The following is a 72,089-nucleotide window of genomic DNA, read 5'->3' as shown; positions in this document are numbered from 1 at the left end:
CAGGAAGTAAGTGCAGAATAACGTTGAGCGCAGCAGTGGGACATGTTTTGGACCACACATGCAGTTCTCTGCACTCTCTCTAGTTTAGTGGTGTTTTAGCCCTCCTGTAGAGCTGCCCACCAAACTAGGCAACCGTATGTCAAAATTGACAGAATCACTAAGTTGTACATCCCAAGTACGACACGTGGCTTGAGACCCCATTTTTTGCCGAACATAGATTTACAGGCGTAGAAGGCTATATTGGCCTTCTTAGCACAGTTTTCGATGTGCAGCTTCCAGTGGAGCTTGGGGTCAAGTATTACACCAATATACTTGGCTTCCGATGAGAGACTAAGACTCTGGTTGTGTAGTCTTGGAAGCTTAAAAGGTGGAGGCTTGTATTTTCTGGTGAATAGCATCAACTCGGTTTTGTCAGAGTTGACTCTGAGACCACAACTGGCAGCCCATCTACTGAGTGTAGCCAGTGCACCTTCCAAAATTTCAGCCATTACTGATGAGAAGGGACCTGAGACCATTAGGACCAAGTCATCGGTATATGCTACCACCCTATCCCCACCCCTGTTTAAGCGGGTTAAGGCTTCATCCATAGCTACTAGCCAAAGGAGAGGCGAGAGAACACCGCCCTGCGATGTACCCCTATGTACGAACCTAGTGATTCTAGCCCCTCCTGCCACACCATTTATTTCCCTACCACCAAGCAGGGACCTAATCCAGAGATAGATAGATAGGTCTCTCTACCACTAGCCTATTTAGAGCAGTGACAATTGACTCAGCCGTAATATTATTAAAGGCGCCCTCTATATATATAATACATATAAAGGTCGCCAAAGTAAATTGTTTTCCCTCCAGATATTTCTCTACGGTCCCTACTACCTCATGTGAGGTTGACTCGGTAGATTTCCATTTCAGGTAAGCGTGTTGGGCTGGAGAAATTCTGGTTTCAAAGTGCTCTTGGATGTCATAGTCGATCATCGATCGAACACCTTGAAAATAAAGGAGGTATAGGTCTGAAGTCCTTGGCCAGGACATGGCCCCTCCTTCCTGCCTTAGGAATGAAGACTACCTTGGTTTTCTTCCAGCTTGCAGGAACGTGGTTTAGCGAGATACACGCCAAAAAGATCTTTTGAAAAACGGGTTTTAGTCATCTGAAGCATTACTGGCATAATACTATAATAATATTTTCTTGAGTCCAATACTTACCCACGCATATGCGCGGCCCGCTTCCGAACGGTTGGAATATACCCTTTTTCATTAAATCCCAAGGTGTCTCATTATTGAAGCGATCAGGATTAAATTCGTAAGGCTTTGGAAAGTAATCAGGATCATGATGATAACTAAAAATTGGTACACTGACTACTTGACCCACGCGAATAGGTATTATATGTCCATTACCCACTTCTAGTTCAGTAGGTTCGGTGCAAATGCGAGCATAAATAGAAACTACGGTGAGCAACCGAATGGTTTCTAAATCGAAAATATGCAAAGAAAAAATTTAAAAAAAATTTAAAATTAATAATAATAAATGTAGAAAGAAAAATTGTTACGGGAACTCTTACCATTAACGCACTGATCCAAATATGATAGACCACACAATTTTTGATAGCTCACAAAACCATCCTCTTCAAGATTCGCTAATATTTCCTCACGCAACTTCTCTTGATACTCGGGATGGTGCGCCAACTTTTAATAGAAACAATTATTAAAATTAAAATTTTATAATTTTTGAGATTTTTCAAACAGTCTTCACTGAAACTCACATAAAAAATCGTATGGGAGATCACACTCGCCGATGTTTCGAAGCCATCTAACATTGTCGTCAACATATGTCCAACCACATCATCGTGTGATAAATTTTTCTTTTCTTGCATCTCTCGCATGTAGTTGAGAAAATCTACTCTATTCTGGCTATTCACATCATTTTGCCGAAATCTAAGAGCATCTTTAGTTACTTCCGAAAAAAATTGATTGGTTTCTATAGAGAACAAGCGAGGTTGGGCAAAACGACGCAACCAAGGCAGTGGCAGCAATTTAAAATAGCGATCTAGTGACTGTAAAATGCTTGACAACCACTGGTGTCCCATTTGCAGGAAAATATTGGGCTCATCTGGTTGGGCGAGCGTATTCGTTTCAATTCCCCATAGAAACTCGCCTAAAATGTTGGAGGTGAAGCAAAAGCTGAGCTGTGAGGAAGAATTAAGTGACATAAAAATTAAAAGCTATATTAGCTTTATTTATATAATATATATATATTTATATTATATAAAGCTTTAGGACTATCGTATTTATTTAAATTTCGTATTAATTATAATTTTCTTAAGTGCACCCAGTCACATTCTTTTTGTTTTTTGAAACCATTTATTTATTGCAATCTGTTTTTTAGCATTCAGCAGAACTTATACTTAAAATTAAGACATTATATAATAGTTATTAGACATGCATGGAAAGCACCCAATGGTGCAACCATTTCTAGATTTTTACTTATTAGCATAATACTCGTAAGTCCGTTATTGACTTTGTCTTCAGTCTGTTAAAGGAGATCAGATTGAGAGTTATCTCTTAAATTAAAAGGTTTGGGTCCGTAGGTCCATAGGTTGGTTTTATTATGGCTATGTAGAGTGAGGTCCTGCTTTTGAGAGAAACATCGGAACTTCGATTAAGTAACCAGTATAGATTTCGGAGTTTGATTCCAAGTGACAATCTTTCTCCAATCTTTTAGCTATTGAGTTAAATTATTAAGTCCTTTTTGGAGTTTACGTGAAATCTTCTGGGGGTTAGAGTCAATCGTGAGAACAGCGGTGTCATCTGCAAACCTTCCTCAGTGACTGGTAAATCGTGGGTGTAGAACAAGTATAGGATTGGGCCCATTATACTCTCCTGGGGTACACCAGCTAAACTTTCACAGAGCTCAGAGTGTTATTCGTTTTGTTTATTTTACATAGCAATCCGTCATGCCAATGCGGTCAAAGGCTTGGGATATGTCGAAAAATGAGCTATCTTCTGCACAAAAGCTTTGTGAATACTATTTACATATGTGTGTCTGTGCAGCTGTTCGATAGTACCGTGTGTCTTCCTGAAGCCGAGTTGGTGATTTTGGACATTTTTGGGATAATTTTTATTTGTGCGACTTTCCCTTTGGGGAGGAACAAAGTCAGTTAATATGATAGCATTGTGTATGTACGTTAGAAAATAGATTCCTTCATCTGGTAGTTATTTAAATACTTCTCCTGTGCTGAGATCATATCCAGGGGCTTTCTTTGTTTTAAGCTTCTTTAGTTCCGCTTTTACTTTTTTATTGGAACATTTCGTTTTGCGCGGGTTCATTTGGTGAATGAGCTTTAGGGTGTTTCTGACTTAATGAGCAGTGGTTAGCGAAGGTCATTCATTCGCTCCACTCATTTGTTCATAAAGTTCTTCATGAATTGGAAACATTAAGCAGCGATGCAGAATCTGTTGCAAAACACAAAAAACACGAAGAACGTTTTGACACTATCCGATCTGTGAAATTTATACACCATGTGTAAGCGATCATTTACCCTGAGGGTCCTTGCGAGGACATTGAGAGCCCTTGTGTGGAAGCTTAATGTTTTTGAGGGCCTTATTCATCGAGATGTTCATGAAGATCTCCGATATAAGACCTAAGTTATACGTAGAAGACAGTTTATATCGGAGAAAAAACGAAAATATTTGAACAAAATTAAACACTCTGAAGCGCCAGAGATGTTTTAGTTTTTTTCTGGCGAAACCAAAAGACCAACCGCATAGTCATCTATATTTCAATCCTACAGAGGTTCCTGCCATCATGCACATGATGTTTACACGTTCTGCTGCATATATCGAGGTTCTAGGAGCAGTAGTGAAACCCTGAATTGATAGTGTACGGTTGACAGACCAGCAAGACTCTGCTCATCCACAAAAAGCGATGATGACACAAGATTGGATGGCTGAAAATTTCCCTATAACACCGAACTTATGGCCGCCTACAACCCCAGACCTTTGCCCTCTAGATTATTTTGTAGAAAAGATTATAAATTATTTGCTTGCAAGGACATAACAGAAAGTAAATTTGGGCCCACAAACCACGTTTATTTAAACATTTTAAGCTTTGAAATTACTTGAAAAAGATATATCTAGTTTTAGGGATTCATTTCATCAGAATTGTTATTTCACTGAAAAGATAAATGTCTTATTTTGTCTCTCTACTTAGCTTCTGTCTAAATACCAAACTGAGTTTCGAAATATTCGGAACAAAAAATTTTAGATCTAATTGGAGGCCGGATAAAGCAAAATTAAATAGTTGTAAACCAACAGCTCACATGTCATACAAATAAAGTGGGAAAGAATTAGTTTCGTCTATCAGTTCCGAAAGGAATAACCATTGATGATGAAGCCCTACTCGGTCTTAGCTTAACACTTACATTCTTAGTTTCAATGATGGCATTACCCTCTCTAGTTCTTTCCTCAAGACATTTGGCCAGTTTATTGGCGCAGCACTTCCAAATTGGATAAGCCAGACTGAGCTGGAAATAAGGCATGAAATAATTATTTTTCTGACATTTCTATGAGAATTAAATTACCTTATTTTGCGTTATCCCTCCATTCACTTCTGACCTTTTCGATTTCCACGATTCATCGCTGATTAAGAAAGGATTACAGGCAGCTAGTTTATCTTTCTTTTTATCGTAAATCTATTTAAAGTGTAAGAAAATAAATCAGGCGTTTTACACATACGTATACATATAACTTCCCATAGAAATATCTATAGAACCAGCTATCTAAGTAAGCATATATTTTAGACAACTGTAATTAAAAAGTTAGCTGAAATTGCTCATAATTTTTAAAATCACAATTTATTCTTCTATTTTAGAACCTTGAAAATACTAAGTCCCCCATATACATACAATACTGCGTTTAGCACCAAAGGAAATTTCACTTCAGGCACAAACACCTCCGCCTTCCTCTGCACCTCTGCATTGGCCAAGATGAGGGTTCCAGTGCTTCCCCACCCTCCCTACAGCCCAGACCTGTCCCCTCCGGACTTCTTCTTGTTCCCACGCCTGAAAAGAAAGCTGAAGGGGGGGGCGTTCCAAAAATCGAGGCGATCCAAAAAATTGTGACAGTCGAATTGAACGCGATTCCGGCGGATGAGTTTAAAAAATGTTTAATGCAGTGGAAGGACCGCTACCAGCGGTGTATTGACACTCAAGGGTCCTATTTTGAAGAATATTAGTTGTATAAGCCAAAAGGTTTAATAAAACTGCTTAAAAAAAATAAGGCTCATTACTTTTCAATCAAACCCTGGATAGTGTAAGAAATAGTGCTCAACACTCAACACCTGTGGCAGAAGTCATTGGAAGGATATCACGTTGTTGTGATGATATCAACTAATGTACTATTGGAGATTGATCGGAAGGTCTGTCGAGATTGATGAGATACCTAATTTTCTTCTCATTCATTCTAGGACCGATCTGTCTCGCTACCTCGGAAATGGGATCCAGCTATTGTTGACCTGCGTGAGGTAGACCGAGCTTGTTTGAAGGATGCCGACATACTGAGAAAATTTGTCTGACTTGAGATCAGCTCCTCTTCTAGCCATCCTGGAATGCCTCTGTGTCTGTATCTACCAGACCACGTTCGTGGTGCACTGCTTACCCAGCTCATGTAGAATAGTTCTACATTCAATTGCACCTTTGATTGAGGTATTATTACATTATTATTTAATGGTAGCTTGACTGTCAGAGTAGAAAGTGATGGGTTGTGACACCTCTGACGAGTTTTTCACCCTCAAAGCAGCTTCTTTTACAGCCGTTAGCTTAGCTTGAAATACATTGCAGTAGTCTGGTATCCGTGGATTTAGTTCAATTGCAGCATTTCCGCGTGAATGCTGCTATCGACCGTATTATTTAACCTTGAGCTAGCAGTGAAGGTGCCCACTGGCCCTGGATTAAGGTCCTTAACATTATCGCATTCTAATCTTTCTTGGATTTTTATAGCGAGCTTATTTTCAAGGTAGATTTGTACAGCTGAAATCTTTCCAGAGGAAAAGATTAACCATTAACTGAGACCCATAAGAGCTTAGTGTTAACAGCGTTTCATAATTTAATTTTTTAATTAGCTTTTTTGATGGCGAAAGACATAGCGCAAGGTGTTCAAAGAAAAAGGATTGGAAATATTTGCTTACCCAATTTGCTGCTAAATTGCCTCGGAATTTTCCAAAATTTGTCACCATAATTTCCTGCGCCAATTTTGGGTCCAGTATTAAAATTTGTGGATTGCGAGAGAGGAAGACGCCAATAGCGCGGTGAGTCTTTTTATATTTACTGAAAATTTAAATACATATATTAAACTACACATATCAAAACACATGCGAAGAATAGATAAGACAAAAAATACATGGAACGAAAACGAAATAGGGAAAATTTGCGGTTTTGAAATCTTCATTAGGGAGTCACAGTATACAAGTGGATATGTGGTTACTACATATCTCAAGTGGAAAGTAAGATATTTGAATTTTAGCCGTGCAGAAATTAGGAGTAACTAAGTCTAAGTGCTCCAAACAGTTCTCACAATAGGAGCTTTAAAGATAGTTTTCCTTCTTATCGTGCTTATCTAAGACCCTACTAATACACATTACCAAATTACCAGTGAAATACTTCAGGTGTAATGCGTTTGGTTTCCATAAAATAAAAAATATCCTTAATAATGAGTTCACATCCTCTTTCTTACTTCTACTGCAGCATTTTCGAAAGGGCTCACCCAGTTTTTTAGGATTCTTGCTTATTAAGCAGTACATAATTAATACTTTGGGAAGTACTTAGGTGAAGTTATCCACTTCACTCCTCTATTTTTAGGGAGTACGCATCTACGGTCCATTGTGCCTCTAAAGTTTTCTCAGCCGTTGTCCACAAGCGACATGCGTGTTACCATTCGCGGTTTTCCAGGAAGAGTTTGTTTGGTCGTACCCTGTCTTGAAGATTATTTGCTCCACATATTTGCTTTATGTCGCTATCGCCAGAGACTCAAGTGAGGTGTAGTCTGTTGGTCGTCTTTTGCAGGAATCGGTCATAGTCCAGCATAAGTATGAAATTGACAATGACAGAGCCCTGGAGATCCACTCTTATATGCAATGTAAATGTGAATTGCAATGCGAAAGGAATTCAACTATTTTGTATAGCATTATCGCTTTTAAAAATACATATAAATACGGTTTTAAAGAAACTTGTCAATATTTTGTTCGAATCCAAGCAACGCAGTGCAGTACAGAGTAGACCAGTTGAGTTCTATTTGCCGCCTGACAGCTTCCAATTATGAAGAGATCCCTTCCCAAAGGCTTAGCTCCAAACTGTTTCACAATATCTTGATTAGGGATGAGCCTCGCAGAAGATACTAGCCGTCAAAAGCCATCCCTGTAAATGGCTACCCCGCAAGCCAAGTAATTAGTAGTTGTGGCTCCACTTTTCCATATTTGGAAACTGAAGTAGCTAGGTATGTGTACGTGTTTTTAATTAAAAAACTTGTGTTCTTGTGTGTCTGCATTCAAAAAACTTATTAAATAACGTAGCTCGAAAAAAGTTTCGAATAATTTAAAATTGTATCTTTGTCTAAAATTTTAAATATTTTACTTAAATTGGGATTTGTTGCATATCCCGCTTAATACTTTTTTTTTAGCAAATTACGATAAAAAAGAGACTCTTTTCAAATTTGGCTGAGTATTTAATCACGGCAGTGAGTTTTAACACATTTTAAATATTTAGTGAACTAGAATATTAAGTAGGTATGCTTATTAGGATGGTCCAAAACAATTTAAAAAAGTTTTCAAAATTTAAAACAAAAATATTAACATCTGTGAAGAGAGACATTTGGACATTAACACACAAAATAAAATAATATTGATTTCTAAGATTTTTATATCAAATTTACGAAAAATGCACTTCTTCCACGTAAGTCCAAATGATATTTTCAAAGCATTATTGGAGCGGGTAAATATTAAATATTATATAAATTGTGGGCATACGATCAAGGAAAACACATTTTTTTTATCTTGGCCTCGGAAGAATATACCAGCCGAAAAAAACATTTTTTTTCTTGGCCATCCTAATGTTTAAGTTTGCTTTCCGTGTCGTGATTTTGTTCTTCATTTGTTTTTTTAGAGTTATTTTACTGTATGTAATGCAAAACATTTTTCGTTTAAAATAATATGGTTTTGTAGCTGTTGTTTTTTTTTTGTGCTTAGAAAAAATCCATATTTTGCCTACTGTGCATTCTCGAGATTTGCCACTTAATTTCGTTAAAAGGTTGATGAGAAATTAGTAACTTCTTTAATGGCGGCCTTGGCTGTAGTGACAATTTGCGTAGTAAAAACCATATAAATCGTTAAACACCGAATTAATCAAAATCGAAACAACATTTAATTAACATTTATTAATTTTTTCGCATTTAGGGGTCAAGATTATTCAATTAAAGAAAATTATATACTCGGTTGTGATTGAATTTAATTGTGTGTGAATTAAAGAACCACCACTAACCGTACATATCTCAATTGCACGAAATTTTTTTATATGGAGAAAATAGGCAACATCGTGATGGGAAAAAATCATCAAAAATCAACGAGAAGGTTGAGCCAATTCAAAGCTACACTTTCTTGGACTTCAATTACATACTCCATTATTTTTGTTTTTAATTCTGATTAAAAATGTTTAAATTTCTACGAAAATTTTTGCTTTATTTTAATAAATCCTACACATAGTTCGAAACTTGAACGATCTTTGTTGTAAAATAAGCTATATTTTTATGAAAAAAAAATTATTAAAAAATAAATAAATAAATTGTTTAAGTTTGTCGATTTGCTACAGAGTATATAACATATTTGTCAAGCCGAAATAAAATGACCTGCTGTTCTCACCAAACTGGCCACTGCTGACATTTGAAACACTTGCAACAGTTTGAGAATAGTCTCCTTTATTTATGAGTACTTCACACTTACTTGTAAATATCATCGACATCATAGAATAGCGGCCGTTTGCCGGTGATAGCGCTGGGAATATTCCCGAAAAATATATTTGGCTTTGGGCCATCTAATCCAATCTCTTTGAATGCACCATGATGCCTGGTCAAATATTTGTAAACTAACAGAATGATACCTCCGAGCAAGGTTACAGTGATCAGAAGCGTTTCCATTTCTCTACTGATCGCTCGTAAACTTTTGCTCGAAAACGAAATTTTGTTATCAGCGTAGAACTGTTATCAGCAGAAACTAATTCTGGATTTACTTTATAGAATGCTAACATACGAGGTGTGATTACAAATAACGAGACTGATGCTGTGAAATATGATGGTTTAATTTCATATACACATACTTATTTATTATCATATTCAATACACACCTGACCTCCAATAAAAAAAAACAGCTTACGAAATGTCTATTCTTTTGAACAGTGATAGAAGTCTTCTTCAATCGACTATTTCAGAACTCGTAACGCTGTCTCTTTCACAGCTTCATATTGTGTCTTTTATCCGTTGAAAACAGAAAACAAAGAGAGGTTACACAGCGCAAAATCCGATCCATGACACTGAGATGATTTAATTGGCTAGAGTTTGGCTTGACAGACAGCATTGCTTTGATGGATCTTCACTTGTCTTTTCAAGATGCAGAAGCTAAAACGTAAAGCTAGTAGTTTGAGCTTCAGGAACTCACTGAAGATGAAGACAGATTGAATCAAATTACCAATTCTTCGATACTTTCGAGCATATTCTGAGGGCCCTCGGGAAGAGACTGAGTTCTCCATATACACGTGCGTGAGATACACAGTCATAATCGTATAACTCAGACAATAAATTGTACGTTTCGGTAGTGGTTTTTCTAAACTTGAAGTAAAATTTTCCAACATTATCTTGCTCTATGGCTGCACTTAATATAATATTTTTCAGGTGAAAAAGAGGAACTCTACTGAGAACAAATCTATGTTTAACTGATTTCTTTATATAAGCTAGAAGTAATATAGTACATCCGAAACGGATGCCTTCAACCCAAACAGCTGTCAATCGCTGACATTTGACGCTCGCGGACTGCTTCCATAGCAGCGACAGATTAGTTATTTAATAGTTCCACCTCGTAATAAGGCCAAATGGACCAATTACTTAATACATAGTTATTAGCTACAATTAATAATAGAAATAGATTTGACTTTGTTCGTGAATATTGTGATTTTTGAAATTGTTAGTGTATATATTGATGTGGTTCCATAGGTAGAATATGGTTTTACTGTATTAATGGTAAGTAGTGGCCTTCTGCTTTGTTGTTTTTTTTTTTTTGTTTTTTTTTTTTTTGTTTTTTGGTAATGACACCCTTTTCTAATATTTATAAATAAATATTTTTAACAAATGCCATTGCCACTGTTTTTTGTTTTGCTAAGAAATCAATCAGCATCATCCGTAAATATGAGGCACCTTCGATTCGCCGAGCGTTAGTGAGTAGCGAATAGAAGATGAACCATAAATACATTAATAAATATATTAAATACATAAAAATTACATTAGTTTCGTGGCACTTAATGAGTATTAGTAGGACCGCGTTAATACAGAGCATCTTTTGCTGATTCACCTCGTTATTTTTATTCTCGCCCTCTGTCAATGCCTATTATATTCTCGTTCTTCTGAATGTTGTTGTTGGATATAAACTAAAAATCAACAATGGGAAGGTGTGCGAACACGACCGGCAACACTAAATGAAAATTTCCCAAGTTGACGCAAGGCGACCGCCGTAGCCGAATGGGTTGGTGCGTGACTACCATTTGGAATTCACAGAGAGAACGTAGGTTCGAATCTCGGTGAAACACCAAAATGAAGAACAAGTTTTTTCTACTAGCGGTCGACCCTCGGCAGGCAATGGCAAACCTCCGAGTGTATTTCTGCCATGAAAAAGTTCCTCATAAAAAAATATCTGCCGTTCGGAGTGGGCTTGAAACTGTAGGTCCCTCCATTTGTGGAACAACATCAAGGCACACACCACAAATAGGAGGAGGAGCTCGGCCAAACACCCAAAAGGGTGTATGAGTTATACTACTTGTATGACTTATAACCCTACTCGCTAGCGTCGAATCTTGCCCGATAACTTTGTTGTTGCTTTCAGATGGAAATCGGAATGGTTATGGGGTTATGGTATGTCATCTCTAATATAACCTCACATTGATTTACAATTTAAAAATGTTGAACACCTACTGAAATTGAGTTTCGTTGTTATTCCCTCTGGGAACAGATGCCATCGACACGCCAAATGTTGTTCAGCCTTTTTGTTTCTATTACCGTAAATTGGATTATTTTTATGCGATTTAAAGTTGTGGGGATTATATTTCATCCAAAGATTTCTTGAACAAACATACATATAGGCGTATAGACCATCTCCAAAAACCGTGGAATCTTCAAAGCTCACACCATTTGTGCCACTGAATACAAGCAAAAGAACCACTCAAACATCGGCACTATCAGATGAAATAATTACTTTGGCACATGAAATTGGCGGAGATGGTTTTGCTACCTTCAGCCATGATGATAAAGATGAACTACTTGAGGATGAAGCCTTAAGGGGCAATCATATTATTGATCTAACTTTAGATGTCGTCCTAGGTCTAGAAGGAAGAAAAACCTAACGAGGAGGAAGAAAAACAAACTCCCCTCAATGTAAAATTAATCCGAGAAGGTCTTCAACTTTGCAGTAAATTAGAAAATCATTTTTTTATTAGTGAACCCAATTCGGAACGAGTCTTTGAATTACAACATAAGCTGCAGAACTATATGTCTGGATATCGTGAGCAACATAAAAAATTAGGAGAATCATAATCGCAATGTTCAATTACTGATTACATTGCCAGAAAGGAAAGACCTACACTGAATGATTATAAAGTTTGTGAAAATCTATCGCTTTTACCGCAAATATCTATATATATAATAAAATAATAATATAATATAAATAATAATAAAATAAAATGTAATATAATATAGTTTGGTTTTGTGGGTCCATTGTGGTACCACCTTTTCGGGCATTAGTGTCCCGCTCTAATTCCAGATATGGTAAAGCCATTTTATTCCGCTGACAAGCGATGAAATACTAGGATAGTTGCAGATTTTATCAAACATCCAAAGGATAATCTTTGGCCAATATTCCTACTATCTTATTTTTTAATTTTTTTCATCGTAAGATCCAAGAAACCAACAAAATGTATATAAATGGTGTTTTTGCGCCACTGCTATTAGCTTGCATGAATTCATCATGTGTTGTCAACCAACGTTCTGTCAATAGCCATTTGGGCTACCAAAGTCACTAGTATTAGAGAGTACTAGAGACAATAGAAGTTGCAGTGATCTGCAAAAACATCGTTTCAATTATTTTGTCAAGTAAGTAATAGCGACCGCCGTACCCGAATGAGTTGGTGCGTGACTACCATTTGGAAGTGCTTAGATTCGAACCTCGTGCACGAAGCATCATTTGATAGAAAAAGTTGTTTCTACTAGCGGTCGCTCCTTGGCAGATAATGGCAAACCTCCGAGCGTATTTCTGCCATGAAAAAACTCCTCCATAAAACTGTAAGCCCCTCAATTTGTGGAAAACATCATGACGCACCAAAAGGGGGTTAAGTGCAAGTTATATACACATTTAAGTAGTTATGATATCTAAAATCTGATCCGGTAGACTTTACGATATTATTTGGATTATTATTATACTATATAAAACTCGTATATCACTTCAAAAGTTGTGATACATTTTTATTGTTGGAGTAGTGTAAGTGGAAAAATTAAGATCCCGAAAATCCCGAAACTGATATTTTATTTACACTGACTACATACTTTACTTCTTATTCATCTGCTAATCGCTTTAAACCTGGAAAATTGTTGTCCGGCGCTTATCAGTGTTTTGAAGGTAAACATAAATAGAAGCGAAGAATTATCGCAGTAGCTAGCAAGGGGAGTTCATTAAATCTAGTTGCTCGAAAAGCGAACGTAAAATTAAGTACAGTAATAAATAAATTATAGTTGCACATACATATGTACACATGTATGTATAGTAATATATTTTATTTTGCAATTGTACAGTCCGGTAATTATAATTATGAAAGAGAATATCTCCTAGACCAAAGACAGTATTAGTCCAGAAGCTCTGAATTCCCACGACAGTCGGTTCTACGTTACCGGAACGCCCCGTATTTATATCAGGCTGGGACTGCCACTCCAGCAGCATTACCCGTACATTTATGGCAGTGCTTATGCTACTACAACAACAACAACATGTTATTTTTTTTCTTTTTTAGGTGGATTAATGTTTTAAGATTTTGAGCCAAAGTGCGAATAGTTTATCGAAAATATTGCGAACAGAACGTTTTCAAATATAATTTCTGTGCTGAGATATCCAGAATATAATTTAACAAGGAATATTTTAGTTGTACATTTTAATCTTCTATCTCCTACCTCGCGGATATTTGTCACTCTTTCTCACAACAGGTATAATGCAAGTTCATTAAATTAATTTAATCAGGTAGTTAAAAGGTTAAATTCGTACACCAACATTTTAAGCAGACAATTTTTAATGTTCACACATTTGCTACAGATACATAGCAAACACACGCAACTATGAGTATTAGGGAGGGTCGATTTGTATGGAACAGAGTTTTTTGACTAACTATAACGCATAGGTTGAAATAAACATGTATTAGAAGTAATTTTTCCGAATAAAGTAGGTCGCAGATTATTTTGAGCGAGTAGTTCTTTTTCGGCTACGGCAAAATGACAGGAATGTCATCTATAGTATTATTTTAAAACATGGCGCTTATTCTGACTAAACTACAATATGTACAGATATGAAATATATATCAAAAGAAAAGTTTTGATGAGCATATTTCCGGAAAATTATAAAAATTAAAATTGGTTAATTTGTTCATGAAATATTTGCATGTAAAGCTATCAAAATTTTCATATTGATAACAACGATGTCTATGCAAAGCGGGATGGCACAGAAATATATGCATATATATGAGTACGTTTGCTTTGTTTAGCCCTCTTTCTAATGAGCACAGCATTGTATACATTTGGATTCTCAATAATTGTTTTGTTTTGTTCTCTTTACTAATAAATATGTATTCATGAACATAGTCCCAACGGGTGCTGCGAATTTTATTCAAAATTTTGTTGTGATGGCAAAAATTGGTATGAATTGACAATTTGACAAATTTGTCAATTCACTTAAAACAACGGTAACAGTGTAAATTAGAAAGAGTTTTGGACAGACGCAAAATAGACTTTATTTTAAGAAAAAAGTACATCCATATTTAATTTTAAAATATGCCTAGAGGACGACCAAGAAGAGTTCGTAGAAGAGTTCCTACTTTAAGTGGAGGAATAGAGCAGGTAAGTAAGTGATAAATGTTTGTAGAAGCATCCTCTTTTGTTTTCGTTCATATATGGTATAATTGAACTACAATATATAAACGTATGTATGTACTTAAAAATTTTTTGTGCGTTTGATCCTTTTTGCAAAACTCAAAATTTTAAATAGTTTTAAAAAATGAGGAGAGAGAGGCAAATTATTTATTTATTTGATACTATTTCAAAGGTAAACTGTGTTTGGGCTATTCTCAGACAAATTTTATAGTAATAGACGATGCCCAATGCCATTTGAAAGAACACTATTACCCATGAAATCAACGAACTTTTTGACACAGATATACATTTTTAAGTGTTTTTTTTTCTTTGTATTGTATTCTATGTGTGTACATGTATATTTTTATGTATGCAGCCATTATCAAATCATATATGAATATGAACTTTGAAAATTTTTTTTACCGTTCTTCTTAAAATTTTTTAAAACGTAAAGATCTGTGAAAACAAAATTTTTACTTTTGCAAATCCAAGAAATTTTACGAATGGCAAACAAAAAAATTTATAATTGTGTTGGTGAAAGGCACACGACTTATCATAAAACAAATGCATCCGAATTGTTTGCATGCGGAAGTATTATGCGGAGAGGCTCAGGGAGGGCGATTTCTATTGCCTCGTATAAATTTGCAGCCGAGCGAAACCACACTTCCTTTTACGTTGAAGCGCCGCCAATTTCCCATTATAATAGACTTCGCCATAACAATAAATAAGGCCCAGGGGCAAACATTATCAAGGGTGGGGCTTCATTTAAAGGAAGATTGCTTTGCTCACGGCCAATGGGGCGGAACTGAACTGTCAAATTGACAGTGTGAGTTACAATGTGTCAATATTTCTTTCTGATTTGGATGCCATAAGGAAAAAACGTAAGTGCAACATGTAAAAATTGTTTGTGAATTTTTTTGGAGTGGATTTTCGAACAGTGAATAATTTCTTACGAAATTTGAGAATTTAATGTGAAATCCGAATGAAATTATGTGTTCGTGGAAAAAATTTTTTTTTTCGTTTTTTTTTTTTGATAAATATAAATGGATAATGGTTAAAAAAGCTCCAATGCTTAATAAAACATATAAATTGAAACGAAAAATTCATGGATGATCAGGAAAGCAGACGATTGTTTATTCATATGCGTTGATTTGAAATTTAAAAACAATCTTCTTTTTTCCTGATTTTCAATTTATATTTTATATTTACTCAAAAACAAATAGAAAAACAAAAAATATTGTTTATGCCAAAGCGCTTGAATAAAGAATAAAGAAAAAAGTAATATGAAAATCATATATTTTCTGTTCTAAACCATATCTATTCTATTTTAGTGTGCCCAGCAAAGGGGACCGGGTTTGCTAGTAATATATAAAAGTGTCACATATGCTGTTTACTTTCCGTGGGAAAAAAGCCCACCCGATTTTCGGGGGTTACATACTAGTTGAAACTGAAATTGCTCTATAAATTGCCACGCAGTTCTCAATTGCTTTAAAACCAATGTGCCAACGCTAACATTGAGTCGAAATATGGTATGCATGCATAAAAAAATGTATACCTACAAGGAATCTTTTGCTAGAATCATTCGCCTATGTTACTTACAGGCTTCGCAGCTCTATTTTTCCGAGGGCTTATGAAGGCGAAGTACTCTATTAGTTGGCCGAGTAGATAGAAAATGTCAATCATCCCGGATAGTATATCGTATATGAACATTAGACTTTGAGCGAGTAGTCTGATCTCAAGTAATAAAACATTGACAAGCATACACCTCGTGGACTCAAGGGATTATTAAAATGAAGTGAACTCTTTCAATTGTAAGAGAATGTGAGGAATACATCGGATTTCGGATGATGCAGGTGTACTCTAACTTCGAATGGACTAAAAGTTTTTTGAACCCATTTCTTTATTGCAATCTGTTTTTTAATCATTAAGCAATATTTTTAATTAAAGCTATTTCATTCATTTAAGAGAAAAACAACATTTATGGAATACACCATAATTTATTAACATATGACGCCTCCTGGGTGTGGTGAAGGTTACGGGATTTGCAATTATTCCTATGGCAAAATCATTTGAGTGCGATTGTAGTCGTGTGTTGTGTGATGTGGCATATTTTCTTCTTTATTCAATTATTGTGCGTACCTTAAGATCACGATGAATTTGTTTGAGATCATTCTAAGGGTTTTCGACTAGAATCTTTGAAGTATCTCGATGTTGGAGTCAGCTGCAGTGCCCCAAAGTTGATTGCCATATCTTCATATCGGTTTCAAGATAGCTGAGTTAAGTGAGAACTTACTTTCGAGAGAAACCTTTTATTCCTAGAACCTTCCGTTTGGTAAAAATACGGGTTTTCCATGTGAGTTTGCTATCAAGATGCATTCCGAAATATTTTGTGACGTTAGTTTGGGTGATGATTATATTATTGAGTTTCACGTGACGGCAAGTTTTTCGATTTAGTGCCAAAGTGACTTGGGAAGATTTTGACTCGTTTGGCTTAATGCCAATTAAGAATTAAGTAATTTTTTTCTAGTATACGGGTCTTTAAAATAGCTTTGTATCGTCGCAAAAAGCTAAGCTTGTCCTAGCACATGCTTTCGGAAATTTTTATACATTTTTTATTAACTAAAAACATAAGGGCTCGAACTAACATTTAAAAATTAATCAAAAATTTGCTTCATCATTTCAGGTTTTCCCTACAGGGTTCTTTTGATTTTTGTTCATTAGTTATTTCGAACAATCAATTCTCTTCCAACAGAAAGTGATGAGCACTCAACTCAGCACTCTCTTGCTTATTGAAAAATTGAGTGTTAGTTGTGAACTGGACATTTTGAAATTAAATTATTAGACGCAAAAAAAAAAAATTATCAAACAATTGCAAACAATTTATTTGCCCCTGAGAAGAGTCAAGTCAATAAAAACTTTCGCGCTGCACACCTACACTACGCTTGATATACACATGTACTTATTTTGATGATTTGTTATCTTATTTATAAATAGTATGTAAGTATTATTAATCAAAGTAAGCAGTGCAAAGCATATATTATATGTATGCGCGTATCTGCATATAAATGTGTGCTAGTAGATAAATTAGAAGGGGCAGCTATAAATGGGTACAAACTAAAAAATTAAAACTGAGTTTTATAGGGGAAAATGATGCATAATCTTTAATCTATAAATCGTCTATATAATTTTTCTTCTCTGGGTTTTTTTTTCGATGAAGAAAGTTAAGATGGCTACATATTGCCCCCGGATATTGTTACAGAGCCTCCACATATTGGCAAGCTTTTACTGATTACATATTTCTTTTTTATATCTATTTAAATATTTTTTTATAAAAATTTAATTCATTATATAGCAAAGACCTTAGTAATCCAATTTCAAATTTTGTATAATATTTGCGACAAATTTTCATCAAAATTTCAGTTTAATCAGAATTTTTCAATAAATCGTATGAACCCAGTTCCATAGCCTACCAAAGTTTAGTACACGGTGTTTCAGAATTAATCAATCAATTTTTTTTAATAACTTTTTTACTAAATAAAATGAAAAATTATTTTAAGTGATAGAAATCATTATTTTAATCTTTGCCGCTCCATCACTTGCCTGTTCTGCAGCTTTCTACAAGATGAAGTTCAAAATAAACAAGACTGAGTAAAAATACAAAGGGCAGGAGCTTTGTTCTGATAACTTTGAGTTTATTTATTCAGAATAGTCCCCTCTGGCCTCAATACACTGTTTTGCGAATACAGTAAGTGGTTGATGGTTGAAATGCGATTTCTAGTAAAAAAATCAGTCACACGCTTCAAAACGCCAAGATAGAAAATTGCATTGACGGTTTGGCCCACTGGCACGAACTCCTTTTGAATAATTCCCTTGGAATCGTAAAAACAAATGACCATCGACTTGATCTTTGAGTTCTCCAAACCCGATTTTTTGGGTGGTGGCTCATCTGGGGTCTTCCATTTGGCACTTTAACGCTAAGTTTCAGGTTCATGTTAGAAATACCACGTTTCATCACCAGTTTCAATGGTGTAAGAAAGTTTTCATTTGTTGAGCAATTTTTGGTCCCCAGTTAACTTGTGCGGAAGTAAAAAACACAGATCTTTCGTAAACCCAAACGATGAGTTAAAATGCGATAAATCGATGTTTAGGAGATATTCAATCAGATTCCAAGAATTTCAACCATGATTTCGGTTCATTTTTGATAAATTTACAAATTCGATGAGGTTTCGTTGATTACTGATTTTGGGCGTCCCGTATGTTGACATTTATGTCCTCACAACCGTCTCTGAACGCGTAAACGACTCATAAACTCTGACACGAGATAAACAATCATCGCCATAAACTTTTTTCATCAATTTAAATGTTTCGGTAAACGATTTACCGATTTTGAAACCAAACTTGATATTAGTTCTTTGTTCGAAACTAGTTTTTGTACCGCTGACGCACATATACTGACACTTTAGACGCAATAACTTCGCTTCCACTCAACCGAATGTCACCAAGCTTTCACTGGAAGTCAGCTAGGTATGTAACTTCCAATGCACTAACTCAATAAAAATATGGCACCATCAAAAACATTTTTAAGACACCAGTCCTATTTATTTTTAACTTCACCTTGTAGTTCACAAATATGAAATATGATTGACGCAAGACGATATTTGAAAAATATATACAACAAATTTTCCGATAATGCAATTACTTTTGCACAAGTTTGAAGTTTGACATTTTCGTTGATTTTTGATATATGTATATATGGCGGCCGCCGTAGCCGAATGGGTTTGTGCGTGACTTCCATTCGGAATTCACAGAGAGAACGTAGGTTCGAATCTCGGTGAAGCACCAAAATTAAGAAAAACATTTTGACGTGAAAAACATTTTGACAAATAAAAACAACGAGAATTTAAGCCACATCAAACTACTTTATTATATACTTGTAAGTACTAAAATGTAACGGGCTACAAAACTACGCACCTTATTTATTTTTTCAATTCTAGTTAAATGTTTTGATTAAAATTGTTTTCGAATTCAAATAAATCTTGTACAAAGTGTGGTACTTGAATTATTATGATATCTGCGTAACAAAAAAGTATATTATTATAAAAAAAATGGATTAAACTAAAAAATAAACAAATAAAACTTATCAGTATGTGATACTTTTATAATAATTTTGGGGGGTGTGTACATACACACAGCAATAACACAGTTGAACATTAATGTTGCATATTTAGTCAGACCTACATTAATTTTGTTACATATATTTTTAGAGCTAAAAAACTTTCCGTAAAAACTGTTATGCTTTCTAAACTAATTATCTATCTCGAAAGCTTTCTTTGATATTAACATGCATTCACAAAATACATCCAACCCAAAAAATGGGTGATGAGTTATTGTTGTCAAAAACATTCTAAACAACGTGCTTTGAATGAGCTGAAAGTCAATTGGAAATTAAGTTTGTGTTTGCCTTAAAAAGTACAGAAATCAGATTAATTCGATACCACCCAATGAGAAGCATCTATACTCCAGATCTCCACGACGAATTTTGGAGATATCTGTAAAGAATGTAGAGGCAGTTGTTGCGAATATACAATATTAAAGGGACAATAAAGCTAAATCAACGGTTTTCTTGCCAGCCAAAGATTGATTTCTTACTTAATCGACAACTTGCCATCTGGTACTCTGCCATACCAGCGTGTTTCTTTTTTGGAAATTATGTTTTCGAAATTCTACATTTGATTTTGAATTGATGGCTTTTTTAGTTGAAGTACCAGTCTGGTACTCGCCAAGTAGTACTAAACGGTATTTTGATACATTTTGAGGCATCCAACAGGCAGATATCTCCACCCAACCAGAGCTGTTGATGTCGTGGAGAAGGTTGATGGGGTTTAGGTCGAAACATTGCCCCAGGCTGTCGAAGAAAGGAGCACCCAGTGACCTTAATCGTCTAGCTGCCGAACCTGAACTTTTATAGAGAAAGTGCTCAACAGTCACCTTCTCTGAAAGTTCCCAAAAGCTTCTGAAATGAGGATCAAATGATAAAAGCTTTTTTAAAAAAAGTAACACCTATTTTTTTATAAAGAGCCAAAACTTAATGATTGAATTTTGATATTGACAGCACTCTACCGCCTACTTGCAGCGCTAGCGTTCAACGAGTTGGTAGAAAAATCCATGTATTGTGTTATTCTGCAAGATCAGCCAGTCATTGGAAAAAAATAAGACAAAAACTGACACAATTTTATGTATGCTACTATTATTTTTATTGCTGTGCTTCAAGAAACCTGCAAGCGAAGGAACCATATTTGTAAAGAGCTGTCAAGGGAACCAAGTGTCTAAAAAAAAATTTTCAAACCAATAAAACAGAGAGTTTTCAATTATTTTTCACTGATATCAGAAAATGGGCTTTTGATCGCCTGTAATGTTTTACATACACTCATATATTATATGTATATATATATATATATATATATGAATAAAACTATAGATACATACTTAGTATGCAAATATTGTCGCAGTTTCACATTGTGATTTATTAATAAATCGACGATCCAGTACGCTAAACACACTTTTTGATAGAAGGTATTCACGAGACAGACCAAACTAACAGCCATCCATCAGAATGCCTTATCATGTATTGCATTGTCTACTGTGCTCGATCCTGCAATCTCTGATCTCGCCTCTGACTAACTCAGCACGTTCTGATTGTTCTCGGCAATGCGTACATTTACTTTTTATAAAAGGCATTTTCCACGCTGTAACGTGAATACACCCGCTCAATTACTAATAATGCATATTAAAGTGGCTGAAGCTGGTCATGTAGTTAACATTTGATATTTTACGATACGATGCACAGTCTCGCAATGCAGCCGCTCCTAGTCACAATCGGTTTGTTCGCCTTTGCTGCGCTTTTGATATATAAATATTTGACATGGCATTACGGTGTATTCAAGAAACTAGGCATAGCCGGTCCGCAGCCAAAGATCTGGATAGGCAATTTCCCTGGTAAACAGCATTTTGTCTACGAATTGGACGAAATTTACAAGTGAGTATGGCATACATACATACATATCACCCAGTTACTTCAATAGTGTCATAATTCAAAAAAAAAAAAAACAAAAACGAGAAAAGTAGTAATTTCTATACACTTATATAAGTTTTTTTTTTTTTGGAGTGTGCCCTACTGAAGTAAATGAGCGATATGTATTACTGTACGGGTGCAAGAAGTTTCCACGTAAATAATAATTAATACGCGAAAAAAATGTAGTGGTCAAAGTTATGTAAAATTGTACACATTTTATATTTTCATGTGTAAAAAGAATGCATAGAAAACTGAGGCTTACACAAGCCAATTTAAAATCAATTCAACAAAGGTAGGCTTGGCCATTTAAAGTGAAAGAAAATTAAAAAAAAAAGTATTAAGAAATCAATTAGTTTGCTGTGCATTTAAATAAATATTTCTCTGAATTATTTCAAGTGATTTCTTTCTAATGGTCATTTAGTCTTATTAGGCAAAAGTGTTTCTTTTTTTTTTTGATTTTTGCATTTTTTCAAGTTTGCCGATATGGCAGCGATTTCACGTCGCATGTTGACTTTCATTTGAGTGAGATTTTTTGGTTTGGCGTATACCTGGAACTTCAAACTCTCTTGCAAATAAAAGTATGTTAATCTGAGTGGTCAGTCAAAATCGCCATTTTTCGATATCAGTGATGATATGGCATGCATATTAGAGTGGGCCGAAAAAAAATTTTTTTTAGGATCAAATTCTAAAGGGTGGTTAAGTTTCAAGAGCCGCTGTTGATTTTAAATAGAATACAATTTCTTTAGGAAATTATTGTAATTTCTCTTTATTATGACAATACTGGTATAGCTCAATTACGTATAGAACAAAATATTGGCCAAATGGCTGCCGCGGCCTCGGCGGCACACCTCCATCCGATGGTACAAATTTTCGATGACGCTGAGGCATAATTGAGGTTCTATGCCGTTAATGTGCCGAATTATCTCATCTTTTAGCTCTTGAACTGCAATTCTGCTTATTGACGAATCCAAAAATGTGCCTCATCACTGAAATCACGAGGTGCGCGATATGCATTTTGATTTGAACGTCCATTTTCATAATAAGCCTGAATAACTTTAACGCGTTGCTCGATTGTGTATCTTTCTACGGTTCAAATTAAATTGGTCTGAAATTGAAAAATAGAGAAAAAAGCTTGACGTTTAGGTGTGGTTTGCATTCAATATCGGCCCTTGAAATTTAACCACCCTCTAATAGTGCGGAAAAGTTGCACTGTTAGACTAATAAAGTGTGTGCCAAATTTCAGCCCAATCGAACGGTATCTTCTGTCGCCAGCAGAGGCTTCAAATATTGAAATTTCAGTTGATATTCTGAAAAATTAAATTTTTTCAGGATATTTTTTTTTTCTCCATGCATACATTCCGGAGCACATTTCATACCAAAAATAAGGACTATAAACTAATTACACATAAATTTATCCAAAAATTAAGCACCTGTACAATATAAAATAGTAATAAAACGTTATTGATTGGCCTACTTTTTATTGCGAAAGTACGAGTACATAAATATTTTTGTAGCCCAGAACTCACCACGTGGAGGGTGCTGCTCTTTGGGTTCCTATTTTTCCCCCTTTTGCTTTGTTTTGTTTTAATTTACTTTTTTTTTAATTTTTATTTATTTTTTAATTTTTATTATTTTTTATTTTTTTTTTTAACTAGTTTTTTTCTTTTTCCATGTTTTGTAATATTGTAAAACAATAATGAAATAAAAGTTGTTTCAAGAAAACACTGCACTTTTTAAACGTAAAGCAATACTTCATTTCATATTTATCAAATCAGAGGGAGTATTGTGCTTTGTTGTCAAACTGAGGCATAGTTTGACGGGATGCTAAAGTACACCGAATGAATCCATCCCGAGCGTCAATTCCGCATACTTGAAGCGATGCTTCTGTAACGAGAGCAAGAAGGATAGTTTTCTGGACCACAGAATTTTTTATTAGTATTTTTATTAGTCGCAGCGTCGTTGTCTTTTTATAAGTTTCATCATCAGTCCAACCAACCGTCTGCACTCCCCTCTGTTTAATGACAGAAGGGTATGCGACAGTCAATCGGACATGGCAGGTAACATCAGTTTAGTCCATCTGCATCCTCTCTCAGCCTGCCTAACTCGCTTGTGGGTGGTAGTTACCCATTTGCTAACCATAGCTGTGATGACCGCAGAAAGAAGTGGTAAAACGGGCTCTGGGTCAAAGAAGTTGGCCTCAGAGCCCATCTTAGCTAAGGAATCAGAGGTATCGTTACCCGCGATACCCACGTGTCCAGGGACCCATGTTAGCATCAGGCTATTATGTCTACCGACATAGTTCAGCCTGGATTTACAGGACTTGACTACCCCTGATGTGGTTTGGGGGCTGTCTAAGGCCATAAGCGCAGCTTGGCGGTCGCTGCAGACATATATAGATCTGCCTCTCCCTCGCTTTTCCACAACAAAGTTCATCGCTTCTTGAACTGCATACACCTCCGCTTGAAACACAGATGCATGCATTCCAAGAGCAAAGTGCAGTTTTGTCCCGCTGGATTCCACGTAGAACCCAGAGCCGGAGCCATGCCCGGTCCAAATTGTTGAGAATTTAAACTGAAATTTCAATATTTGAGGCCTCTGCTGGCGACAGAAGATATCGTTCGATTGGCCTGAAATTTGGCACACACTTTATTAGTCTAACAGGGAAACTTTTCCGCACTATTAGAATTCGATCCTCAAAAAATTTGTTTTCGACATATGTATGTCTACAAAATTTGCATATCCGGACTTTTCTAAGATTCCTAAATAGAAGGCTTCTTGAAAATTTGTTGTATTTTTTACATTTTGTGCAAAGTTTGAAACTTTGAGTTAAAATAGGGCAAACATTTTAATAAGTATATGTTATTTATTATCTATACTAATATTATAAAGAGGAAAACTTTGTTTGTTTGTTTGTTACGAATAGGCTCAAAAACTACTGGACCGATTTTAAAAATTCTTTCACCATTCGAAAGCTACATCATCCACGAGTAACACGGATTATATTTTATTTTGGAAATAGGGCTCGAGATATAGGTCAAAACGTGGACCCGGGTAACCTTCGGATGTGTATGTACAATATGGGTATCAAATGGAAGCTGTTGGTGAATGCTTTAGTCCAGAGTATTTTTCATGCCGCTCTGTGACTGGGGTCTCGAGATATAGGTCAAAACGTGGACCCGAGTAACCTTTGGTTGTGTATGTACAATATGGGTATCAAATGGAAGCTGTTGGTGAATGCTTTAGTCCAGAGTATTTTTCATGCCGCTCTGTGACTGGGGTCTCGAGATATAGGTCAAAACGTGGACCCGGGTAACCTTTGGTTGTATATGTACAATATGGGTATCAAATGAAAGCTGTTGATAAGTGCTTTAATACGGGGTAATTTTCATACCTATTGATGACTAGGGTCTCGAAATATATGCCAAAACGTGGACTCGCCGTGTCTTTGAACCGAATTAAACCAAACTTACACACATTGTTAAGTAGGTATTGAAGATGATTTCCGTATAGTTTGAATACCTATTGGTAGATAGGGTCCCGAGATATAGGTCAAAACGTGGACCCGGGTAACCTTCGGACGTGTATGTACAATATGGGTATCAAATGAAAGCTGTTGGTGACTACTTTAGTACAAAGTATTTTTCATGCCGCTACGTGACTGGGGTCTCGAGATATAGGTCAAAACGTGGACCCGGGTAACCTTTGGTTGTGTATGTACAATATGGATATCAAATGAAAGCTGTTGATAAGTGCTTTAATACGGGGTAATTTTCATACCTATTGATGACTAGGGTCTCGAAATATATGCCAAAACGTGGACCCGCCGTGTCTTTGCACCGAATTAAACCAAACTTACGCACATTGTTAAGTGCGTTTCGTAAAATGTGGTTGTAATTCGGAGCACTGGCAACGGGTACATCGTTCTTTTGAACCAGCCATAATGTCGCTTACTTTTTTAACGCTTGGGGCGGAACTGAACTGTCAAATTGACAGTGTGAGTTACAATGTGTCAATATTTCTTTCTGATTTGGATGCCATAAGGAAAAAGTAAGTGCAACATGTAAAAATTGTTTGTGAATTTTTTTGGAGTGGATTTTGGAACAGTGAATAATTTCTTACGAAATTTGAGAATTTAATGTGAAATCCGAATGAAATTATGTGTTCGTGGAAAAAAAATTTTTTTCGTTTTTTTTTTTTGAAAAATATAAATGGATAATGGTTAAAAAAGCTCCAATGCTTAATAAAACATATAAATTGAAACGAAAAATTCATGGATGATCATATGCGTTGATTTGAAATTTAAAAACAATCTTCTTTTTTCCTGATTTTCAATTTATATTTTATATTTACTCAAAAACAAATAGAAAAACAAAAAATATTGTTAATGCCAAAGCGCTTGAATAAAGAATAAAGAAATAAATAATATGAAAATCATATATTTTCTGTTCTAAACCATATCTATTCTATTTGAGTGTGCCCAGCGAAGGGGGCCGGGTTTGCTAGTTTATATAAAATTTTAATTATAATATTGGGGGTTTTGATGTTATATGCACTATATTTTCATAAAGAAATAAAAATATTAAACACCAAAAAAAAAAAACTGAAAATCAGTATTTCCTATACATTTTTGCTTTCTTTAAAAATTCTACTTTTAGCAAATACAAACATAACCATCAGGTTATTGGCGTTTTCTTCTCCAGACTTCCGCATTTCTTAATACTAGATCCGAAATTGGCACACGAAATTTTGGTAACGAATTTCAGGAAATTCAGAGACAATTTGGGGAAAAATTGGGTAAGTTGTGACATTTATATTTAACACACGCAGATACGCTTATATGTAAATAGATGCATTGATGTGCCATAAAAGATAATGCTATAGATAACACTGTGTAACTAAGTCAAACTTCTTGCGAAAGAAGGATTCGGGTAGAGTGAACAAAAAAAGTTTAAGTCTGAATTTTTCTAGGGCATAAGTTCACAGTTCTTGTTCATTCTTATGGTAAATCGACATAGAAAACTAAGTGATCGGGCAACTAATTCTGATAGAGGTGGAGGAAAAACATGAAAGCGTGTTCCAGGCAGAAATATTAATCAGATACATGCAAAGAAATTGGTGCAAGGGCAGCTATCTTTTCAGAGAGCCAAGCAGCTATCAAGGCTTTAGATTCCCATTCCATTTCATCCAAACTAGGCTAACAGAGTTGAGGAACTGGAATCGCTTGGTCATTGGCTTGAAATTACTCTGGTTTGAATTCCCGACCATAGGAATATATAGGGTAATGAAAGAGCAGATGAGCTGGTAAGAAAAGGTTTGGCAAAACGTTGCTTCACACGAAAGAATGTGGAAGCAATTATGTATAGGTACTACAACAAGAAAAATATGACCATTGTATAACATCCACAGGTCGAATTACCTGTTAAGATGCCCTCGCTCAAGCATCTCACATATCACTGAAACCCTGACAAGTCTCTGGACGCATGATCTATAGCCATTCTTAGCTTTCCTTTCCGTCCCATCTGCAGAAGCTGTCACACTGAGGGGGAGAAAGGAAGTCCAGCTAGAGCAAGATTTCGATCTTTCGGTAAGCTTTTCCTATAGCTAATTAAGAAAATGCCAGGCACAGAAATAAAACGTTTGCTGCTGTACCTGGATCTCAGGAAATGGGTATGACTCACAAGAAAAACAAAAAACAACAACAAGACATAACACGAGATAGGGTTGGGCATAGTGCACTAAATAACTAATGCAATAAGCGGATTGTTAAAACGCTGTCAAAGAGTTATAATGAAACCCTTATTTTAAATATCGCTAAAAAATTAGTGTAAGTGCAATTTTGGTGGTAGTGCAAATTCCCAATCCTGGGGCAGTGGTAGTAAAACGGCGCTAGTCGCAAATTAGGATTCTTTCAGTAGAAATACTCAATCACTTCAAACACAACCATTAAATTCGGGAAAACCAGCGAAAAACCGTGACCAAAAGAGGTGCTCCGTCGTCAATGGTCGATGTGTGTTGGTCGGCAAACTGTTGTTTGTTAAGTCCAAGTCGAAATTCATAAAAACTTCTCGTATCAAAATGTTAACGATTCAAGTAGCGGCAATCAACACTAATAACATTAAAAAATGTTAAATTTTACGATCACTGGTTTTGGCATATTTCATCACTTAAGCAAGAACTTGTGTAATCACCGCAGATTTTAAATTCTGCAAAACATTCAAAATATATGAAAGTAAACATTTAAAGGCCGCCGTAGCCGAATGGGTTCGTGCGTGCCCACCATTCGGAGAACGTAGGTTTGAATCTCCGTGAAACACCAAATGAAGAAAAAGTTGTTTCTAATAGCAAAGACAAACCTCCGAGTGTGTTTCTGTCATGAGAAAGCTCCTCATAAAAAATATTTGCTGTTAAATTTTTTGGAAAACAACAATTTGTGTTTTTATTTATGTGATGGAAGTGGCATGAAATAAAGGAAGGTGGTTTCCACACAATACGAAAAATTATTTTTAGATACCCAGTTTCACTCATTTCCTACCTAAAAACCCCATTAAATACAAAATCACATTATTTTAGATCTACGATAGAAATGAGGATAAAATGGCTTCCTTCAATCCATTTTTCAACGTAGGTGAAGAGTGGAAAAACAGACGCACGGACGTTATGAGCGGGATAACACAAAATAAGGTGAAATTTTGACTATTTTTTAGCTTAGGAGTATATAAAACAATTGACTATATAAGTTTTTGTGAAAATAAAATAATTTTTTTAACTCTTCAGCTCACAACAGCGTATCCCATTTGGAAAAGCTGTGCTCAAAAACTGACCAATCTTTTGAAGGAGCAAACAGCAGAAGACAATGCCATACTTGAAACGAAGGATGTAAGTGCATATACATACATATGTAGAAACAAATGCATACCCCTTTACGTCTTATATTATCAACCACAGCTTATCACTCGTTTTAATGCCAATGTTTTGGGTGAGTTCCTTTGGGGCATCGAAACGCATACGCTCTCAAATCTTGACAAACCAAATGCTTATCTGGAGATTGCGCACAAAGTACCTCAACAAGTATTTCAATCTGTTTTGAGTTACTTCAAATTCTTAGCTTTCCCCTGGTTCCGACGCTTCGATAACCATCGCGTCTTCTCCGCCGAAATTGAAAGTTTCTTCTCCCAACTCACCAAAGATGCCTACGTGATGCGTGAAAGGGATGCAAGCAATAAAAATAGAGTGGATTTTCTAAATTACGTGCGTCAGTTGCAGGAAAAGAAGAATCTCTCGCATGATGAGGTAGTTGGTTACATGGGTACAGTTTTTGCAGATGGTTTCGACACAGCGGCCGCAGTCGCCATCCACACTCTCTTCTATGTAAGCGCATTTAGTCGTATGGACCGTGATGTCGAGTATACTGTTTGTACATATATTAATTTTTCAGTTGACTCATCATCCTGATTCTCAGGAAAAAGTGCGCAAAGAAGTTTTAGGCAATCTGGACGCCGATGGTACCATTAATTATCAGACTTTAACCAGTCTACCCTATTTGGATCGGTGTGTACATGGTAAGCCTATATTATTTACTCCTGCAAGCTGAGATTCTTCTTCATTCTTTTACTGGCAGAAACTATGCGTCTAATTAGTCCGCTGACCTTTGCTGGACGCATTTGTACCGAGTCCACCGAATTGGAATTAAATAATGGCCGCCTAGTGCTCATTAAAGAGGGTGAGGTGGTTTTGGTACCTACTTTCAGTTATGTTCACGATCCTGATTACTTCCCTCAACCTTGGGAATTCAAACCGGATCGTTTCCTGAATGTCGATCTCTCAGATTTGGCAAAAAGAGGTGTTTTTGTTCCTTTCGGTGATGGCCCCCGCATTTGCCTGGGTAAATATTATTATATCTAGTTATTGCTATGATGCTGAATTTTGCAAGTAAACTTCATTTCAGGACGTCATATGGCCATGCTAGAAGTGAAAACAGCATTGGCAGAAATACTTAGGAATTATCGCCTGAAAGCTTGTAGCAAAACAACACCGGAGAAGAAACCTGACTCCCAAACACTTATTTTAGGGGTGGATGGCGATTTAATGATTGAATATGAGAAGCTGTGATCAGCAAAATGTTAATTAATGATACACTTTAAATTGTTTCTTTATTATAACACACAGTACAGGTACATACATACATATTTTCAAATTTTTGAGCGATTTCTATTAACAATAAAAATATTTTATATCTGGAAATATTTTCATATATATTTCACCTGCTTTCGATTCAGCGCAACTTGTTTGGTATTGGTTGTTGCTGCAACAGCATGAATTTGTGGGAAATATTGCAAAACCTGGTCATTCTCATAATGTTGAACTGATTGTCTTCGGAACGAGGGATTGTTCGGTTGCCATGTGTGAACTTTCATTTTTTATCTTCATAGAAAATATGAAAATCCAGTATCGAAATACATTCGAATGAAATGAATGTGTACGCCAAAGACTGCAATCGCCCAAGATCTCAAAGACGAGATTTGACGTACCAAAAATTAAGTTGAACTGCGACTATGATTAGATTCTCAAATATTTCGTCAAGAGAACCAACCAAGACCAACTCGCACAAGATGTTAGAAGTAGAGTAAGTGATGGTATTGTGGTACAGTACTTCTCACTTCTAAGCCCTAGAAAAATTGTCAGAAAATTTCACTTATTTTAATATGCACAAGAATTAGCTTACAAACATCCATTTATAGACATTTCCCACTTACAAGCACAATGAAATTAGGTTGGAAATAGAGTGGAAGCGAAGACGAAAACGAAGACGTTGCGGAAGCGATCAGCTTAAAACAGTGCGGTACTGTTTTCAAAGACGAATCGCTTGCAGAAGTGGGTCGTTTATATTTCATTTAATTGTTTACAACTGTGGAAAAAATGCGAGCTACTTTTATAAAATATATTAATGCCAATTCAATTAATTAAAATTAACTATCTTGGATTAAAAAATTCTGCGAATGGGTTTCTGTCTCAAATGTGTCCCGAGGGTTGCATAGGCGAAACAGCTTTGTGCTGTTCATCTAAAATATCGGTATTTATAATAAAACTATATACATATCAAGTGACCAGTTTTGCACTGATCGCCTTATAGTCACAGTAACAATAAACTTTACTACGGAAAACTTAATATTTAGGCTCACGGCTTCCAACAAAAGTGGTCGATCACACAGAAGATCGTGTTTTTATATATACCGTTCGTTTCTTCTGCGTAGCTTTTAGTGTTTGTAAAAGCTAAGTGGTGTAATGCCAAGGATGATAGATTTAAAGGGTTTGCTTGGTAGCTATGCTGAAAAAAAAATTGTGCGGGGAACTTTGGCTGCAAAAAATGTAAAGAGTGGTCAGTTGAATACAAGCAAAAAGCAAACGTGGTAAGCAAATTGGGAAATTGAGAAAAATTAAGTGTTTTAAATTAAATTTAGTCATTTGAAAAAAAAAAACAGCATAATTCGCGCATCTTTTTGCAGCTATGTATATTTGAGTTACACGGAAGAGCTACATGCGCAAGAGCTAAATGTGAGTAATGTGAGTGTGTTGCTACTGGCTGTTAATTTGCCCAGAACCGCCCACATTATTTAGATAGAAATATAAATTTTAATTGAACAGAAACTTACTTTAAATCACACACAATAAAATTACGCATTTTCGCACATTTGTATTCACTGCTTTCGCTGCATTGGTTTGCTTCGTATATCACTAACACAAGCTAAATTTTGTTAAACACATCCCAAGTGACCTCAGCCCATCAGCTGATTCTGTCAAATTCGCTCAGACTCGAATATAAGTCAAAATGTTTTCATCATGGTGTGGTGCCTAAATTAAGGTGCCATGCCTTACTTAGCGTAGTTATGGCTTTTAAGTGGAAACTTATTTAATTTAATAAGAGATTTTCATATAAGCACTTGCTCCCTAATAATCATAAGAGAATTTAAGCCACGTGAAACTACTTTATTATATACTTGTAAGTACTAAAATATAACGGTTTTTGTCTAAAAATTTACAAAAATCATATTAATTCGATACCACCCAATGAGAAGCATCTAGACTCCAGATCCCCACAATGAATTTTGGAGATATCTGTAAAGAATGTAGAGGCAATCGCTTCAAATATATTAAAGGGACAATATAGCTAAATCAACGGTTTTCTTGCCAGTCAAAGATTGATTTCTTACTTAATCGACAACTTGCCATCTGCGGCTCTGCGTGTCTCTTTTTTGGAAATTATGTTTTCGAAATTCTACATTTGATTTTGAATTGATGGCTTTTTTAGTTGAAGTACCAGTCTGGCACTCCCCAAGTAGTACTAAACGGCATTTTGATACATTTTGAGGCATCCAACGGGCAGATATCTCCACCCAACCGGAGCTGTTGATGTCGTGGAGAAGGTTGATGGGGTTTAGGTCGAAACATTGCCCAAGGCTGTCGAAGAGAGGAGCACCCAGTGACCTTAATCGTCTAGCTGCCGAACCTGAACTTTTATAGAGAAAGTGCTCAACAGTCACCTTCTCTGAAAGTTCTCAAAAGCTTCTGAAATGAGGATCAAATGATAAAAGCTTTTTTGAAAAAAGTTACACCTATTTTTTTATACAGAGCCAAAACTTAATGATTGAATTTTGATATTGACAGCACTCTACCGCCTTCTTGTAGTGGTAGCGTTCAACGAGTTGGTAGAAAAATCCATGTATTGTGTTGTTCTGCAAGATCAGCCAGTCATTGGAAAAAAATAAGACAAAAACTGACACAATTGTATGTATGCTACTATTATTTTTATTGCTGTGCTTCAAGAAACCTGCAAGCGAAGGAACCATATTTGTAAAGAGCTGTCAAGGGAACCAAGTGTCTAAAACAAAATTTTCAAACCAATAAAACAGAGAGTTTTCAATTATTTTTCACTGATATCAGAAAATAGGTTTTTTGATCGCCTTTAATCTTTTACATACACACACACATATATATATATATATATATATATATATATATATATGAACAAAACTATAGATACATACATACATACATACATACTTAGTATGCAAATATTGTTGCGGTTTCACATTGTGATTTATTAATAAATCGACGATCCAGTACGCTAAACACACTTCTTGATAGAAGGTATTCACGAGACAGAGCAAACTAACAATCATCCATCAGAATGCCTTATCATGTATTGCTATGTCTACTGTGCTCGATCCTGCAACAGGTTCTCGCCTCCGACTAACTCACTAACTCAGCACGTTCTGATTGTTCGCGGCAATGCGTACATTTACTTTTTATAAAAGGCATTTTCCACGCTGTAACGTGAATACACCCGCTCAATTACTAATAATGCATATTAAAGTGGCTGAAGCTGGTCATGTAGTTAACATTTGATATTTTATGATACGATGCACAGTCTCGCAATGCAGCCGCTCCTAGTCACAATCGGTTTGTTCGCCTTTGCTGCGCTTTTGATATATAAATATTTGATATGGCATTACGGTGTATTCAAGAAACTAGGCATAGCCGGTCCGCAGCCAAAGATCTGGATCGGCAATTTCCCTGGTAAACAGCATTTTGTCTACGAATTGGACGAAATTTACAAGTGAGTATTGCATACATACATATATATGACCCAGTTACTGCAATAGTGTCATAAATCAAAAAAAAAAAAAAGGAAAAAAGTATAATAGTAATTTCTATACACTTATATAATTTGTGAAGTGAGAACTTCTTTAGAGTCGTTGGGAGTGATTTGAGACTCGATGAAACGAAAAAGCGACACCAAAAAGAAGAAGCAAAAAGATATACGTATATATATGTATGTATAGAAAATGCTTCATTACCAGGTACACAGAAGGATGGCATAAGCAAATTTAAATTTGTGAATTTATATATGTATGTATATATGAGGATATATGTATATATGTTGTGTGTATGTACATATGTGCCTCGCCACAGCAAAACATACGGTAAAATTTCTCAAGAAATCCAGCGCGCATTCATAGGCATAGCATTGCATGTACAGTAGGGCGGGTCGATTTAAAAATCGTTCATTGCTCTATGAAAATCGTATTCTAGGGATCAAAATATATTAAATAAGAAACTTTGCCGAAGGAACCATACCTCTAAAACGAATTCTGATGTCCCCCAATTTCAAAATATCACCATTTTTGGCCTTTACATGAAAAAATCAGCTAAATGGCTATGTTTTTTCTTTATTTTTCTTTATTTATAATATAATATTATCTATTTTTTCTCTTAAGAAATTTATTTAGTCAGAACATATGTAAAAGAATGAATGTGAGTTATAGAAAAGAAACTAAAAAGTTCGACCCATATTGGGGGACATCAGAAATCGTTTTAGAGATATGGTTCCTTCGCCGCGACTGTTCAGCGCTATGGCAACTAGGATGATGGCCGCTACGCCTGCGCCTATTAATGTATTTTGTTCTTGTAGTCGCTAGGCATAGAATTTTAGCTTTGGACGACATACGCATTTACAGGAATAAAGTGAGTGGCCTGTGTGTGCGGTTGTATGTAGATGCATATGTGTATATTAATAAGCATTGTTTTGCTGGAAGTTCAGAACACAAATATGTATGTACGTACATAGGCTAGGCCATAGTATAGCATACATACATATGTATAAAAAATTCAAACCAAGCGTCCTACGAATGTTTGCGTGTATGTTAGTACGTCTGTGTATTATACGCGTTACGACGCTCATAATAGCAACCGCGTGTGCTGTATTGCGTCCGTATTTTTATATTCGTAAATATTTTCATTTTTATATATTTAGCGCAATTATGCCGAAAAATAATGCAGAAAAGTGTCGTGAATATCGACAGAAAAAAAGATTACGATAAAGTTCCAATGATTTTAAGTGGCGATTTTAACGTAAATTTTGCACTGGACACAGCGGTTCCTTTAATTGACTTTCTCAATACAACATTCAATTTGAAAATGTGTAACAATCGTACTGAATCGACAACACGATCAGAAACAACAATTGACGCGGTATTTCAAAGATATGTTGACAACATCGAAACCAAAGCATTTGTATCATATTTTAGCTTTCATAAGTCACTCGTATCATTTGTTGAAATTGAAAACATTGAGGATGAATAACAATAAAATGAAGAAAATAAAATATGAACTTTATAGCAATATTACAATGAACCTATAATTATCCCGCTCCTAATGCTGCTTTCGTCTCATTCTCTCTCAGTTTGTTTTATGGAAGGTTTCACTTCTATCGCGTCTAACCCTTAGACTGGTTTTTTTTTTTTTGGAGTATGCACTATTGAAGTAAATAAGCGATATGCATTACTGCACGGGTGCAAGATGTTTCGTCGTAAATAAGAATTAATACGCGAACAAGATTATAGTGGCTCAAAATTATGTAAAATTGTACACATTTTATATTTTCATGTGTAAAAAGATTGCATAGAAGACCGAGGCTTACACAAGCCAATTTAAAATCTATTAAACAAACGTAGGGTTGACCATTTAAAGTGAAAGAAATTAAAAAAAAAAAATATTAAGAAATCAAATTGTTTGCTGTGCATTTAAGAAAATAATATAATAATATTCTCTGAACTATTGAAAGTGATTTCTCTCTAATGGTTATTTAGTCTTATTAAGCAAATGTGTTTTTGTTTGTGTTTTTAGGATTTTTTCAAGTTAGCCGACATGGCAGCGATTTCACGCCGCATGTTGACTTTCATTTAGGGAGATTTTCGGGTTTTGTGGCGTATGCCTGGAACTTCAAACACTCTTGCAAATAAAAGTGTGCTAATCTGGGTGGCCAGTTGAAATCAGTCGATTGTATGGCATACATATGTCGTGCTGCATTGTTGTTGTTGTATTAGTTCATCAAGCCCTGCCGGTACAGGGCAGTTGTCATTATCTTTCTTATCTAACGGTAGACAGTAAATCGACCAAATACATTAAAAATGGGTCGTCAAAGTCAATGGACTCATATAAAAATAAAATACGCTAAGAGAAAAACAGTTTTTAGAAGGGATAGCAATACAAAAAAATATAAAAAAATTTGACACTTGTTTATTAGTACTTAAACTTTATAAAAAAAATCATTTTAATCTTTCTTTACAAAAATTGATATATAAAAAATCGCGTGATTTAAAGTACAATGACAAAAAGTTGCTCGACAGGCTGCATCATTACTCCTTGAAATGCAGATGGATCTGGAGAAAGTAAACAAAATTATTGTGAAATAAAATTGTAGTTATGGTCTGTCGACTCGGATTTTTGAATTTCCAAACATTTTGCAATTTACGGCATTTAAAAAAAAAAATTCACACTTTAATTATGTTTATAAAATATTTTAATAAAAATATCGAAAATCCAGCTCGACAGATTATAGAGAAAACACTTTCGAATATTTAAAAAAACCGCATCAAAAATAATAAAAACTGTATGAGTTGCAGACTGTGCCGATAAAACGAGTTTCGCTCGAGGTCGCCGGCATTTAAATCAAAAACTTAAAATGAATTTTTTAATTTAAACCTTTAGTTTCATAAACCTTAGCATATCGACCCTACACATATTCTCATAATGTTTTATGGATTTCCTTATACATACTTAGGAATAACGAAAGAACCGACAGGCTGAAAGGCTCCCAATGTAACGGCCAGCTGCCTCAAACGAAGGACAGCTACCTGTGAGCATCAAACTCTCGTTGGGCAGTTACATTTTCTACCATATTTTTGTATCTACCATAACATCGTATCCAAAAAAAAATCGATTTTTTTTAAATTCGGGACGTATGTAACCCAGACGTACGTAATACAGATGATCTCCTCTATATTTTTACATCTCATTTGTGATGCCGTCTTGGCCAGCTCCCTTTGAATTCCTTGAAATTTTTACTACATACCTATTCTATTCCATTAAATGCTACAATTTTATTCTCAGTTTCATATTAATTGGATCATCAATCTTAATTTCTCATAAAGGTATTTGGTACATCCAAAAAAGACATAGTTTTTAAATTAAGGTTAACGACTCAAATATTCACTTTATTATAGTAAAATTAAATGGGCTATAAAATTGCATACTCGGAAGTGTTCCAAAGATTCTAATTAATAAGATTACAGTTTTGATGATAAGTCATTAATATTATAAAATTTGTGGTGAAATTTGTACAAAGCTCGGAAACTTTGATATATAATTTTTTTTATAAAAAATTTACAAAAAAAAGTTTTTATAAAATATATTGCGAATGTTTTAACAAAATATACGAGGATACGTTCGCATATAAATATTTTTGCGAAGGTAGATGGTGCCACTCCTATTTGTTTTTTGTATATTTCCTTTCTATATACAGAACTTACTGAGATTGGGTATCTGCAGCAAATCTGAGAATTACCGTTATATGGAGGGTGGTAGAATTTAGTTCCCGATTTTGCTTATTTTTATTATCAACCTACTTTGGTTCAAGAGAAATTTGTACTGTAGTTTCGTTCAGATATTTCGGCATTCACTTAATTAATCAATATAAGAATAATTCGAGCATTCGTTATATGTATAAAACCGCCAGTAAGAAAAATATCAAAAATCTATACGAATTTTGAGCCACTTATAACTTCGAATTTATTATCACAAATTTGATGAACTACAAAATTTGCGTATTCTGACTTCTCTAAAAATACTAAATAGAAGGCATGTTGGAAATTTGTGATACTTTTAAAACTTTGTGGACATCTTGAAGCTTTGAGTTAAAATTGAGCAAACATTTTAAGAATTATATGTTATTTATTATTTATATATAATTTTAATTATAATATTGTGGTTTTTGTTGTTATATCCACTATATTTTCATAAAGAAATAAAAATATTAAACACCAAAAAAGAACTGAAAATCAGTATTTTCTATACATTTTTGCTTTGTTTAAAAATTCTACTTTTAGCAAATACAAGCATAACCATCAGGTTATTGGCGTTTTCTTCTCCAGACTTCCCCATTTCTTAATACTAGATCCGAAATTGGCACACGAAATTTTGGTAACGAATTTCAGGAAATTCAGAGACAATTTGGGGAAAAATTGGGTAAGTTGTGACATTTATATTCAACACACGCAGATACGCTTATATGTAAATAGATGCATTGATGTGCCATAAAAGATAATGCTATAGATAACACTGTGTAACTAAGTCAAACTTCTTGCGAAAGAAGGATTCGGGTAGAGTGAACAAAAAAAGTTTAAGTCTGAATTTTTCTAGGGCATAAGTTCACAGTTCTTGTTCATTCTTATGGTAAATCGACATAGAAAACTAAGTGATCGGGCAACTAATTCTGATAGAGGTGGAGGAAAAACATGAAAGCGTGTTCCAGGCAGAAATATTAATCAGATACATGCAAAGAAATTGGTGCAAGGGCCGCTATCTTTTCAGAGAGCCAAGTAGCTATCAAGGCTTTAGATTCCCATTCCATTTCATCCAAACTAGGCTAACAGAGTTGAGGAACTGGAATCGCTTGGTCATTGGCTTGAAATTACTCTGAGGGGGAGAAAGACAGTCCAGCTAGAGCAAGATTTCGATCTTTCGGTAAGCTTTTCCTATAGCTAATTAAGAAAATGCCAGGCACAGAGATAAAACGTTTGCTGCTGTACCTGGATCTCAGGAAATGGGTATGACTCAAAAAAAAAAAAAACAACAACAAGACATCACACGAGATAGGGTTGGGCATAGTGCACTAAATAACTAATGCAATAAGCGGATTGTTAAAACGCTGCAAAATTTTATTTTTAATCTTTATTTTATTTATCGTTATTTTAAATATCGCTAAAAATTTAGTGTAAGTGCAATTTAGTGGTAGTGCAAAATGCCCAATTCTGACACGAGAACAATGGTAGTAAAACGGCGCTAGTCGCTAATTAGGATTATTTCAGTAGAAATACTCAATCACTTCAAACACAACCATTGAATTCGGGAAAACCAGCGAAAAACCGTGACCAAAAGTGGTGCTCCGTCGTCAATGGTCGATGTGTGTTGGTCGGCAAACTGTTGTTTGTTAAGTCCAAGTCGAAATTCATAAATACTTATGGCACGAAAATGTTAACGATTCAAGTAGCGGCAACCAACACTAATAACACTTAAAAATGTTAAATTTTACGATCACTGGTTTAGGCATATTTCATCACTTAAGTAGCAACCTGCGTAATCCCTGCAGACTCTAAATTTTGCAAAACATTCAAATATCAGAAAGTATACCATAGTATACAGTTAAACGCCGCCGTAGCCGAATGGGTTGGTGCGTGACTACCATTCGGAGAACGTAGGTTCGAATCTCCGTGAAACACCCGGTTGCCCCTCGGCAGACAATGACAAACCTCCGAGTGAAATGTATTTCTGACAGGGAAAAGCTCCTCATAAAAAATATCTACCGTTCGGAGTCGGCTTAAAACTGAAGGTCCCTCCCCTTGTGGAACAACATCAAGACGCCCACCAGAAATATATAGAGGAGCTCGGCCAAACACCCAAAACAGGTGTTAGTCCCAATTATGTATATGTACATAGATAGTTAAAGGATTAACTGTTGCAAAAAATTTGCAAGAGTTAAATTCTGCGAGATTAAAATTAAATTTAAATTCTTTTTAAAACAATTTCTGCTGTTATTTATTTGATGGAATTGGCACGAATTAAAGAAAGGCTTCCAAACAATACGAAAAATTCTTTTTTGGTTTCCACTTTCGCTGATTTTCTATCTAAAAGCCTCATTAAATACAAAATTACATTATTTTAGATCTACGACACAAATGAGGATAAAATGGCTTCCTTAAATCCATTTTTCAACGTAGGTGAAGAGTGGAAAAACAGACGCACGGACGTTATGAGCGGGTTAACACAAAATAAGGTGAAACTTTAATAATTGTTTAGCTTACGAGAGTATAAAACAATTGACTATATAAGTTTTTATGAAAATAAAATAATTTTTTAAACTCTTCAGCTCACAACAGCGTATCCTATTTGGAGAAGCTGTGCACAAAAACTGACCAATCTTTTGAAGGAGCAAACAGCAGAAGGCAATGCCATACTTGAAACGAAGGATGTAAGTGCATATACATATTAGAAACAAATGCATACCACTTTACGTCTTATATTATCAACCACAGCTTATCACTCGTTTTAATGCCAATGTTTTGGGTGAGTTCCTTTGGGGCATCGAAACGCATACGCTCTCAAATCTTGACAAACCAAATGCTTATCTGGAGATTGCGCACAAAGTACCTCAACAAGTATTTCAATCTGTTTTGAGTTACTTCAAATTCTTAGCTTTCCCCTGGTTCCGACGCTTCGATAACCATCGCGTCTGCTCTCCCGAAATTGAAAGTTTCTTCTCCCAACTCACCAAAGATGCCTACGTGATGCGTGAAAGGGATGCAAGCAATAAAAATAGAGTGGATTTTCTAAATTACGTGCGTCAGTTGCAGGAAAAGAAGAATCTCTCGCATAATGAGGTAGTTGGTTACATGGGTACGGTTTTTGCAGATGGTTTCGACACAGCGGCCGCAGTCACCATCCACACACTCTTCTATGTGAGCTCAGTTGCATTTAGTCGTATAGACTATGATGCCGAGTATACTACTAATATTATATATTAATTTTTTACAATTTCAGTTGACTCATCATCCTGATTCTCAGGAAAAAGTGCGCAAAGAGCTTCTAGGAAATCTGGATGCCGATGGTACCATTAATTATCAGACTTTAACCAGCCTACCCTATTTGGATCGGTGTGTACATGGTAAGCCTTTATTATGTACTCCTGCAAGCCGAGATTCTTCTTCATTCTTTTACTGGCAGAAACTATGCGTCTAATTAGTCCGCTGACCTTTGCTGGACGCATTTGCACCGAGTCCACCGAATTGGAATTAAATAATGGCCGCCTAGTGCTCATTAAGGAGGGTGATATAGTTTTAATACCTAGTTTCAGTTATGTTCACGATCCTGATTACTTCTTACACCCTTGGGAATTCAAACCGGATCGTTTCCTGAATGTCGATCTCTCAGATTTGGCAAAAAGAGGTGTTTTTATTCCTTTCGGTGACGGGCCCCGCATATGCTTGGGTAAATATTATTATATCTAGTTATTGCTATGATGCTGAATTTTGCAAGTAAACTTCATTTCAGGACGTCATATGGCCATGCTAGAAGTGAAAACAGCATTGGCAGAAATACTTAGGAATTATCGCCTGAAAGTTTGTAGCCAGACCACACCGGAGAAGAAACCTGATTCGCAAACACTTATTTTAGGAGTTGATGGCGATTTAATGATTGAATATGAGAAGCTGTGATCAGCAAAATGTTAATTAATGATAAACTTTAAATTGTTTCTTTATTATTACCCACTGTACAGGTACATACATATTTTCGAATGGAAGCTTTGGAGGATTTCTATTAAAATAAAAATATTTTTGAAGTGAAACTTCTTATGCGTCGATGGACGAGCGAAAGTGGAGAGTAAAATTTCAAGGCCATGCAACGTTTTGGGCATTTTTGTTCCGCGACTGAGAAAATAGATATAACGTAGAGGAAAAGGGGAGCGAGAGCTATACCTTATATATATCTTAAATACACTTAAGGCTATTTTTCCTGAGTTTTTCCTTGTGGGTGCTAATTTCTTGTTTGTTGGTGCAAACTTGTAGGAATTATATTTTTGGTGCCTACTTTTTGGCATTATATTTCCATGGTACCTACTGTTTTGGGCGTTTTTTCCCCCTTTTTTTTTGTGCCTACGTTTTGGCCGTTATTTCCGTTTCTGGCTAGTGATTGTGCGTACTATTGTGCTATCCATTCCGGCGTCGGATTTATTGGTATTGCCTTGCGGTAATTTGTACCGTTGCTGCGGTCCTGGCATCGCTGCGTTTGTGCGGGTGATAAACGCTCGGAGTAGCGCGCGTTGTTGCCACGGTTTGTATCCGGCGTTTACCTACACCGGTCGAACCTTCTCCGTGTCTTTGTAAGTTGTGAATTTATTTAGATATATATTATTTCTCTCTCTCTCTCGGCTTTCTCCCTAATTCTCTCTCGGGTCTATCCCTCTTTCTTTGTCTGCCTTGAAAATTTCCCTTCTGCTATTTGTCCCTGCACACACTTTTTTGTCTGGAAATATTTTACTATTTGATGATGCATGGGTCTACCAGTGCGTTAACTGGTGTGAGTGTGACACAGAAGCTCGACTTGACCATTTTTCATATCCATAGTGAAGTTATACGACTTTTAGATTTATTGTAAATACAATAGTTCAATTTGATCACAACGTTATACAGAATGGTCCACCGAGTATTTGGAATTTGAACTATCGATTTTTATTTAATTTGCAGCTGCATTAGAATCCACGATATACAAGGAGGTGCGAAATTAATCACTCAATAAACTAAATTAAAAAAATATTTTGAGTGATCGGAAACTTTATTTCGACCTTTGCGCGCTCCATTGTTTTTCAATTTGTATACTGCAGCTGCTCAGTTAAAAAGTCTCAAAAGTGATTGACGTACGAGTTCATTTGCAAAAATTATAAATATGCCGATAGGCTGATTAATTCTGCGCTGTCTTGTATAAGTACTTTAGTTTGTGGTTAAATATTTACAAAATATTCGATTGGTCAAAGTCGTAAATAATTAAAATCCAATGTCGGAAATCGAGAACGATCGAGTGATGTTATTTTTGCTGCTGTGTTCGAAATTGTGATTTGACTAAAACTACTTCTAGAGTTGGAAGAAGAAATGGAAGTGAGATAACTTCAGAAACTTCCCAGAAAGTGCTAACAAATTTGGTCACCTGAAGGAAATTGCAATGCATATTTAATGGTAAGCTTTACTCTTCTCAATTTAGCTAAACAACGTTCTGAAAAATTGTCTAACGTTAGAAGGACCACCCTGTAATTATAAGTATAAGTATATACTGACATATAAAACAGATGGGAACCAGTTACAATTTAATTTCATATAATCATTTTTTACACAAATCTCAAGTATGGTAAATATTATACAAATTATGATTATACCTGTATCTTATCAGCAAATTGCATCCGTAATAGAAAGCTGTGCATTTGAAGGGTCTGAAGTGTAGCCAGTATATTCTAAACAGCATTGGGAGTCGCTCGAGATTTTTAATTGCTTGTGAAGGCTATTCCGAGCATGTTGTCATTTACAGTAATTGGCGTATTTTGTTTATTCGTTTCCGTTATCTTTGCTCTTGTGATATTATATTTGCGTTGGCATTTCGATTACTGGCGTAAACGCGGCGTGCATGGCCCCCAACCAAATTTACTCACTGGAACATTTCCCAAAACCAATGCTGGACAGTGCAACTTACTCGAGGAACTACACGAAATTTATCTGTAAGTTATACTATAAATTCTGAAAGCGTTTGATTTGCTTGGAAGAATGTAAATTTGCAATTGCTTTATTTCATCTTAAAGACTATCACGTCAGGGTGCGAACATTTAATACCATAGAAAAACACCAAACCTCAACAATACTTTTGAGTATAAAATAAATTCAACATTGTTTCGAGCAAAGAAAACACTACTTAACAGCTCTTCAGTATACAATTTAGTTAATTAATTTTTTATTACTTTCAGTCGTTATAAAGCAACGCAAAAATATGTTGGCATATTCACTGCGCGCACACCAAAATTGTTTATCTGCGATCCTCAATTGGCTTTGCAGATTTTGACGCAACATTTTAAGCATTTTCGTGATAACGAATCTTCGCAATGGGTAAGCAATTTTAATAATGTCAACAAATCACGTAAGTACTCGTATGTATGTATTTGTATTTGGCTACGATTTTAGCGTGAAATATTATTTCACTTTTTAATTACTTACATAGAAGAGAAGTGCACTCTCGACATCTAATGGAATTATTTGGTATGGCATTATATGCTCTATAGTATTACTGATTTGTCTGCAAATTGATTTACCTACATATAGATAGTAAAAGTTAGGTCTGGTCACTGTGATGATATATCAAACTTCCAAATGCCTGTCAAGTTCAAGTCTACCAGACCTTCAAAGAAATGTTTGCAAAGTCACATTTTAACCAGAGCAGGACAGCAGCAAAGATGATGTTCGACGATTTGGAAGTCATTATTATTAGTTTTTAGAAAGCATTTAGCATCCGGGTTATTGTCTGACTACCTTTTGGTAAGGCTCGGATTCGAAACCCATTGTTAGAAAAACGAACGTTCCTTCATTTGTGATATAATATCAATATTATCCTTGTTGGCTGCGTAATTTTGTATTTTGTTAAGTTATTACAGTATGAAGATCATACCACAAAATTAGTCCCAATGTTAGTGGTTTATAGAGTACATTCTTCTCAAAAATTAAAAAAAAAATGACAAAAAAATGTTTTTGTAGGTTATTGGAGCATTCGAAAGAGCAAACATTATTTGTCGGAATGTGACTGACTTCGTAGTAGCGTATCCTGTTAGCCCAGTTTCCCAAGACCTTAGCGCCGGTTTCTGGCTCTAACCCAGAAATCGATTGCTTGATATTCACATCAGCGACCTGAATCGTTAACGGAAGGTTCACATAAGATCCCTCACGGCACAAAAAAGTCAAATAGCGTCAATCCCCGAGATGACTGATAGCACGATTACTGAACTGGGGGCGCGAAAGAACGACTAAGGCATTGTGAGACATCGTGTTGAAACCGAAGATCGTCAAGTCCATGTCTTTAATAATTTATCATGGTTTTGTAGCGCTCAGCGGTGACCGAAATCGCCTTTCCAACATTTCAAAGACAAAAGGTTCAATACCACCGCTTTATGATCCGCACCAAACTGTCACTTTCTAGGGATTTATTGGCCTCTCGGATGTCACAAGCGTATTTTTCGATCTCCAGATGTGCCAGTTTTGCTTGTTAACATAGCTGCGTACTTTTTGAGCTACACTCCATTGACTAATTTTTTAATATTTCACAACTTTGTTCAAGTGTAAAGCGATGAATTTCTTTCCGAAGAGATATGATAATGATTTTCTGTCAAGATTTCCGGTGGAAACGGGTTACCACTCTCAAAATAACATATTATTCACATAAAACATTATATGGATTACCTGTTGAAGGCCACTTATATTAAAGTAGCAAATTTCAAAAAGTAATCAAAAAATTAAATATTTCGCGGATTTAAACCAAGTCGGCGTCACAAATGGAGAGGCGGTAAAAATGAAATCATCGCTTAGACTATGTTTAAACAGATCTCTTATTTTCAATTGCGTTATTGCATTCGCTGTTCACACATATACAATTTTGCTTGCCCAATTAGTAAATATTTGACAACTGGACATGTTGTAATTTTATTCGTGAAGAATTCAGTATGAGGAAAATGGGTAAACACTTAAGTTCAGAACGAGTTTTATCAGTTTATAAAAGATTTTTGGAACTTTTTCAATCAGCACAAGCCAGTTTTGATTGAATCCTGTCTTTGTTTAGAAAAAAAAGAAGGATAATCAACTTGCTTAGTCCTGATGGTCTGAGGAGCCAGCAGTCATTGCTCTTTGCATCATTACAACAAAATGCAGCTCAACGCTCGTTGTGGGGGCTGGTAAATGAAATTAAGATCAGTTTTGCTTCAATTATAAGTTTTGTTCGTTTACTACAGAAAAGGCAATTTTTTTTTTTTTTTGTTTGAGGCAACTTTGTTCTTGCACAGTCTATGGAGCTCCTCCACTCTCTCTTCCCATAAGTCGAGAAGACTTGTTTGCAAAGTCGCAAAAGCCGCATTTGTAGTGGGTATTTTTTCACAATAGTTTTTTTATGAAGAGCTTTTTCAAGACAAAAAAATACACTTGCCATTATCGACAGTGGGGTGATAGCTATTAAAAAAAAATTATCATTTAGTATTGCGTGCCGAGGTTTCGAGTCCGGGCATTTCCGGAAGGGTATTCGCGCACCAACCCATTCGGCTATAAGCATTCGGTGCCGTAAGCATAAAATCCCAGAGAAAATTTATTTTTGTTTTAAAGAGTGATCAGATGGGAGGTAATTTTTCCAATAGCGGTTCTTGTCCCGCGTGACCACTGTCAAACTCAATATATACATAATTTTTTTCAATATTCATTGACATTTCATCATGGAAATACTACGTTTACAAATCGTACAATTGTATTACGAAAAACGACATCTTGTGAAAAGTGTTCATCGCGCGCTCAGGCCAATTTATTGTGTTCAGATACGAAATCCAGTTTTAGCCTAAGAGCTAAGTCAATAAGTAAAATTGCCATATTTGGGCTGAAGAGCAACCTGAAGCCAATCAAAAACAGTCATTACATCCATTGAAAACAACCCTTTGGTGCGGCTTATGGCCTGGAGGAATAATCTTCCCGTATTTCTTCAAAAACGAGACGAGCGGCAATATAACAGTGAATGGTGAACGCTATTGTGGAATGATAAACGATCTTTTTATACAGGAAATTGAAGCCCGTAATCTACTACACAACCATAAAGGCCGTGAGACAATGGATTTACTATGCCGTCGCTTCGATGAGCAATTTATTTCTCGTCTCATACCAGTGGATTGGCCACTAAGATCGTGTGATATCACACCTTTGCACATTTGTGTGGGTATGTAAAGTTTAAATGCTTTGTGGATAAACTAACTTCAATCGAGGCATTGGAAACCAATGTTACTCAAGCTATTTACGAGATTCCGACCGAAGTCCTCCAGCGAGTCATTCAAAATTGGCGTTTAGGGATGGCCAAAATAAATGTCATCAACTATTCTATAGAAAAATAATAAAGATTGCCCATATCCCATTCCTCTAAACTGATTATCCTTTACATGTGCAATATTTAGGACTTTGTTTATCGATTTCATTGATGTCATTAAATTTTTCAATTTGTATATCTTTTAAGTCCTACGTAATTATTAAAAAAGTGCGTTCAAACTTTTCAGACTAATGCGCACGTGGAGCAAATGCGGCTTTCCAGTCCTTTTGTCTCAATAGGTGAGGAGTGGAAGGCTCGACGTTCAGAATTGGTGCCAGCGTTAACTTTGAACAAGGTAAATAAATACAGGGTGGCGAAAAATTAGTGACCTCATTTTATTTTAACTTTTTTATCAACTTAAAAAAATATGTTGAGTGATGGAAATCTTTGTGTATGCTGAAGCTATCTACTTCAGAAATGTCAAATATGACTGACGTACGACGCCATTTGCAAAAATTGTATATTTAACGATAGGATCATTAATTTTGCGCCACCTTAAATATGAATTTTTAATAATTATTCATTGCATTGTTTCCTGTTTGGTGAAAAATTTAAAAATTGTTGCCCAAATCTAAAAATTGGGCAATTCATAATTAAGCGCAACTGGCTTGGTATTGAGGTATCAAGGAGACTAATTAAATATATTTGCCTTGAGTAAACTTTGGTTGGTTAGTTCATACCATATATTTACATTCACAATTCCTTTAAATTGCAATTTCAATAAAAAATTACTACCTCTACATGCTTTTCCTCTTAGATTCGCTCCTTTTATTTCGTCATGCGTGACAGTGCTCAGAAAACCATCGATTTCCTTGCGGCTGCCAGTACTCAAACTCAGGATGTCAAAGAAGTGCGTACTTATGATCATTCACTATACTTATGTATATTTGTTTCTCTGTACTCACTTGCCAAGTACTTTTGAATACTACACAGGTATCCAATCGATACACCGCTCAATTCATGTCCAACTTCATTTGGGGCATAGAAGCGAACGCCTTCGCTGTGCCATCGAAAACGATTGCTCCCAGTGCATCCCTTTCGCCTGTTCATTGTATGGCAAGAGATATTATTTCACAATCATTGCAATGTGTGCGTTACTATGGACGCACTGCTGCCTGGCCATGGCTGCGAAAATTACATCCCGTACGTTTCTTCCCAATCGCCGCCGACCGCTTCTTTCAACAGCTACTTGTGGACGCTGTGAAGGCGCGCTCCAAACAAGCAACTGAAAGTGGTGGAGTGCGGCGGGGTGATGTGATCGATCACCTGCAACAGCTCAGGGATAAAAAATCCTTAAACGGCATACAAATCGCTGGGCATACAACAACAATTTTGATTGATGGCTATGAGACGGCAGCGATTCTGATTGCGCATTGCCTGCTGCTGGTGAGTGAAAATGAGAAGGTTACATTTTTTTTCTTGTTGTTAACAAGAAAATATGATTTTATTAAGTAGCCATGCTTTTTCTTTTTAAATTTCTCTTATGTAATGAACTTTTCAGCTTGCACGAAATGCACGTGTTCAACAGAAGCTACGAGAGGAGCTACTCTCCATTGATGGCGCTGATGACAGCTTTGATGTTCTCAATGAACTGCCTTATTTGGAGCAGTGTTTACAAGGTGAAATACACTTTTTAAAGAAGCTAAAATATTTCCATTAAAACATGATTTGCTTTTAACTCTTTTCACAATTTTCTATTTATAGAGACCCTTCGTCTGTTTCCGCCTCTATCAACGTTGTTTAAACTCTGCACTGAAACTATCGCTTTGCACAATGCTGATAAATCCACTGTAACTTTGCATCCTGGCGATGCAGTTTATATTTCTACTTACTCTTTCCACCGTGATCCTGATTACTTTGAAAATCCCGAAACATTCTGGCCGGAGCGCTTTGCTGAAGAGTTGGGTGGTGTGCGCAAGTATAGAGAAATGGGTGTTTTTATGCCATTCGGTGATGGCCCACGGATGTGTCCGGGTAAGACTCATGTAAATTTTTATAGAGTGCGCAGTTAACAGGCGGAAGAATCGATTTTGGATAATTTTATTTAGCAGGAGATTTTATTTTTTATTATTAGTACTTATATAATATTTTTGCTGCATAACTTCGTACTTTTATGTAGATATTTTTTTGCTTTAAAATGAGGCTTTTTTAAAGCTGCTGTAATTGGTTTCCGGAATGTCATCCATAAAAGATGAAGAGCTTGATATCACTAGTTTGAGCTGTCTAATATCAAAAGAGAAGAAATATTTCCTTAAAACGAGACAGAATCTGAAATTTAACGAAAGAGCAAGCAAAATACAGCCTACTAGAAATCATAGTTCCACAATATGTTGACGAGTTTCGACTACCTAGTTTTGTTTTTTTAATTTTTATAAATTTTTAATAAAAAATAGTTCATTCTACAAAAAATGTCATATAAATTAGAGTTTTAAACTTTGTACAAAAATCATAAAATAAAATTTTTATCAAAGTTTCCAACATTATACGGTGAAAATACGTAATATCGCACCTGTGTACCTAAATTTTTTGAATTCTTATTAAAAGGTCTGAAATTTCGTTTCTTAAATAACTAAAAATTAAAACAACAAAAGAAGAGTAGCCAAAACTGGTATAGGTCTTCTGGTACTATATATATTTCGCGTTTTCTATTATACGAAAAAAAAAATCGTTAAAATATTAACCTTAAAATTTTTGTTTTTAATGACAATCGTCGGTAACTAATACAATTAGTAACAACAAATTTATTTTTTTCGTATATTACTAAAATATTGTATTTAAAATGAAATTAAAAAAAAAATTTAAATCCTGACTGCATATAAGCCCTGAAATCTATGTTACTTTGTGTAATTAATTTATGTATTCTTTCAAGGTATGAAACTTGGTTTGGCTGAGGCCAAAGTCGCCGTCTCTGAGTTGGTACGCAGTTTTCAAATAACTCCTGCGTCAAATATGCGGACCGATAACAAAATCGCTGCTGATTCATTTCTTCTGACGCTCGATGGCACTATTGAACTTGAGTTCAAGCGGCTGAATTGAAATACAATTATGAATAAATATATGTACATACACACATACAAGCACACATGATACTCTGTGTTTGAATTTTGCTAGTCACACTTCCGTTAGATAGGCGGTACAGATGTGTATAGGTAAACAAATTTTTAGTCGAAAAACCCATTTTTTGTTTTTCAAAGTTATAAAAATAAAATTATGATCGCATAGTCCGCCTCAGAAAACTTCAGTTGATTCAGAAATGAATATTACAGTATTTTAGCAAAGTCCAAAAACAAATTTACCAAATGAGGAATACACATTTTATCCTTTTTAGCAGCCTTTTTATAATAGGCAACTTTCAACACACTTGCATATAAACGGTGCAATAATATCGAGAGGCTAACCAAATTTTGTTTCACTCCTTTTTAATGACAATATATGTATATATTGGATAAAAGATGGATAAAAAAACTCTATGCTTATTTATTTATTTAATAATAAGCTTAAAATTAAAACTCTAACTAACGAAGATTTCTCGATTTGTCAGCGCAGCCTTGAAGCTCTGTTTCGAAATAAAGTTATGAGTTGAAATAATTTTTTGTAATAATAGCAACGCACATATAGCGTAAAGTAAATATTATTATAAACGAGCATAAAAAGAATTGCGTATTTTAAGGAGACATATTTGTTTTTTTTTTTTCTGTGGCCTTTTACGTTATTTGTGCAACGATTTTGTTTGAAATTTGCATGGAATAATTTTCTAGAACATTTTAACCACCTAAATGCCTTTTTATTTGAACTTTTCAAAGAAGGGGTTTAAGCGACCGATTTATTATGTGCACTCGCACCGCATAACTCAAACTAACTAAAAAACTAACTTCACCTTCTTAAATCGATTAAGGAATAAAAAAGCGAACTTATACTCGTAATTTTTTAATGCTGCAAGCACCAAAAATTCTGAAAATTTGAAACAAGGTTTTGTGTTGTGCTCGACCAGATCCATAGTGTCTAATATGACAACTCAAAAGTACAAGAAAACTGTAGCACGGTGTAATTAATTATAGGAAATTTTATTGTGAAGAAGTCTATGTTAAAACTTTAATTTTTATTCAATTCTTTCGACCCCTTTACATTTATTTCATATGTCAGGTAAAGTGAAAAGAAAGGCCACAAAGCACTCAGATACACTTTTATCTCAAAAGATTCAGGTGCAATCTATGATATATCCTAGATTTCAGATTTTATGGAGTTGAAGTCTGTGCTATGAAAATCGAAAGACATGACAAGTCAAAAAACTCTAGCGACAACGAAAAAGGCACGTGATGCATATCCGATTTACATATTAGGAAGTTACATTTATAAATGTGAAAAATGATATCATCACTAATAACAATACAATCATTTTATTCTAAATTCTTACTCTTCGCGGCAGTTTTATTTTACTAGTGAAGTTTTGCATTCAAAGTTGTACCACTAAATACAAAATAAGTAAAGATGTCTAATATACTTTTAAATAAATAAAGAATAATTTAATTCTCGCCCAAATATAATTTTATGAACAAAGAAGATATAGCCACATAAACTTTTGATGCAATCTTATTTCTAAGCGCTTAAATAATTTTGTGATTTTTATTGTAGTCCAAAATTTAAAAAAGTAAAAAAAATGTATTATGCATCCACAAGCATATTTTTACACATACACATAAGCTTTCAACGGGCTTTTCAAAGCTTTATTTTTTTATTTTCTAAATGCGAAATACCCGGCCTAATGCACATACCGTATTTCAAATCTATAGCTATTGTGAGTTAGCTTAGATAAAGATTCCCTATTCAGAGAAATAATTATTTGCCTAGATGTTGATAACAACCATTTGTCTTCGTAGGCCCTTTAATTTATTGAACTTTACATGCTTCATTTGTTGCTATGTAAACAGAAGAAATGATTAACGTCCGATTGAGTCGTAATCAGAATTATTACGCATAATTAATTTGGCGCAGTCTATAAAACCCCATGTAATTACAATATCCGATTACGTAAATTATCGAACCAATTCACACCTACTTTTGCCATTTCATTCCTTGCGATAATCAGCGAACGAATTAAATTTTATTTGATTATTTTTTTTCAATACATCCACCATATACGCGTTGGATTGCATAACTTGCGATAAGGAAAGTGTAAACAAATAAGCGGTTCACGACCTCTTTCCTCATATTAATCTCAAGTAAAAGTAATGGTCAATTTACGAAGATCATTCATGCTGAGAAAAAAAAAACATTAACATTTCAAAATTACAGTCTTGTGCAAATGTTTAAGGACACTAGAATGAAGTCAAAAATATTAAATTTGGTTTACCGAAACTCTTTAAGTTATCATTTTCTGTTAATTATTGAATTTTGAAGAGGGCAACTAAAAAGAAATATAAGAAATTTATTTATTATTTTCTTACACTTTTTATAAAAGTTTGGAAAAATCAACTTTGGGGGTTAAAAATGATATTATTCTTTTTCAAAATGTTCTCCATGTGAACAATACACCTTTGCAATCGTTTGAACCAATTTTCGAAGCACTTTGTCCAGTCACGTTTCGAGAGTGTTTTTTAAATTGTGTGGAATCCAACGCGAACATACCTGCCTTACCACCAGGTGATCATGCAGAATCCTATTGATGGTTTTCATACTAATCGTTTGCAAGAAGCGCGATTTCATGCAAACAGCCTGAAGAAAAGTGTAAGGAGATGAATGCAAGATTACTTTTCGTTGAGCTATGTCTTTGAAAGTATCCAGTGGCCTATGAATTATGGGCGAACAACTCTCGTGACTCTCCACAATTTCTTGTTTCCTTTGGTTGAAGATAAATTGCCGCTGTAGGTAACTTTTTCCTTTAGGGCAATGCAAGCCCACTTACATGTTACACTTTATACTTCAAACTGGTTAAGAAGGCAAACGTTTAAAATTCTTGAGTGGCCGCTGTTTAATACTATTCAGAATTGTTGGAAGGTTTTGAGTGTTCGTTGTGCTACTCGGAATCCAGCCAATATTTTTCAAGCAAAGCAATTTTTAATACTTGAATGCTAAGAAATGACCCAAGTATTGGCGGAAAATTTAGTCAGTTTCACCAAAGAGTTGAACTTGAAAGAAACAGAGCTGTCTTTTAAATAATAAAATACGAGACTATAGTTAATTGAAATGTGGTGATTTAATTTTTGCATCAGACTAAAGATATTAGGTATTCGTTTTTTCAGAATTCGATTACTTATGAAAAAAAAGCATAACTCATATATCTACTTTTTTAATCAGTACTGCCTCATTTTCAATGTTGTGAAAATTTTATGTGTTACATTCTTAAATTAATGAGTCTGATATGCAAATAATACAGCGATCTTAAACTTTTGCCCAAGACTGTTTTTGTGGTTTGCAACCATAACGCAATATAGCTTCTTAATTTTTCGTCTTATTGGCAATTAAAATATGTATGTAGGTACAATTTAATTGGAAAATTCGGAACTTTACATTCGTCAAACTCAATACTACACTCAAACTTACTGTTTCTATAAAATGTTGCACTTCGTCATGGCATCAACGCAAATAGTTGCAGAACAGCATCCCAACCTTAACACTAGGATCTGTTTGTTGCTTCACGAGTAGGCTCTAGAAACTTTTCAGAGATGTTATCCTTCACAGTATTCTGCATATTTGGTTTATTAAGTGGCATTGTATGCTCGCTAGTAGTATTCTATTTGCGCTACCACTTCGATCATTGGCGCAAGCGCGGCGTTCCAGGACCTCGACCGAATATTTTAGTGGGAACTTTTCCCAAAACCTCTGCTGTTCAGTGCAATGTCATCGAGGAGCTGCATGAAATTTATCTGTATATATTATGTTTACTCAAATATTTTCTAACTTTTCAATTATAAAACTTGCTTGATATGTATGCTTTGTTAAAATTGTTTCAGTCGTTATAAATCGACGCAGAAATTTGTCGGAATATTCACTGCGAGAAGTCCAAAACTTTTCATTTGCGACCCAAAACTGGCTGCGCAGATCTTAACGCAACATTTTAGATATTTTCATGACAATGAATCTTCGCAATGGGTGAGTGTATTCTACCGTGTAACTATTGAATGTAAAATTTGACTGAGAGAATCCAAGTTTTGGCTGTGATGTGTAGCATATTGTATGGCTGGGAATCAAACGTCTGCTAATTGTAGCTATCACACTTATAAGAGACTGGCATTCGCGATATATGATTTGGCAGCCTGCACTCGTGACGATGATAATCGATCTGCTTTGATTTCTCTATAATTCTGTAATATTTTTCTCCACCTTTATTTTTCAGACAAATACGAATGTAGAGCTCATGCGTACATGTAGTCCTTTCGTTACTACCGGCGACAATTGGAAGATGAGAAGATCTGAGTTGGTGCCCGCACTGACTATAAATCGGGTAAATTATGTTATAGTAACAAATAAGTCGTTTTTGTCCAGGCTAGTTTCTACGATGGATTTATTCGTTGATGGTACGACCTTCGACACAAGGGTTGGTCATGCATTTTTGGCAAATGGCAATCACCTTGAACCAATCATTTGGCTCGCTGAGAGTGCTTCCGAAATTAATCGTAGAGTACTCTTTTGAATACTTCTTTATCAAATTGATATGGCTAGCTGGTGACAGTGATAGAAAATGGTGTACTTGATAAAGTTAAGTTAGATAAGCAAGGATGATTTCTCCGAATAAGGAGATTGTGGATTCTTTTTACCACCACTTCTTGGTTGAGTGAGCCTAAGATGTAGATAAACTCAACAATGCTGATTCAGTGCCTGCATTGTGAAGTGGACTGGCTTCGGTGGAGAGAGCCAATTACCCAAGCTAATACTCTCGGGTCATCCCCCATATGTCAAGCCTTATTATGGTAGCGAGTCGAGTTCGAGGTGTGGCAATTAAGTTCCGGGAACTATCAACAAAACACAAATAAATTAAGTTGTGAACAAAACTGTATTATAAATCTTCACAAAAGCCTCCCACTAACTTTACCGAGCGAGTCTGACATCGGTCCTACAATTGGAAGCACCTTAATTTCTCCCAATTCTTACCAGCTTGACTTCCTTGCTGAATAGGAAAAAGTCACAGCAGGCGATATTGGGACAAGGTGGGTGCTGCAGCATTGGAATGCCTTTTTTTCGCCAAAAGCTCTTGCCTAGGAACGGAAGAGGTTCAGCCATTTTTGGCGAGCTTGGGTGACACACGGAAATTAAGTAATCGCTTCAAGATGGTCAACTTTCTATTTACTGTCTGTTTATCAAGAACATTTTTTTTCCTTGGTCACTACTTTCGAGAGCATAGGGCCTCGACAAGACTTGGCTATCAGTCCTAAGTAGTGGAAATGCCCACTTGTCATTGCTTACGTACAACGCCTTCTTACTGCTTGGAGCGCCATCTGTGTGTCACATTTCTCTGGCAGAAGGATCGTACAGATGGTTGAGGACTTCGCTAAAGTGGTGTATCTGCGCTATTACCACGGCTGCTCGCTTCCTGTTGCTGGCGCCTCCTGATCCAATGTCTAACTGTATGCTTTTATTTTGTTTTTTTGCTTGTTTGAACAGCCAAAATGCAAATAATGCGCTGACTATTGTGCGGGAGTAAGGATGTAAAGGATGTAAAGGATAAGTTTTTGGGTTTGAGGAATGAGATTTTTTGTTTTTAGGAGGACCGTGCTTTATGTGGGATTCCAACCCACAGATTAATAACGTTGAGGGTATCGAGCAAAACGATCAACATTTCTTTTAGTCACAATTTGGACATCCTCGCCATAGTTGAGCTTTTTCGGTTTCCACTCGCTAATGACTTTGTTTTCGGGTCTCAGCGCCATACTCAACTGTACACGTGCCTAGTGACTACTGACCAGTGACTATTTGGTTCTTTCTACCTCTGTCGTCGTTTGCTTTTTCTTATTTCCACGACGAAATTTAATAAGTTACTTTCGAAAAATTCGTTTAAAATATAAACTAGATGTACTATCGATTTGTAATATAACTTTGGCTGGAACTAATGAAATATTCCCTCTTGCACGTATGAGCCAGTTCTGTAGTTATAACTGAATTCCTGAAACGTAATTCCACGCCTCGTATCTTCACTGTATCTCCGCAGCTGCCTCGCTTTCGCAAGACTAAGATTCAAAGCACATGGTCCTCATATCTTCGAAAATCTTGAGGATCTCTTTGGGTGGATATCAGTTATTAATATTCTTCTCCACTAATTCGATTTTCTGTCAGTTTTATAACAGCATTCAAGTTATTCATATTTAAATTTGCAACCTTTCGAACCAGTCTATTTCACATCCATCATCTGGTAAAGCTTTGCTTTCCAATTAAAATGGCGCTTACGTAGGAATAGGAAATCCATTAGTGGAAAGTTCTTCCTCCTATTTGAGGTGTGTGCTTTGATGTTTTCCCACAAATAAAGGGACCTACATTTTTATGCTTGCTCCGAACGGGAGATGGTTTTTATGAGGAGATTTTTCAAGGCAAAAATGCTCTCGGAGGCTTGCCATTGCCTGCCAAGGGCCGACTGCTACTAGAGAGATCTTTGTCTATCATTTGGTAGTTCATGCCCGGGTTCGAACCCCCGAATAGTAGTCACGTACTAGCCCATTCGGCTACGGTGGCTGCCCGTAAAAACACAGCTTACTGAAATAATTATTCATAAATTCATAAGTATATACAATAGTATATTATTTTTTGCTTTTATTAAACTTTTCGAGTTTTATATAAACTCCATGCTAAAGCTACATATCTATCTTGCCCGATATTTTCATCTTAATTTCGATAGTTTTTAATCAACCATAATTTTTCGCAAAACGTAATAAAAGTGTCTTACATTTTCGACTCAACCGTCTAGATCCGTTGCTTCTACCCTGCAATGCGTAACAGTGCTCAGAAGGCCATCGAATTCCTTACAGCTGCCAATGGGCGAACTCAAAATGCCAAAGAGGTGCGTACTTATGATCATTCATTTTTATTTATCTATCGTTATGCACTTACTAAAATACGTTTATATTTCAATATCTTTTACTTAACCTTTTAGCTCGCCAACCGATTTGCCGCACAATTCATGTGTCATTTCATTTGGAGCGTAGAAGCGAATGCCTTCTGTGATCCAACCAAAGGTAACGCTTCCCCTGACTGGCTTTGCCCATTGCAGCGTATGGCCGATGCCTTCATCTCTCAATCATTTAAATGTGTACGCTATTTTATAAGCACTGATATCTGCCCATGGCTACGTAAATGCTGTCCAGTTCGCTTCTTTCCCGCATTCACGGATCGCTTCTTCCAGAAACTACTTGTCGACTCGTTAGAAGTGCGCGTCCAACAGGTCGCCCAAGGAAACAAAGTGGGACGATATGAGTTGCGTGGCGATGTAGTTGATCACTTGCAGCGGCTTGTGGATAAAAAATCCATAAAAGACATATTGCAAATTGCTGGACATACAACAACAGTTTTGATTGATGGCTATGAGACGGCAGCGATGCTGGTTGCGCACTGTCTGTTATTGGTGAGTGCAAACGATGATGTTGTGTTTGTTGAGATTATTGCTAAGTTGAAGTATGTACTTGTATTATGTTTTTCATGTAATATTTGTTTTTTGTATTTGCTTTTGTCCTCAGCTTGCACGTAATCCACGCGTTCAACAGAAGCTCAGGGATGAGCTAATCTCCGCTGACGTTGCAAACAGCTTTGACACACTTAACCAGTTGCCTTATTTAGATCAATGTTTACATGGTATGCATTTAAGGGCTTCTATTAATTTTAAACGTTTTTAACGTACTTCTTTTGGACTACTTTTCCTTTGTAGAGACGCTACGTCTGTTTCCACCGCTCCCATCGCTCTTCAAGCTGTGCACTGAAACTATCACTTTGCAAAATTCTGATAAATCCTTTTTAACTTTGCATCCTGGCGATGCAGTTTATATTTCTACTTACTCTTTCCACCGTGATCCTGATTACTTTGAAAATCCTGAAGCATTTTGGCCTGAACGCTTTGCTGAGGAATTGGGTGGAGTGCGAAAATATCGAGAAATGGGCGTATTCATGCCATTTGGCGATGGACCTCGCATGTGTCCAGGTAAGTCTGAAAAAATTCAAATTTCTTTTTTAAAGTGGTACATAAAGTGTATCAGTGGCAAGTGTGAATTAATTTTTGTGGACGCAAAAACAAGTAGAGGTTATGAGATTACAGGATCACTTGAAAGTGAAGGAAGTTTTAAATATTTGGTGAAACGAATACAGTAAAAATAGCCAGAAATATTATCGTCAATGTTTTCTAGCAGAATTTTATGTTTGTGGTACATTTTAGCACCCTAGTTTCTCTTTTTATTTTTTCGAATAACTCCTTTTATATAGATAATTTTAAGACTAAAATCATGACAATATTTGTCAGAAATTTAAATATGACTCCTTATATTCTTTTAACTTTTACTGCCATGTAAGTAATCGGTTTCTATACTCAATCATACACCGTGTTGACTTTTTCTATTTACAATTCGTTGCTTTCCTTTAATCAGCTTTTCTTTAATCAGCTTCTCTTTAATGTTCTTCATTAGTAGGCAGTAATGTTTTTTAAGGTAGGTAGTAGTCTAAAAACTTAAGGAGATACGTTTTTTACAAAAAATATTATATTAAGGAATAAATCTAGAAATTGAATATGGGTGACTTTCACGAGCTTCAGTAGAATGTTCCCTCAACCGAATTGTTCAAGTACACTTTCGCGATTTTCTGCACTTGTCTCATTTACGGCCATTTTGATTTCACGTTTTAACTCTCTTCAATCATCTTTGAGTGGTTGGCGTAACTTTTATCCTTAACGGCGAGCCATAAAAAAATGTCTTATTAAGTCGACTTTAATGTTTCATAACTTTGTTTAATTAAGAAGCTAATAATTTGTTAAATGTCTAACCACAAACCAAGTTACTGACATATCACGGATGGTCTTTAGCTGTCACAAAAAAAAAACAAAAAAATTTTTGATAGTTCAAATTTCAAACGCTAGATGGACCACTCAGATTTCTTTAACTAAATTAAAATAATCGGTACTGTTGTTTGTTAATTGCGTTTTATTAAACTAATTCTTTTTAGCATTTATTTGAATTTGTTTTATGACCTAATTTTAGAAATTTTCGGCTTTAATACAATAATAATAACTCTGACGCTCGTATTTAATATTAATATTATTAAAATTATTTTCATTATTAAAAAGAAACCTAAAACCTAAAAATTCCACTTTTTAATATTTTCTGTTTATAGGTAGGAAGCTCGGACTTGCTGAGGTGAAAGTCATCGTTTCTGAGTTAATTAAAAACTTTCTAGTGACTTGCGGCCACAACACGCGCTCCGACAACAAGCTTGCTGCCGACTCTTTTCTTCTGATGCTCGATGGTGATATTGAACTTGTATTTGAAGGGCTGCAGTGACTTCAGTGGGAATTATCGATGCTGTCATGTGCTTTCGTAAGAGCATCGTAATTGGAAAGTATAATATTATGTCAAACTTGAGCGACTCCATGTCAAGTGATCCATGAATTTTGAACACTGCCGTTAATTCTTCCAGAAATTGGTTTATATTTAAGTCGGAGTATAATAAAAAGAACCCTGAGCAAATTTCGCAATAAATTGTTTAATTGAGCCCTTGATTTTGAAAATGGTATAAGTCAAACATTTTAAAAATCTAGTTTATCAGCTATTTCATATCAAATCCTAATAAAATAACATAATTTGAAGAGATTAGCACTATGGCTTGAAAATTAACTCGATAAAATGTGTTTATTTTTGGGTTGGTAAACTAAATACGGTTACTGTTTTTTTGGATAGTGGTATAAGTCAGTCTGTTCACAAAGCTTGGCAAAATAATTAGTAATTTTGTCATGACTTCAAATAACGGTTCAGGTATGATCAAGTAGTGCTTTTAATGTAAAAACATACTATTTATAGACATTATACGGCGAAGAAGTATAAGTAATGCTCCTAAGAAATGGAAACGAATAAGACTAATATCGTCTTCAGATCAATCAGTTCATACTTTAAAAGTGAAAGAGAGAGTACACGAAATCAACTTAATTATGCACAAAATATAATAAAGATGAAGAGAAATAGTGGAGAGGAATATGAAACAATAGAGTCTAAGCATGTGAGTGGTAAACTTATCGAAAATAAATATTGCCTTTGTTCCAAACAATGTATAAATGGAATCGGATGTGAAGACAGGAAACCTAATTTTGATTCGTTTTGGAAATTAGCAAGTTTCGAAAAACAGAATTTGTTTGTGTACGGTTTGGTTCGAAAACAATCAATGAAACAAAGACGACCCAGAAATTACGAAGGATATATAAGAAAATGTAGTTTTAAGTTTCATCTAAATGTACGTAAATCAAAAGCTTCTGTTTGCAAAACTTTTTTTTTTTTTTGGATGCTTTCAAAATATCTAAGGGAAGACTAAGCCGTGTCTTAAATGCTAGAACACCTGGAACGGATGGTCGTGCCAAAATGGCTGGTTCATCCAGAAAAACAGATGAAGAAGAAATTGAAGTGGTACGAGCACATTTTCTTAGCTTTCCAGCATGTGAGAGCCATTACACGAGATCACATCATACTTCAGGTCGAAAGTGTCTAAGTGCTGACTTAGATATTCGAAAAACGTATGAGCTGTATGTGAAATATTGTGATGAAAATATTACATCGTGTGTGAAGGAGTGCACTTACAGGAAAATATTCAATAGGAAGTTCAACTTACATTTTCATACTCCTTGTAAAGACACGTGCCAAAAGTGTGATTCGCTAAAACTAAAAATTGAAGCATCCAGTAATGAAGAAGAGGAGTTGCATCTGATGGAAATTCATAGTTCCCATCTTAACAGTGCCGAACAGGCTAGAAAAAGTGTGATTTGTTACGGATTCACATTTGATCTACAGAAAGCACTTTCTTATACAAAACTTTCTGTTTCGGTAACTTATTATAAGCGCAACATGTATGTAGGTATACAAAGAAAATGCTAAAATGTATGCATGGAACAATCGCCTCAAGAGGATCACAGGAAGTTGGGTCCTGCATCTTAAAGCACATTCGGGACATTACCACTCAAAAGCATGTCATAGCTTACAGTGATGCCTGCTCAGGATAAAATTTTAACATAGCTTTAATTTGGTTAAAAATTCTTCAGTCATCTGATAATATTGTTGAAACAGTTGATCATAAATTTATGGTATCCGCCCATTCTTTTTTGTCAAATGATCGCGATTTTGGTTTGATAGAAACTAAACTTAAAAAATCGAATTATTTATACATACCTGAGCATTATTATAATTTAATAGAAGTATGTAAAAAGAAAAACCAATTTTTCGTAGTAAAAATGGCTCAGAAAGATTTTATTTCGACAAAACAACTAAAAGAATCAACGAATAATAGAAAGAAAAATACCAACGGAGAAGCTGTGTCTTGGCTAAAAATACAATGGATCAGATTTCTAAAAAATGCTCCATATAAGATGTTTTATAAAACTTCCTTGGACGACAATTCCGAATTCAAAGTATTAGAACGCTCACCTAAAAGAGGAAGACCTAGAATATACGAAAATATTGATTTGCTCCATTATATAAATTAAACAATTCTATTTATTTGATAATTTCATTCTACGACACGATCACTTTCAAAGCCGATCTTCTTCTGTTCTTCTCTTACAATATTTTACTTAAGCTAAGCCTATCCAATTTTGCTAACCGTTAATCGAAAATATGTTTTTGCTTATTCCATCAAATACCAATCATAAAAAGCATTTTCCAGGAATTTATCTACCGCTTTAGCGTGCCGTGTGCAAAACCTGTTTCATTCCCGCAATTTTCCTTTGTAATCAATGAAGATCATTCATATAGTTGTAGTTACAGCTTCGTTCTCATTCAACTCTTGTTGTTGTCGCTCTTACTATTTTCTGAATGAACTTTTATCAATGCGAGCGCGTAAAATCATTGTGAGTATTTAAAGGTGATAATGAGGAAAACATACAGTGGTGGTTTTAATAATCCTTACTTAATAACTTGGGGAAGTTAGCACGTTCCACTAACTTATACAACCATTAGACCAATAACAGAAGAAAAACGTAAAGATATGATGGATCTATATGCCACCAATTCTTCACTAACACTTTATTTCCCTAAATACTAATAAAAAATTTACTTAGTTAAAATGAAATGAGTTTGAATAAAATGTCAATTACTAACAAAAATGGTTCCTCGATGGTATAAGTCATTGTTTAAGTCATGCAGTTAATTTTGAAAGTGATATAAGTCATTTAACCTTTCAAACCACATTTCGTTTTAAAAATGGTTATAAATTTCACAATCATAATAAATACTTGTTTCTTGGCACTACTTTAATACGAAAATATTTTTTAATCCTTTAAAATGCAAAACTCTAAATATCTCAAAACAAGGAAAACAAGGACTTATACCACTTTCAAAATCTAGAGCTCAATTTTGAGATTAATTCATTGTAAACAATTTTTTTAACATTTCTATATATATATTGGAGGTTGAATTAGTTTTAAAGGTTTTTTTTCGAAGATTTGGGGCTTTATTGTGAAAAAACGGTACAAAATATTTTATTTGAAGTATTGGCCATCGCTAGCTACAACTTTCGCCCATCTTTCGGGCAATTTCCGGATGCCGTTTCTCCAAAATTCTGGCCGCTGCTTGGCTATCCATGACTCAACCCATATTTTGGTAGCCTCGTACAAGGAGAACCGCTGGTCCGCCAAATCGAGACTCATATGCCGGAACAAATGATAATCGGAGGGAGCTTTGTCTGGACTATACGGCGGGTGGGGTAACACTTCCCAGCCAAGCGTTCCAAGGTATTTGTTGACAGGTTGAGCAACATGCGGCCGAGCGTTGTCATGTTGCAAAATAACCTTGTCGTGTCTTTTTACCATTTACGGCCGTTTTTCTTTCAATGCCCGGCTTAAACGCATCAATTGCAGTCGGTAACGATCCCCCGTGATTGTTTCGCCCGGTTGGAGCAGCTCAAAATATATGACGCCGACCTGATCCCACCAAATGCAGAGCATGATTTTCTTGCCGTGAATATTCTGCTTGGCCGTCGACGTTGATGCGTGGCCGGGCAAACCCCATGATTTTTTGCGTTTTGGGTTATCGTAGTGGATCCATTTTTCGTCGCCAGTCACCACCCGATGCAAAAACCCTTCCGATTTTGTCGCTCGATCAGCAATTCGCACGTAAAAAATCGCCGTTCGACGTCGCGCAGCTTCAACTCGTACGGGACCCAATGACCTTGCTTTTGGATCATTCCCATCGCTTTTAGACGCTTGCAAACGGTTGATTTATCAACGCCCAATGATTCAGCAAGCTCTTCTTGGGTCTGGCACGAGTCCTCGTTTACCAATTCCCCCAATTCCGCGTCCTCGAACTTTTTGGGCTGGCCAAGACGCTCCTTGTCTTCGGTGGGAAAATCACCACTTTTGAATCGTCGAAACCAGTACTCACATGTTGAAATCGACGGAGTATGGTCTGGGTAGGACTCCTGCAGCAATTCACGGGCTTGGGCTGTATTTTTTTTCAAATTGAAGCAGAAAAGCAAAACTTCCCGCAAATTGCGTTTCGACGGCACGAAAGTTGACATACTCGGAGCACGAAAACACTGCGTTGTTTATACTTCAGCGAAATGACAGATACTGATAAACAAAGCCTAGGGATGAGGCTTTGTCATGAATATATATTCAGTATTGCCAACGCGATAAAGTGATAAATAGCGCCACCTTTAAAACTAATTCAACCTCCATATATTTTTTTATTTTTTCGGATCAAAATACGTTTAAAAACATTTTTTTTGTAGAAAAATTATATTTAATAAACATAAATACGAGTCGTACCGGGAACGCATAACTGACTGTGGTGGGAACGCCAAAATACTGCTCTAGCGAAGTCAGTAGGTACACACCACAATAAAACGATAACCCACCAATTTTATGATACATTTATTAATTTTTTTGTTTTAATGTTCGAAAGTATTCGATGCGCTACCAGCTGATGGTAGCAGAGGAAGAGGAAGGCCTCCTCTATATCGGAAAGATCAGGTTAATAAGGACTTGGTTTCACTTGGTGTATACAACTGGCGCCGGTTAGCTTAAGAAAGAAACTTAGTAGACCAAAGGAATGATGTTTCCTAGTCGGCTTGGTCTTTGATGCCAGCGCAAAGGAAAACTTTCATTCGAAATGAGTTCATTCATATTTTCTGGGTAGTGTTGCATGCTAACCGAAAAGTTATTATTATATGTATATTAAATTAAAGAAGTAAGTTGTATTCGGATTGCAGGCTCAACCATATAAAATTTCGGAAAGCGGAAAGATTTGCAAAAATACGCGACTAAAACAAAACCCGTATGAACCTTTTTTATTCGTTAAAGTTCGTTTTCGAGATACTCAACCCTATGCTTACATATGTATATATAAATGCGCATTATTTTCTTTAAATTTGCTTAGTTTTTTTTCGATTGCTTAAATTATGCTAGGCATTCAAAAGCTAATATTTGAAATCGATGTCTCGTTATTTTAAATGACATGTTGAGTCTATTTAATTACAGTACATTACTCTTATATTGTTATATTTTTTGGATAGTACGTCCTCGGTAGTCTAGCGTAAGTGCACTAGCCTAGGCTGACTTTACCGACAAACCTGTATAAATTCAAAACAATCTACATGGGCAGAGGCTCTTAATGCTTTATGTCTTATATACTATTCGAAGAAACTGAAAGAATCAGCTGCTGAACAACTTATTTGGTACTTCAACTGCCACTTCCAATTATTCGCCTAAGTCTTTAAGACTCCAGCAGTGGCAGTATTAAGTGTCAACTATTTTGCTTTACAAGATTTTGCTGCTGCTATACTTCAATCTTCTTATCAATATCGCCATTAGTGTTAAGTGTACAGAGAATCAAAGGGAGAAGAAATTAATTAAGAAAATTGGCTGCTTGCTTGTTGAGTTGGAAAATTGCAAACACAATATTTACCATGGCATTTATGCATTGGCCATTTTACCAGCAACCAGAAGCAAATATGCCAATGTGCGGTCGCTCAACGCCACACTTACATATATTTATTAAATATGTACCTATGTATAGCTCACCCTCGGCACACAAAAGCCTAACGCCTTGGGCAGCGGCTTCTTCTTCCACTTCTTGTGCAATATTGCTTTGAAATGTTGCAATGCAATTGCAATTTGCAACAAATAAGTAAAATCTTAACTGAGTTGCCACTTGACCACATTAGTGGGTCGCGATAAGTGCGGTCGAATGGTTGACCGGTCGGCTGGTCGGACAGTCAACTGAACAAAGGGTAGAAGGGTTCAACTGAGCCTCAATTGGCGTTTGCTGGTTGGGCACATAAAGCCTTGCAACTTTGCTATCGCTGCCGCTTGAAGGGCAGCTTGGCAAGCGAAAAGTGTCGTTCAGAGGGTAGGCAATTATTGTAAATATCATTGCGAAATGCAGAAAGTGCCAGCAGGCATGGATGAGCGGAAAAAAGAAGAGAAGGGCAGCGGGAAGTGCTGCGGCTTATAAATACAAATAAATGAATATTTGTAATGCACTCTAAACGGGATACTTTGAGCTTGTAGCTTTGACGCAATCAATTGAAAAGTAAATGCGAGTGTAAATACATACAAACTTACATACATAAATGCCTCAAATGTAAATATGGTAGCTAACGGATGCAACGTTTTGTATATAACAGCCCGTGGTGTAGAGGAATCCTAGACAGAGGGGGGGGGAACGAAGTTGTAGTAATCATTTCAAAGGTCTGCAGCAAAAATAGTTGTACTGCAATTACGTAAAGTGTTTTCTGAATAGTACTTTAAGCGGATTCATGTGCACACACGCGCATACTCTGACTCGCAATATAGATATGAATCCTGGGCTCCGCGTGCACTCTTTAAATTAGCGAAATATTAATATTCGTCTTGTCTCAAATAATCCTAAAATAATATGAGTGAAAGAACATTCACTTCAGGTATATATAAATAAATTAAATTCTGGCTTTATCTACTACGTAAGTTTCTTCCGAGCAAAACGGAGGAACAGTTTTCTGACTCGAAAAAAGAGGAGAAGCAAGATTCTTCTTCCTCCGTTTTTAGGTTTTCTGGCATCGAGCTTTTCTCGACATTCTTTAAGTTACTTTATTAGATATGTACGCGCTAAAGGATTATTAAATTAATACAGATTTAATTAATGCCTATTGAAATTTGGAGTAATAGAATAATTTTTACTTTTAATTTTTTATTTATTACTATTATATTGTGGTTAGCTTCTCAAAAAATACTGTTAAAATTTGTTTTAAGCCAAGTTGCAAAATAATGAATATTTAATCTATGGAACTAGTCCCGGAATCTTGGGGCTGTAATAACGACATTCAGAAATCATAAATTTGAAAAGAAGCAGCTCAAAGCAAATGATCGCTCGTTTTTTCGAAAAATCTGGTATCTACTCATGCCGCAACTGTACCACTAGGAAATTCTGAGTTATATACAACTCTTTGTTTGCCAAAAAGTTCGGAGAATTAAAGAAAACCAACCGCCAAAGACGAAGCATCCTTCACCAAGCAATGCGAGCTCTCGCATATCGACCCACACAAGAGAGCTTTTGAGCACTCAAAAGGTCGAATTAATGGGTCATTCGCCTTACAGTCTTTATTTGACACCTAGTGATTTCTTTTTATTTTCGCGAACATCAAAAATAAAACATGAGGTCAACGTTTTCTAACCTCTGAAGAAGCTTTTAAACAGCGCGCTTTGAAGGTATCCTCTTCTGAGTGGCAAAACTGCTTTGTAAATTGCTCCAAGTGAATGCAGAAGGAGAATATTTGGAATTACTTCCTTTTAATTATTATTCTACTGTGTTTTCAGTATTCTTCTTGATATGCAAATTCTTAATACAGATTGTAAGTAATCACAGTAAAAATTTGTTCACTGATTAATTGTTCATTATTAAAAACTAGCTGTATCCGACGCGCAACAACATTTATTATTGTAATTGTCTCTATTTCGTGTTGCTTTAACCAACTGCCCAATGGTCCTTAATCCTGTCCACCCTCTAATGTTACGTAGGTAGGGCATATGCTTCCTTTCAATTCCTCGTTTACTTCGTTTTTACTTTACACAACAACCTTGCAACAACTCGTATTTAGGTCAGTGATGGTAAATGTAGGGAAAATTCCCTAAATGTAGGGGTTTTTGTCGAAAAAGAAGGACAGATTTTTTTAAATTCTGTAAATGTAGGGAATTTTCAAAAAGGACAGAAAAAATTTTAAAATAGCGGGAAAAATTAAAAAAGTTCATTTAAAATAAAAAGCCGCAGTAAGATTTCATGCCAGTATTTTTTTCCTTATGGCAGCATACTTCTAAAGCGTTAATACGGCAACATTGCCATGTTTTCTTCGTTAACGCTAACGCGATTTTTTCTTCGCGCGAAAATTGTTAGTTGTCCCGCGTTACCTGATGCTTTTCGCTTTTGAATTAAGTTTGGAATTATTTTAGTTTTACCTTTTTTTTATTTAAATTTTATATATTGTATTTTACAGAAATGATCTCCTCCACTTCGACTGACTCTTCGGAGGAACACCAGGAGAAAAATTCAAGTATCGGAAACAAAAGTTCAATAACAAGTGGCTTGGCGACGACAATTTTAGTGGCTGGTTGAAATGCAAATGGGCTGAGTGCGACAAAGTTTTGAACTGCGGCAATTCTGATTTGCAGAAGCACGCCGAAGCAAACCGTACCAAAAACATATGAAGGCAATAAAAAAGACACCTAAAATAAACATTTTTTTTTTAAGAAAAAGCCGAGTAAACCAAATGGTTCCAGAAATTTCGAAATAAGATTTAGCATGTTCTTCGCTGAGCATAATGTCGCGCTGCAAGTTGTGGACCACTTTATCACAATCTTAAAAGTAATCGTGCCGGATTTTGAAAAATAGAAACTCTGTCTTGTTTTAAACAGAACTGAATGTAATGAAAAAGTCTAATTTTTAGTCTTTTTGCTGAATTTTTGTTCATATATGTGTTTATAATATAATAAATATGTTTATTTATATATATTTTTGAAATAAAATTTCTTATTAAAGTGTCTTATAAACTGTGAAAACAGCACCAAGCCCAAAACTTAAGCAAATAATTCAATTTTGACGTTGCGAGTGCCTCATTATAGTGTAAACACAGGAGAAAAATATGTGGGGAATTTTGTACGGAAAATTTTTTGAAGCGTAGGGAAAAGTAGGGAATTTTTTTGGGCTGTGTAGGGATTTTTTAAAAAATCATTTACCATCACTGATTTAGGTACATAATTGAACTTCAAACATCGTTCGTAAATATTTTTAGCCATGGCATTACTAAGCGTGAAAATTTTTGTATCAGGGCCGGAATGATACCATCCGGTACAGCTGATTTGAAAGGTTGAAATAAATCGATTTTCCAATCCAGTTTTTCGTAGGTAATTGCGTCTATTTTAGAGAATCTTCCTTTCACATTGGCTAGATCGATATTGTTTGCGTCGACATACAGCCTGGAAAATTGGTGCTAATAAGATCTTCTAGAGATTCTGTGCTGTTTTTGGTCCATGTACCATCTTTCTTCCTGATAAGGTAAAGTATAGAGGGATGCTTTAACAATAACTTTCTAAGCCTTGCCACCTCAACCATTGTTTCTATACCCGCTCAGAAGTCCTTCCAGGAGTTTCAGCAAGGATTTCCTTCGTAAAGAGCTTAAGTACATTTTGTGGTGGTACATCGTTAGTAACAGCTTTCTATCCTTTTTACATTTCGTTATCAATTTTTTGTTTCTAATTTTGTCTGTCCACGATACTTTCATCATTCGACATAGTGCCACACCTTAAATGCCTAGTTTATTCATACTCGTAACCTTTAGTGTCCATGCCATGTTCAAGCTTTTATTGGAAAGGTCTCGCTGCTTGAATTCGACAGCAAATTTCTCTGTCACTTGTCCAACATCCTAAGTACTTAAATCGCGATACTCTTTGGATTGGATTGTCATATACTCGTACATACATAAATGTTAGAACGGGAGTTTTTAGAAACAACCATGAATTTGATTTTTTAGGTGTTACTACTTACGGCGTATTGCAGACCTTTTACGCTGATTTCTTTATTATTTATATATTAATATTTATATATATTAATTTCGTATGCCAATATTGTAGTGTCACCGGCAAATCGTATATTATTTATTATTTCGCTGTTGACTTTTATTTCTAAGTTGACTGATGTCAAATCTTCTTGAAATATATATTTCGAGTATACATTGAAGAGCATTAGTGATAAGAGACATCCTGGTGAGCTCTTTTCTTTATTGCAAAATCACTCGTCACATCATTTTGTAGTCTAACGTTCCAATATATGTTGGAAATGCAATGAAATGTATTTTCAATCTTTGGGCGCAAAATAAAAAAAAATTGTATAAATAATCCATAAGTATGTTTGTATGTATATTTGAGTACCTATTTGAAACAAAATAGCGGTGCTCCAGAAAAAACTAATTATCTCTTGACAGTAGCGGAGTCTTGCTTTATTTCACAAATTGTCTAGATATAGTATTCTGAATCGCTTCTTTGGTAACTGGTTCTTTTCACAGCAGCGCACTTGTGCCATTTGCCCATTTTGTCTACAAAAAGTTCTATGTAACTGTACAAAAGAATCGAGTTAGATATAAAATTAGAGTGATGAGAGGAGTCGATTTAGCTATGTTATTTCTGTCCATCTGCCCATCCGTGCGCTCGCTAACTTAAGCCTAAAATACAATTGGGATATTGGATTGGGTCACATATTATTCATTCTCGAAGGTAGGTTGGATGGCAAGTGTGCGAAATCGGTCAATAACCACGCTCAGCCGCCATATAATTTTAATAAAAAAAATGATACAAAATTGCGCAAATTCTAAAGTCTGACTAAAACGTCGGCGATATACAAAGTTCGTTTCGCATCGAGTACTCCTATACTTGTCTCTAAAGATCGTTATTTCCATCTGTTCTAATATGAATTGACCACTAAGGCCATGCTAGTCGACGTGTGTGTTAGTTAGCTAAATGATAGTTCAGAGTATTGTTTATAAGCACGCGGAAGCATTTTGCAGATAGTAAACTCGAACCCGCTATAACCGCAGATGGGCGCTCTCCAATCGCTTTCATCGAGCCTGACGTCAAGGTAAATACGAAATATTATCGGAAAAGTATTCTAGAGATTGCTTTCAAGCCGTGGGCAGACAAACATTGCGGTGGTAGACCATGCACCGTCTCACAAAGCTCGAGTGAACCAAGAATGGCTAAAAAACGACGTTCCGATTTTCATAAAGTCCACACAATGCCTCTTAAATTCACCAGACGCAAATCCGATGGAATATTCTCTTTGGGTCATTTTTGGAGAGCAAGGTCCGAACTAAAATATTGCCCAGTCTTTAAGTGCTGAAAAAAGCCATTGTCCGCAATTGGGCCAAAATACCTGGAACTCACATTCGGGCAGTTTGCGATTCGTTTCTGGGCCGCCTCAAGTCCGTAGTCAAGGCAAAATGTGGTAATATCGAGTAAAAGTAATTTGATTCTTAATTTTGTATTTTTTTCACACATATTTCATTTTGAATTGAATAAAAGTAATTTTCCAAACTAAATTTACGACCTTTTTAATTGGGTACACTTCGAGTGACCGACCCTTTCGCATCGATGTGTCGATGTTCCCAACAGTTAGACTATCGAATATTACATTTAAATCATGTAATTTTTCGCTTGTAATTGTTAAGAGACGCATTTTTAATAAAAATACTGAAACCTGAAATAATCTAAATTTTTACATATTTTATATTAAAATAACATCTAGGCGCGTCTTTTGAAATATCCTTTACATACATTTTTCATGCCTTTAAATAAATGTGTTAGTATGCACTACCTAAAATTTTATTACAATGAAACAAGTTGCTTACAACAACAAAACAAGTAGCTTATGTTGCTTTTGCGGCAACAATTCTTCTTCTTATTACAGGATATTGCTTTTATTGTAATTGCTTTGGCTTTGTTTTTTCAATTTGTTTTGAAATGGCCATTATCTTTGCGATGTTATCTTGTCATTTAAAGTTTATGGTAAGTGTGTGGCTTATTGCCGTTTAGTAGACGAAAAAAACATCAGAAAAACTTTACACGAATGTATTTAAAAAACGACGTCGACTGTGGGGTTGTAAAGAGCCTCTGAAAGGGGTGGGTCTGTTGGCAAGGATGTCATTGAATGCAATAACCGTCACTCAGTTGGCTGCTGCCTGTCGCACGTCGTATGCACTGACATGTCTTTGACATCAATCGGCACACGTTGACCTAAGTCAGTCGATCTCCCGTTCTCCGCAGTCACAACCGCTTAATTGCGGCACAAAGCATCTGCCACAGCATATTGCAGTTTGCTTTTATTTATTGTTGTTATTTTCATTTTGCTTAAAATGCCACTGTTGTTGCTAATAGCATCCTTATTTGATACTTGGATATGCATGCAATATATGTATGTATATATGTTTTTATCATACTTTTGTGTCTTCTTCCGGTAATTTAATGAAATTTCGCGCTTCGCTTGAAAATTACGTAAATTGGAAAAGTGCTATAAAGCGCTGCAATAAGGTGGCATATACTCGGCGTATATGTTCATATATATGTGTGTGTACGTATATGTATGCATGTAGTTTGTTCACATTTTCCCCACTTAAGGGCGTTCCAGATGCCCTCAGCAGTGACATCAAAATAATATCTTTTGTTCGCTATAATATCTATAATATCTTCTTAAGTTCTTTCAATCTTCATTGCTTTTACTTTCAATTAAATATTTTCTAGCAGCCTTTGTGAGGAAAATACGAGTACATTTTATAACGCTGCTCCATCAAGTTAAAGCTTGAAATTATACACTCACATAGGTAGAGACCAAACCCTGCTCCAAATGGAAACAACCGGTGTATATTCCATGATGGATATTTTTTATTAATAACTATATTTGGCTTATGCTGCGAAGCGTGAGTCTGCACGCTTTTAAAGTTATCAAACGAGCTATTTATGCCCTTTTTAAGAATGTCGATTAGAATGATTCCCACAGAGCTAATAGTCGACGAGTGGTAAACAGGTGGATACGACGCATTAGGGAACGAAATTATTCATCTTTTTGCAAGAAATTGACTCAAAACTCTGGACCAATAAGATGATGCATTATAAAATTTGTTGGCTTCAAAGGCCACCAATTTTTCATCATAAGCTTTTAACTTGACGTATCCTGATAAGCAGTAGTAGTTTTTGTAGCTTTAATTTAAAAGTACTTCCTATAAATCATTCAATATCTAGGCCGATGACCCTCGTCGCTTCAGCTTCGTTTATTTAGGAAATCACCTGTTTACAATGATATATTTTGATAACTTTTACTGTAATTCAGTGGATTCGGATGTCCAGCATTGGTGCCACTATTATTCTGCCTTTCATCGCCATACTTCCTATGCGTTCGCTCAACTTTCTGCAAACGTGATCTCTCTACATTTTCCTCTTTCAGCCTGCCAAACTCGCTTGTGGGTTAGAGTAATCCGTTTGCTAACCGTGGCTGCAGAAGTGAGTGGCAGAACGGGCTCCGAGCCAAGAAAGTTGGCCTCAGAGCCCATCCTAACTAAAGAGTCAGAGGTCTCGTTACCCGCAATACACATGGGCCCAGGATATTATGTCTACTGTCTTAGTTAAGCGTGGCTTTACGGGACTCAAGTACCCTTGAAGTGGTTGTTAGACAGTCCGGCCATACTGTCGCTG

At 35.6% G+C, this 72,089-nt stretch overlaps 5 protein-coding genes across 5 annotated transcripts in view; 4 read left to right on the top strand and 1 right to left on the bottom strand.

The window, feature by feature from the left end:
* The window catches only part of LOC129238236 (probable cytochrome P450 309a1), a 14,193-nt gene extending 4,448 nt beyond the window's left edge, over positions 1-9,745 (bottom strand). The window contains exons 1-8 of the mRNA XM_054873276.1: positions 9,722-9,745; positions 8,981-9,234; positions 6,179-6,317; positions 4,575-4,685; positions 4,416-4,517; positions 1,758-2,180; positions 1,557-1,680; positions 1,201-1,464 (exon numbers count right to left, since the gene is read on the bottom strand). Coding sequence (XP_054729251.1) covers positions 1,201-1,464; positions 1,557-1,680; positions 1,758-2,180; positions 4,416-4,517; positions 4,575-4,685; positions 6,179-6,317; positions 8,981-9,234; positions 9,722-9,745 — 1,441 coding nt within the window. The remainder of the gene's footprint in view (positions 1-1,200; positions 1,465-1,556; positions 1,681-1,757; positions 2,181-4,415; positions 4,518-4,574; positions 4,686-6,178; positions 6,318-8,980; positions 9,235-9,721) is intronic.
* An 11,467-nt stretch (positions 9,746-21,212) lies between these two features.
* Positions 21,213-29,716, top strand: LOC129238623 (probable cytochrome P450 309a1). The gene is made up of 8 exons (XM_054873705.1): positions 21,213-21,439; positions 26,131-26,269; positions 28,046-28,156; positions 28,250-28,351; positions 28,421-28,843; positions 28,911-29,034; positions 29,094-29,357; positions 29,421-29,716. Exons 1-8 carry the CDS (start codon positions 21,243-21,245, stop codon positions 29,582-29,584), a joined length of 1,524 nt encoding a protein of 507 aa, XP_054729680.1. The 5' UTR covers positions 21,213-21,242; the 3' UTR covers positions 29,585-29,716.
* Positions 29,717-32,899: 3,183 nt separating this feature from the next.
* On the top strand, positions 32,900-40,934 carry LOC129238625 (probable cytochrome P450 309a2). The gene is made up of 8 exons (XM_054873706.1): positions 32,900-33,089; positions 37,420-37,558; positions 39,255-39,365; positions 39,459-39,560; positions 39,625-40,047; positions 40,130-40,253; positions 40,313-40,576; positions 40,640-40,934. The coding sequence occupies exons 1-8, from the start codon at positions 32,908-32,910 to the stop codon at positions 40,801-40,803; spliced, it is 1,509 nt and encodes a 502-aa protein (XP_054729681.1). The 5' UTR covers positions 32,900-32,907; the 3' UTR covers positions 40,804-40,934.
* Positions 40,935-42,568: 1,634 nt separating this feature from the next.
* LOC129239241 (probable cytochrome P450 28d1) lies at positions 42,569-49,312 on the top strand. Its single transcript, XM_054874594.1, has 8 exons — positions 42,569-42,851; positions 43,095-43,233; positions 46,413-46,520; positions 46,983-47,075; positions 47,159-47,611; positions 47,727-47,844; positions 47,930-48,199; positions 49,095-49,312. The coding sequence occupies exons 1-8, from the start codon at positions 42,649-42,651 to the stop codon at positions 49,259-49,261; spliced, it is 1,551 nt and encodes a 516-aa protein (XP_054730569.1). The 5' UTR covers positions 42,569-42,648; the 3' UTR covers positions 49,262-49,312.
* A 3,575-nt stretch (positions 49,313-52,887) lies between these two features.
* Positions 52,888-58,724, top strand: LOC129238235 (probable cytochrome P450 28d1). Its single transcript, XM_054873275.1, has 8 exons — positions 52,888-53,090; positions 53,176-53,314; positions 53,559-53,666; positions 56,118-56,210; positions 56,304-56,771; positions 56,884-56,998; positions 57,072-57,341; positions 58,520-58,724. The coding sequence occupies exons 1-8, from the start codon at positions 52,888-52,890 to the stop codon at positions 58,684-58,686; spliced, it is 1,563 nt and encodes a 520-aa protein (XP_054729250.1). The 3' UTR covers positions 58,687-58,724.
* The last annotated feature ends 13,365 nt before the right edge of the window (positions 58,725-72,089 follow it).

The sequence above is a fragment of the Anastrepha obliqua genome, chromosome 2 (assembly GCF_027943255.1).
Source record: "Anastrepha obliqua isolate idAnaObli1 chromosome 2, idAnaObli1_1.0, whole genome shotgun sequence".
Taxonomy (NCBI): domain Eukaryota; kingdom Metazoa; phylum Arthropoda; class Insecta; order Diptera; family Tephritidae; genus Anastrepha; species Anastrepha obliqua.
This window is presented reverse-complemented; position numbering and strand designations above follow the sequence as displayed.

Coding starts and splice junctions, on each gene's coding strand:
- LOC129239241 (XM_054874594.1), top strand. CDS start 42,649: ATGTTGTCATTTACAGTAATTGGCGTATTTTGTTTATTCGTTTCCGTT. Junction 43,234..46,412: donor ATAACGAATCTTCGCAATGG/GTAAGCAATTTT, acceptor CAAACTTTTCAG/ACTAATGCGCACGTGGAGCA. Junction 46,521..46,982: donor CAGCGTTAACTTTGAACAAG/GTAAATAAATAC, acceptor TTTTCCTCTTAG/ATTCGCTCCTTTTATTTCGT.
- LOC129238625 (XM_054873706.1), top strand. CDS start 32,908: ATGCAGCCGCTCCTAGTCACAATCGGTTTGTTCGCCTTTGCTGCGCTT. Junction 39,366..39,458: donor GCGGGTTAACACAAAATAAG/GTGAAACTTTAA, acceptor TAAACTCTTCAG/CTCACAACAGCGTATCCTAT. Junction 40,048..40,129: donor CCATCCACACACTCTTCTAT/GTGAGCTCAGTT, acceptor TTACAATTTCAG/TTGACTCATCATCCTGATTC.
- LOC129238235 (XM_054873275.1), top strand. CDS start 52,888: ATGTTATCCTTCACAGTATTCTGCATATTTGGTTTATTAAGTGGCATT. Junction 53,667..56,117: donor CCGCACTGACTATAAATCGG/GTAAATTATGTT, acceptor TCAACCGTCTAG/ATCCGTTGCTTCTACCCTGC. Junction 56,211..56,303: donor GAACTCAAAATGCCAAAGAG/GTGCGTACTTAT, acceptor TTAACCTTTTAG/CTCGCCAACCGATTTGCCGC.
- LOC129238623 (XM_054873705.1), top strand. CDS start 21,243: ATGCACAGTCTCGCAATGCAGCCGCTCCTAGTCACAATCGGTTTGTTC. Junction 26,270..28,045: donor ACAATTTGGGGAAAAATTGG/GTAAGTTGTGAC, acceptor ACATTATTTTAG/ATCTACGATAGAAATGAGGA. Junction 28,157..28,249: donor GCGGGATAACACAAAATAAG/GTGAAATTTTGA, acceptor TTAACTCTTCAG/CTCACAACAGCGTATCCCAT.